Below are 72,089 nucleotides of genomic sequence, written 5' to 3'. Positions count from 1 at the left end.
TCAGCTCTGTCTTCATTAGCGAAGCATCGTTGTCACCATTGTTGAAGGAGGGGGACGACATGATGCCTGGCCTTGACAACTCTGGCAGAAAACAGCTTAAAACAAAAACAGAGGATATTTGCGTGGTACGGTAGTCAAAACCTTCGGGAGATTATATAATGAATTTTTACCGACCAAAAGAAGTATCCTGCAAGAAAACGGAGTCCGGAGGGCACACGAGGTGCCCACGAGGCAGGGGGACACGCCCAGGGGGGCAGGGCGCGCCCTCCACCCTCGTGGACGCCTCGTGTCGTTCCCGGACTGCTCCTTATTTTCCTATTTTCTTAAATATTCCAAAATGGAGAAAAATTACCATTAGAACAATTGTGGAGTCGGTTTACTTACCATACCACATACCTATTCCTTTTCGGAGTCTGAAGCGTTCTGGAAAGTGTCCCTTATGTATTCCTCCGGGGTTACGGTTTCAATAACATTGGTTTAAACATTTATAGGATTACCTGAGATGTAATGTTTGATTCTTTGACCGTTCACCACCTTTGGATTTGTGCCTTCAAAGTTGTTGATTTTTATGGCACTGGAATGATAGGCCTCCTCGATAACGTAAGGACCTTCCCATTTAGAGAGAAGTTTTCCTGCAAAAAATCTTAAACGAGAGTTGAATAGCAACACATAATCACCTACATTAAACTCACGCTTTTGTATCCTTTTGTCATGCCATCTTTTAACTTTTTCTTTAAACAGTTTGGCATTCTCATAGGCCTGGGTTCTCCATTCATCAAGTGAGCTAATGTCAAATAACCTGTTCTCACCGGCAAGTTTGAAATCATAATTGAGCTCTTTAATGGCCCAATATGCCTTATGTTCTAGTTCGAGAGGTAAGTGACATGCTTTTCCATAAACCATTTTATACGGAGACATACCCATAGGATTTTTATATGCAGTTCTATAGGCCCATAATGCATCATCAAGTTTCTTGGACCAATTCTTTCTAGATCTATTAACAGTCTTTTGCAAAATTAATTTGAGCTCTCTATTACTCAATTCTACTTGACCACTAGACTGTGGGCGATATGGGGATGCAATTCTATGATTAACATCATACTTAGCAAGCATTTTACGAAAAGCACCATGAATAAAATGTGAACCACCATCAGTCATTAAATATCTAGGGAATCCAAACCTCGGAAAAATAACTTCTTTAAGCATCTTAATAGAGGTGTTATGATCAGCACTACTAGTTGGAATAGCTTCTACCCACTTAGTAATGTAATCAACAGCAACTAAAATATGTGTATACTCATTAGAGGAAGGAAAGGGTCCCATATAATCAAAGCCCCAAACATCAAATGGTTCAATAATGAGTGAATAATTCATAGGCATTTCTTGACGTCTACTAATATTACCAATTCTTTGACATTCATCATAAGACAAGACAAACTTACGGGCATCTTTGAAGAGAGTAGGCCAATAAGAACCGGATTGCAATACCTTATGTGCAGTTCTATCTTCAGTGTGGTGTCCTCCATAAGCTTCGGAGTGACACTTGCGTAAGATCTGTTCCTATTCATGCTCAGGTATACAACGTCTAATAACATCATCTACTCCTTCTTTATAAAGGTGTGGGTCATCCCAGAAGTAATGTCTTAAATCATAGAATTTTTTTCTTTTGCTGGTATGTGAAACTAGGTGGTATAAATTTAGCAACAATATAATTAGCATAATCAGCATACCAAGGAGCAGTGCGAGAAGTATTTATGACAGCTAATTGTTCATCAGGAAAGCTATCATCAATAGGTAGTGGGTCATCAAGAACATTCTCTAACCTAGACAAGTTGTCTGCAACGGGGTTCTCAGCTCCCTTTCTATCAATAATATGCAAATCAAATTCTTGTAGCAAGAGAACCCATCTAATAAGTCTAGGTTTAGCATCTTTCTTTTCCATAAGATATTTAATAGCAGCATGATCAGTGTGAATAGTTACTTTAGAATCAACAATATAAGGTTTGAACTTATCACAAGCAAATACAATTGTTAAAAATTCTTTTTCAGTAGTAGCATAATTTCTCTGGGCATTGTCTAGAGTTTTACTAGAATATTGGATAACATTTAATTTCTTATCAACTCTTTGTCCTAGAACAACACCTACAGCATAATCGCTAGCATCACACATAATTTCAAAGGGTAAATTCCAATCAGGTGGCTGAACAATAGGTGCAGAAATCAAAGCTTTCTTAAGTATTTCAAATGCTTCTACACAGTCTTCATCAAAGACAAAAGGAACATCTTTTTGTAAGAGATTAGTCAGAGGCTTGGAGATTTTAAAGAAGTCCTTAGTGAACCTCCTATAAAAACCGACATGACCAAGGAAACTTCTTATACCTTTAATGTCCTTGGGACATGGCATCTTTTGAATAGCATCAACTTTAGCTTTATCAACTTCAATACCTCTTTCAGAAATTTTATGCCCCAAGACAATACCTTCATTAACCATAAAGTGGCACTTCTCCCAATTCAAGACAAGGTTAGTTTCTTCACATCTCTGCAAAACTTGATCAAGGTTGCTCAAGAAATCATCAAAAGAAGTTCCATATACGGAGAAATCATCCATGAAAACCTCAACAATCTTTTCACAAAAATCAGAGAATATAGCCATCATGCATCTTTGAAAGGTAGCAGGTGCATTACATAAACTGAAAGGCATACGTCTATAAGCAAAGGTACCGAAAGGGTAAGTAAAAGTGGTCTTTTCTTGATCCTCTTTTGATACAGGTATTTGAGAGAAACCGGAATAACCATCTAGAAAGCAAAAATGTGTACATTTGGACAGTCTTTCTAGCATTTTATCAATAAAAGGTAAAGGGTAATGATCCTTTTTAGTAGCTTTATTTAATTTGCGGAAATCAATTACCATTCTATAACCTGTAATAATTCTTTGTGGGATCAATTCATCTTTATCATTAGGAACAACGGTAATACCTCCCTTCTTAGGGACATAGTGGACAAGACTTACCCACTGACTATCAGCAACGGGATAAATTATACCTGCCTCCAGAAGCTTTAGTATTTCTTTCCTTACCACTTCTTTCATCTTAGTATTTAACCGTCGTTGGTGATCAACAACTGGTTTAGCGTCTTTCTCCAATTTTATTTTGTGTTGGCATAGAGTGGGACTAATGCCCTTAAGATCATCAAGAGTATATCCAATAGCAGCACGGTGCTTCTTCAGAGTTTTCAATAATTTCTTTTCTTCATGCTCTGAAAGGTTAGCACTAATAATAACAGGATATATCTTTTTCTCATTAAGATAAGCATATTTAAGAGTATCAGGTAATGGTTTAAGCTCAAACACGGGATCACCCTTGGGTGGAGGAGGATCCCCTAGGATTTCAACAGGCAAGTTGTGTTTCAAAATAGGTTCCTGTTTAAAGAATACTTCATCTATTTCCCTTCTTTCATTCATAAACATATCATTTTCATGGTCGAGCAAATATTGCTCTAAAGGATCATTAGGAGGCACGGCAATAGAAGCAAGACCAATAATTTCATCTTTACTAGGCAATTCCTCATCACGGGGTTGTCTATGAAATTTAGCAAAGTTAAACTCATGAGACATATCCCCCAAACTAATAGTAACAACATCTTTTTCACAGTCTATCCTAGCATTAACAGTATTCAAGAAGGGTCTACCAAATATAATGGGACAAAAGTTATCTTGTGGGGAACCAAGAACAAGAAAATCAGCAGGATATTTAACTTTCCCACACAAGACTTCAACATCTCTAACAATCCTGACTGGTGAAATAGTGTCTCTAATGGCAAGCTTAATTGTAACATCAATTTCTTCTATCTCAGCACGTGCAATATCATGCATAACTTCTTGGTATAAGGAATGAGGTATTGCACTTGCACTAGCACCCATATCACACAAGCCATGATAACAATGATCTCCTACCTTAACAGAAATAACAGCATGCCTACAACAGGTCTATGTTTATTTTTAGTATCAGGTCTAGCAATTCTAGCAGCTTCATTATAGAAGTAAATAACATGCCCATCAATATTATCAGCCAAGAGATCTTTAACCATAGCAATACTAGGTTCAACTTTAATTTGCTCAGGGGGTTTGCGTGTCCTAATATTACTTTTGTTGACCACAGTTGAAGCTTTAGCATGATCCTTTATTCTAACAGGGAAAGGTGGTTTCTCAATATAAGCAGTAGGAACGACATGATCATTATAAGTGATAGTCTTTTCTTCAACTTTAATAGGTGAAACTACCTTTACTTCAATGGGAGGATTATATTTAAACCACTTATCCTTAGGGAGGTCAACATGAGTAGCAAAGGATTCACAGAAAGAAGCTACTATCTCAGAGTCAAGTCCATATTTAGTGCTAAATTCACGGAAAACCTCGGTATCCATAAAAGATTTAACACAATCAAACTTAGGTTTTATACCTGACTCCTTACCTTCGTCGAGGTCCCAATCTTCAAAGTTGCGTTTAATTCTTTCCAATAAATCCCATTTGAATTCAATAGTCTTCATCATAAAAGAGCCAGTACAAGAAGTATCGAGCATGGAGCGATTATTGAGAGAAAGCCGAGCATAAAATTTTTGAATAATCATTTCTCTTGAGAGATCATGATTGGGGCATGAATATAACATTGACTTAAGCCTCCCCCAAGCTTGAGCGATGATTTCTCCTTCGCGAGTCCAAAAATTATATATATAATTACGATCACGATGAACAAGATGCATAGGATAAAACTTCTGATGAAATTCCAATTTCAATCGGTTGTAGTTCCATGATCCCATATCATCACATAGCCTAAACCATGTCAATGCCTCTCCCTTCAAAGATAAAGGGAAGACCTTCTTCTTAAAAACATCCTCGGGCATACCTGCAAGCTTAAATAATCCACAAACTTCATCCACATAGATTAGGTTCAAATCGGGATGTAATGTTCCATCTCCTGTAAAAGGATTAGCTAGCAGTTTCTCTATCATACCCGAAGGAATTTCAAAGAAAACATTTTCAGTAGGTTCAGTAGGTAGAGGAGCAACTCTTTGCTCTACTGGTCGGGGTGAAGATACCACGAACAAGCCCCTCAAAGGATTATGTTCCATAGTAACAAGTGACAGTAAATTTCAGCACACTATATAAATTTTTCCTTACCAAATTCCACCTACCAAAGGCGCTTCACTCCCCGGCAACGGCGCCAGAAAAGATTCTTGATGACCCACAAGTATAGGGGATCTATCGTAGTCCTTTCGATAAGTAAGAGTGTCCAATGGTGAAGTGTCGTAGCAACTCATAAACTAGGGTTTAAGCTTCTGTCACTCTAGCAACCCATCATCTACTTATTACTTCCCAATTTCTTCCTCTAGGCCCAAACAATGGTGAAGTGTCATGTAGTCGACGTTCACATAACACCACTAGAGGAGAGACAACATACATCTCATGAAAATATCGAACGAATACAAAATTCACATGACTACTTGAAAGATCGTGGATGTCGCCTAGAGGGGGGTGAATAGACGCTTTAAAATAATTACGATTGAGGCTTGAACAAATGCGGAATAAACCTAGCGGTTAATTTGTCAAGCACAAAACCTACAACAACTAGGCTCACCTATGTGCACCAACAACTTATGCTAAGCTAGAAAAACTACTTAGGTGATAGCAAGATATATGACAAGAAACTATATTGCTATCACAAAGTAAAGTGCATAAGTAAAGGGCTCGGGTAAGAGATAACCGAGGCACGCGGAGACGACGATGTATCCCGAAGTTCACACCCTTGCGGATGTTAATCTCCGTTTGGAGCGGTGTGGAGGCACAATGCTCCCCAAGAAGCCACTAGGGCCACCGTAATCTCCTCACGCCCTCGCACAATGCAAGATGCCGTGATTCCACTAAGGGACCCTTGAGGGCGGTCACCGAACCCGTACAAATGGCAACCCTTGGGGGCGGTCACCGAACCCGTACACTTTGGCAACCCTTGGGGGCGGTCACCGGAACCCGTCAAATTGCTCGGGGCGATCTCCACAACCTAATTGGAGACCCCGACGCTTGCCCGAAGCTTTACAAGCGGTACTACTGCTGCCACCGCGGTACTACCGCAGGGAGAAAAACAGAACTGCCAAAACTTCTTCATATGAGCTCTGAATTGAGCAAACTCAAGCTTGTTGGATACAAGACGACGAGTAGCATCAAAACAGCGACTGGTTATAGTAAGAAGAGGCAGGGGAGGTATGCCAACAAATAGAGGAGTGAAACCTCCAACCGAGAAGAACCGGCATAACCTCCAACATCGAAAACATCATAGAAGATGCGAGTGAACTCCGTTTTCGATGAACTCGAGCTTGTCATCAAGATGACCACAAGCTCCAAAACTCACAAAGAGAAGAACCAAACAAGCACCAATAAAGATGATGCGAGGATGCAATGGTTTGAGCTCTCTATGAACGATACGATCAAGCTACTCATCGAGAGCCCCCCTTGATAGTACGGCAATCGATCCTATAACCCGGACTCCCAACTACCATCATGAGACCGATAAAATAGAAAACCTATCAAGAGCAAACCTTTGCCTTGCACATGGTCCACTTGAGCTAGATGATGACGATCTTGACTCCCTCAAGATGGACCACCTTTCTTGATTGCGTTGGCTCGATGAAGACTAGTTGATTGCTCCCCCATACTCCACTATGGGTGAGCCACCCTTTCGCACATCTTCACAAGTCTATTGTCACCACAATGGCTTCAAGCATTTGATCTCTTCGTGATGCTTTACTTGAACTTGCCCGCTTCACTTGAACTTGCACACCGCAACCTAACCCCACAAAGAACTCTCACAAAGACCATGGGTTAGTACACAAAGCGTAATTGACAATGCTTACCATACCATGGGATTGCTTGATCCCTCGGTACATCTTGTGCGCTTTGTGTGTTGATCAACTTGATTCACTCTTGACTTAGTCTTGATCAACCTTGACTCTTTCCAACTCTCTTCATTTGGATGATGTCTTGAAGGTAAACATGAATGATCACGCAATCTTCTTCTTCAAGACATGCTTGCAATAAGCTCAACTCTCACATGACCAATCTTTGGATAATTCCTCAATAACACCTTGGTCACCACATAAACTCCTTGAAACCAACACATGGACTTCAAGAAATGCCTATGGACAAATCCTTCAAATATAACTCAAGCCAACCATTAGTCCATAGAGATTGTCATCAATTACCAAAACCAAACATGGGGGCACCGCATGTTCTTTCACGTCTCCCATGTCCTCAGGAACAAATGTAACTACTCACAAATCATATTCATGTTCATAATCAGAGGGGTATTAATATGCATAAAGGATATGAACATATGATCTTCCACCAAATAAACCAACTAGCATCAACTACAAGGAGTAATCAACACTACTAGCAACACACAGGTACCAATCTGAGGCTTTGGGACAAAGATTGGATACAAGAGATGAACTAGGGTTTGAGATGAGGTGGTGTTGGTGAAGATGTTGATGGAGATTGACCCCCTCCCGATGAGAGGATCGTTGGTGATGACGACGACGATGGTTTCCCCCTCCCGGAGGGAAGTTTGCCCGGCAGAACAGCTCCGTCGGAGCCCTAGATTGGTTCCGCCAAGGTTCCGCCTCGGGGCGGCGGTGTTTCATCTCGAAAGCTTGCTTATGATTTTTTTCCAGGGTAAAAGACTTCATATAGCAGAAGATGGGCACCAGAGGCCTGCCAGGGGGCCCACGAGGCAGGGGGCGCGCCCCCCACCCTCGTGGATGGTGGGTGGCCCCCCTCTAGTACTTTCTTCGCTCAGTATTTTTTATTAATTCCAAAAATAACTTATGTGGAGTTTCAGGACTTTTGGAGTTGTGCAGAATAGGTCTCTAATATTTGCTCCTTTTCCAGCCCAGAATTCCAGCTGCCGGCATTCTCCCTCTTCATGTAAACCTTGTAAAATAAGAGAGAATAGGCATAAGTATTGTGACATAACGTGTAATAACAGCCCATAATGCAATAAATATCGATATAAAAGCATGATGCAAAATGGACGTATCAGAGGACTTCTACATCAACACCATAGCCTCTCCGATGATGTGTGAGTAGTTTACCACAGACCTTCGGGTCCATAGTTATTAGCTAGATGGCTTCTTCTATCTCTTTGGATCTCAATACAAAGTTCTCCTCGATTCTCTTGGAGATCTATTCGATGTAATTCTTTTTGCGGTGTGTTTGTCGAGATCCGATGAATTGCGGGTTTATGATCAAGATTATTTATGAATAATATTTGGTTCTTCTCTGAATTCTTATATGTATGATTTGTTATCTTTGCAAGTCTCTTCGAATTATCAGTTTGGTTTGGCCTACTAGATTGATCTTTATTGCCATGGGAGAAGTGCTTAGCTTTGGGTTCAATCTTGCGGTGTCTTTTCGAGTGACAGCAGGGGCAGCAAGGCACGCATTGTATTGTTGCCATCGAGGATAAAAATATGGGGTTTATATCATATTGCTTGAGTTTATCCCTCTACATCATGTCATCTTGCCTAATGCGTTACTCTGTTCTTATGAACTTAATACTCTAGATGCATGCTGCATAGCGGTCGATGTTGGAGTAATAGTAGTAGATGCAGAATCATTTTGGTCTACTTGTCACGGAGATCTACGCACAAGTCAAGACATACCAAGTACCCATCACAAACTCTTATCCCTCGCATTATATTATTTGCCATTTGCCTCTCGTTTTCCTCTCCCCCACTTCACCTTTGCCGTTTTATTCGCCCTCCTCCCGTTCGATCTTGTGTTACCATGTACCTTCTTTTTGCTTGCATCTTCGCTTGCTAAAAGTTTATGGATCCTCATCCACTTGCTAATCTCTTTAAGAGATCCAATTATGATGAACCTATTGCTAGTGAGTTGAGTGCACTAGATTATCTTTATGAGGTTTTGCTTGAAATTCGTGAATCTGAAAATTGTGATGAAGTACTTTATGAAGCGGTTCACGATAGATCTTTGAATAAAAAGCATGATTGCAATGATTTTACTATAAATTATCTTGATGTCAATTGTGCTAATAATATGCAAAACCCTAAGCTTGGGGATGCTAGTTTTGCTATGTCATCTACTTATTGCAATGATCATGATTGGGGTGATTCTTCTTATGATCTTGAAAATTTATTTAAGCCCCATGATGAATATGAGATTGATAATAGTGTTTGCAATAATATTGAAAGTGGGTTTGGAAGAGTGTCAACTTTAGATTCCACATATTTGGAGGATTTTTAATCTTATGAATTTTTTTATAAAAGTGGGTTTGGAGAGGTCATGACTTTAGTTAATGTTAATCCCACTATTTTGGAAGAGTGTCAACTTTGCATGCATGTGGATCATGTTGAGAATATTTCATATGATAGCTATATTGTTGAATTTGATTATGATCCCACATGTAATTATTATGAGAGAGGGAAATATGGTTGTAGAGATTTTCATGTTGCTAAATTACCTCTCGTTATGTTGAGATTGCTATTGTTTCTTTCCTCTTCCTTGCATATGCTAGTTTTTGCTTGCTATGATAATTTGTTTGCCTATAAGATGCCTATGCATAGGAAGTATGTTAGACTTAGATGTGTTTTCACATGCTATATGATGCTCTCTTTGTGCTTCAATTCTTGTCTTTCATGTGAGCATCATCAAAATTATCAATGCCTAGCTAGGGGCGTTAAACGATAGCGCTTGTTGGGAGGCAACCCAATTTTATTTTTATTTCTTGCTTTTTGTTTCTGTTTAGTAATAAATAATTCATATATCTTCTGTTTAGATGTGTTTTTATGTTTTAATTAGTGTTTGTGCCAAGTAGAACCAATAGGATCTTCTTGGGTGATAGTTGTTTGATCTTGCTGAAAAAGACAGAAACTTTGCACTAACTAAAATAATTGTTAAAAAACACCAGAACGTGATAAATTGCCAATTATTTTTGCAGTAGATCAATATACAAATTATCCAAGTTGTACTAATTTTTCAGAATTTTTGGAGTTCCAGAAGTATTCGAACAAATCAGATTGCTACAGACTGTTCTGTTTTTGACAGATTCTATTTTTCGTGTGTTGTTTGCTTATTCTGATGAATCTATGGCTAGTATCGGGGGGTATGAACCATAGAGAAGTTGGAATACAGTAGGTTTAACACCAATATAAATAAATAAATAATGAGTTCATTACAGTATGTTAAGGGTGTGGTTTGTTTTCTTATACTAACGGAGCTCATGAGATTTTCTGTTGAGTTTTGTGTTGTGAAGTTTTCAAGTTTTTGGGTAAAGATTTGATGGATTCTGGAATAAGGAGTGGAAAGATCCTAATCTTGGGGATTCCCAAGGCACCCCAAGGTAAAATTCAAGGACAACCAAAAGCCTAAGCTTGGGGATGCCTCGGAAGGCATCCCCTCTTTCGCCTTCATCTATCGGTAACTTTACTTGAGGCTATATTTTTATTCACCACATGATATGTGTTTTGCTTGGAGCATCTTGTATGATTTGAGTCTTTGCCTTTTATTTTACCACAATCATATTTGTTGTACACACCTTTTGGAGAGACACACATGAATCGGAATTTATTAGAATACTCTATGTGCTTCACTTATATCTTTTGAGCTAGATAATTATGCTCTAGTGCTTCACTTATATCTTTCAGAGCACGGTGGTGGTTTTATTTTATAGAAATTATTGGTCTCTCATGCTTCACTTGTATTATTTTGAGAGTCCTTTAGAACAGCATGGTAGTTTGCTTTGGCTATAAAATTAGTCCTAATATGTTAGGCATCCAAGATGGGTATAATAGAAACTTTCAAAAAAAGTGCATTGAATACTATGAGAAGTTTGATACTTGATGATTGTTTTGAGATATGAAGATGGTAATACTAGAGTCATGCTAGTTGAGTAGTTGTGAATTTGAGAAATACTTGTGTTGAAGTTTGCAAGTCCTGTAGCATGCACGTATGGTAACCGTTGTGTGACAAATTTGAAACATGAGGTGTTCTTTGATTGTCATCCTTATGAGTGGCGGTCGGGGACGAGCGATGGTCTTTTCCTACCAATCTATCCCCTAGGAGCATGCGCGCAATGCTTGGTTTTTGATGACTTGCAGATTTTTTTAATAAGTATGTGAGTTCTTTATGACTAATGTTGAGTCCATGGATTATACGCACTCTCACCTTTCCATCATTGCTAGCCTCTTCGGTACCGTGCATTGCCCTTTCTCACCTTGAGAGTTGGTGCAAACTTCGCCGGTGCATCCAAACCCCGTGATACGATACGCTCTGTCACACATAAACCTCCTTATATCTTCCTCAAAACAGCCACCATACCTACCTATTATGGAATTTCCATAGCCATTCTAAGATATATTGCCATGCAACTTTCCACTGTTTCATTTATTATGACACGCTTCATCATTGCCATATTGCTTTGTATCGTCATGTAGTTGACATCGTATTTGTGGCAAAGCCACCATGCATAATTTTTCATACATGTCACTCTTGATTCATTGCCCATCCCGGTACACCGCCGGAGGTATTCATATAGAGTCATATGTTGTTCTAGTATCGAGTTGTAATCATTGAGTTGTAAATAAATAGAAGTGTGATGATCATCATTAATAGAGCATTGTCCCAAATAAAAAAAGAGAAAGGCCTAAAAAAGGAAGGCCCAAAAAAAGAAATAAAAGGGACAATGCTACTATCTTTTTTCCACACTTGTGCTTCAAAGTAGCACCATGATCTTTATGATAGTCTCTTGTTTTGTCACTTTCATATACTAGTGGGAATTTTTCATTATAGAACTTGGCTTGTATATTCCAACAATGGGCTTCCTCAAATGTCCTAGGTCTTCATGAGCGAGCAAGTTGGATGCACACCCACTTAGTTTCTCTTGTTGAGCTTTCATACATTTATAGCTCTAGTGCATCCGTTGCATGGCAATCCCTACTCCTTGCATTGACATCAATTGATGGGCATCTCCCTAGCCTGTTGATTAGCCGCGTCAATGTGAGACTTTCTCTTTTTTGTCTTCTCCACACAACCCCCATCGTTATACTCTATTCCACCCATAGTGCTATGTCCATGGCTCACGCTCATGTATTGCGTGAAAGTTGAAAAAAGTTTGAGATTACTAAAGTATGAAACAATTGCTTGGCTTGTCATTGGGGTTGTGCACGATGAGAGCATTTTTGTGTGAAGAAAATGAAGCATATCCAACTATATGATTTTGTAGGGATAAGCTTTCTTTGGCCATGTTATTTTGAGAAGACATATATAATTTCTTAGTTAGTATACTTGAAGTATTATTATTTTTATGTTGATATTAAACTTTTGTCTTGAATCTTTCGGATCTGAATATTCATGCCACAATAAAGGAAATTACTTTGAGAATTATGTTAGGCAGCATTCCACATCAAAATTCTGTTTTTATCATTTACCTACTCGAGGACGAGAAGGAATTAAGCTTGGGGATGCTTGATACGTCTCCAAAGTATCTATAATTTTTTATTGTTCCATGTTATTATATTATCTGTTTTGGATGTTTATTGGGCTTTATTATACACTTTTATATTATTTTTGGGACTAACCTACTAACCAAAGGTCGAGTGCAAATTGCTGTTTTTTGCCTATTTTAGTGTTTCGCAGAAAAGGAATATCAAACGGAATCCAAACGGAATGAAACCTTCGGGAGAGTTATTTTTGGAACAAACGCAATCCAGGGGACTTCGAGTGGACGTCAAGCAAGCAACGAGGCGGCCACGAGGCAGGGAGGCGCGCCCCCCACCCTCGTGGCTCAACCGACCTACTTCTTTCGCCTATATATACTCATGTACCCTGAAAACATCCGAGAGCACCACGAAACCCTATTTCCACCGCCGCAACCTTCTGTACCCATGAGATCCCATCTTGGGGCCTTTTCCAGCGCTCCGCCGGAGGGGGAATCGATCACGGAGGGCTTCTACATCAACACCATAGCCTCTCCGATGATGTGTGAGTAGTTTACCACAGACCCTCGGGTCCATAGTTATTAGCTTGATGGCTTCTTCTCTCTCTTTGGATCTTAACACAACGCGGTTGATGTAGTCGTACATCTTCACGATCCGACAGATCAAGTACCGAACGCACGGCACCTCCGAGTTCAGCACACGTTCAGCTCGATGACGTCCCTCGAACTCCGATCCAGCCGAGTGTTGAGGGAGAGTTTCGTCAGCACGACGGCGTGGTGACTATGATGATGTCTACCGACGCAAGGCTTCGCCTAAGCTCCGCAACGATATTATCGAGGTGTAATATGGTGGAGGGGGGCACCGCACACGGCTAAAATATCGTATATCAATTGTGTGTCTATAGGTGCCCCCTGCCCCGTATATAAAGGAGCAAGGGGGGAGGCCGGCTACCCTTGGGGCGCGCCAAGGAGAGGGGGGGAGTCCTCCTCCTAGTAGGAGTAGGACTCCCCTTTCCTAGTCCAACTAGGAAGAGAGGGGGGGGAAGGAAAGAGAGGGAAAGGGAGAGGGAAAGAGGGGTCGCGCCCCCTTCCCCTAGTCCAATTAGGACTCCTCATGGGAGGGGGCGCGCCACCTCCTGGCTGCTGCCCTCTCTCTCCCCTCAGGCCCACTAAGGCCCAATACTTCCCCGGGGGGTTCCGGTAACCCCTCCGGCACTCCGGTTTTATCCGAAACTTCTCCGGAACACTTCCGGTGTCCGAATATAGTCGTCCAATACATCAATCTTTATGTCTCGACCATTTCGAGACTCCCCGTCATGTCCGTGATCACATCCGGGACTCCGAACAACCTTCAGTACATCAAAACATATAAACTCATAATAAAACTGTCATCGTAGCGTTAAGCGTGCGGACCTTACGGGTTCGAGAACTATGTAGACATGACCGAGACACCTCTCCGGTCAATAACCAATAGCGGAACCTGGATGCTCATATTGGTTCCCACATATTATACGAAGATCTTTATCGGTCAGACCGCATAACAACATACGTTGTTCCCCTTGTCATCGGTATGTTACTTGCCCGAGATTCGATCGTCGGTATCTCGATACCTAGTTCAATCTCGTTACCGGCAAGTCTCTTTACTCATTCTGTAATACATCATCCCGCAACTAACTCATTATTTACAATGCTTGCAAGGCTTATAGTGATGTGCATTACCGAGTGGGCCCAGAGATACCTCTCCGACAATCGGAGTGACAAATCCTAATCTCGAAATACGCCAACCCAACAAGTACCTTTGGAGACACCTGTAGAGCACCTTTATAATCACCCAGTTACGTTGTGACGTTTGGTAGCACACAAAGTGTTCCTCCGGTAAACGGGAGTTGCATAATCTCATAGTCATAGGAACATGTATAAGTCATGAAGAAAGCAATAGCAGCATACTAAACGATCGAGTGCTAAGCTAACGGAATGGGTCAAGTCAATCACATCATTCTCCAATGAGGTGATCCCATTAATCAAATGACAACTCATGTCTATGGCTAGGAAACATAACCATCTTTGATTAACGAGCTAGTCAAGTAGAGGCATACTAGTGACACTCTGTTTGTCTATGTATTCACACATGTATTATGTTTCCGGTTAATACAATTCTAGCATGAATAATAAACATTTATCATGATATAAGGAAATAAATAATACTTTATTATTGCCTCTAGGGCATATTTCCTTCACGACGCAGTGGTAGCGCGCGGGTCGATGTAGCCGCAGGAAGAACCATGGGGCGGCGACGCTGCGGCCCAAAAGGACGACGCAGCTGTAGCCCGTTGCTCGATCGGTGTTGATGCATGAGTAACTGATGACGAACTTCACATAATCTGGCGGTTGATCAAACCAAACAATGTGCGCTAGACACAGGAGCAAGGAGGCTGATCTGGAAGCATACACGCGTGAGCAACCTTCAATCACACGGGACACAACATGCACGAAATCAACTAGCAGGAAGATGCATGTAACGAGGCTACGTTGTGAATAGAAGGAGCAACTCGGGCGCGTGAGTAGCCGGCCACACTTCGCGTCCCGCGCGAGAGATCGCAGGACATGGCGAAGATGGCAGGCCAGCGAGCGACCACTGAACCAGCGGCCTAACGCGCAACATGCGGGAGCCGGGTGCCGATCTAGATCCCGTCGGGGTTGATGAAGATGCTGAAGTAGACATACATTGTAGATGACAAACAGAAACAACAACGCAAGATGATCTATAAATCGGAGAACCAAAAAAGATGCGCTGATCAAGACGACTGGCGTGAGAGAAAAACCCCGGATCAAGGATCGGGAAAAAGACTCTCTAGGGCAACCGATCAACATGATCGGCGGACGAACCCTAGGTACGGGCGGCGCGGTCCCCGCCGGCGGTCATGGAGGGCGACCGCCCCGGAGGCGGCGCGCAGGGCGGAAGCGACGGGCGACGGCTAGAGTTGGATCGGTTAGACTTATACCATCTTAGAAGGGAGAGAGAGTGATTTGGTGGAATAGTTTGATGTATTACTTGAGCATCGTGTGCATATATATAGAAGTACATGATCATCTTGGAGTACAAGGTAAGATAGAATATTATCCTACGCTATTCTAGCTTTTTTAATAATCACGATACTTAACAATATTAACAATGTCCATGTACTGACACTAAAATTTATCATCACACAGGAGGTATTCTATCACCTTTGCACCTGATCGGTCAACAGGTAGCGCCTCATCTATAACATTCTGCAAGCCCAACTCAGACCACACACATGCAAAGGAGATGGCAGCGTAGCAAGGTAAAAAAATGAGTGGATCGTCATCTGTAGAGATAAATGTGAAGGGGAGGGCGATGGGTGGGCCCCACTTGAAATGTGTGTGTGTGACGCCCATGCGCGGCCATTGCAATTTTCAGCCAGCCAGCCGGTTTCTAATGTTTATCTTTTTCTTTTTTTATACACCTTTAACTTTTTAAATGCTTGATTAAAAAAACTAAATATTTGATTGATTTAAAAAAGCATGATCCAGGTGTTTTCATACACATTATGTATTTTTTGTATATCTTCCCCTGATAATAAAGCACGGATTAAGTCTGTCGGGTTCACCGTTGCGTCCTTTTTACACAAAGGTCCTTATGTTTTCTGATAATTCAACCCGCAATCCCTTTTTTAAAGTGGATCTGGAAAAATGTTTCATTCTTACAAAAAGGACGCTGCATTTTTAGTATTCAACCTGCAATCCTTGGCAACACCTCGGGTGGGGAAGGCGAGCAGCGGCACTGCCGGCAACGCTGCGCGCGGCAAGAAAAGGTGGTTCTCGAGGCAAGCAAGGCGCTTGACCGGTAGAGGTCGACCATGGTGGTCGCGTGACGCATCAGGAGGGGGGTGGCGAGGTGCAGGCGAGTTGGAGTCTCACGGAAGGAGACGGACGGGGCCCCGGTGTGGTGCCTGACGGGGCCGAGCCATGCAGTGGCGCCACAGGCAGAGGTAGCAGGAGCTGCGAGGCCGGGCAAAGAACTAGAGGGGGAGCATGGAAGAAAGGAGGCGGCTCACGGATGAGGGTGCAGGACGGAGGGGCGGCGGCCTGGCGAGCGCGTGAGGCTGGCGGCAAGCTGGATCGAGGCGCGCTGAGCGCTGCCCCTCTGTTCGTGTGGTGCGTGTGACAGTGCTGGGAGGAGATGGGGATCGGGAGGCTGGGGTGATAGGGCTAGGGTTAGAGTAGTGCAGACCTGGCCAAATGGGCCGGCCCTGTAAGTGCATCTAGTGCCCCTTAGTGATTTTGGTGTATTGAAGACTTATAGGTTAAGGGACTAATGTGTTTATGAGTGTACACAGGTCTATAAGTCTATGAGGAGTTTGATATTTACAGAGAAAAGTCGACCCCTAAAAATGAAGTTCTTCGACTGAAGACTTTGGATTTCTGAAGACTTTCTGAAGACTTTGAAAGTGAAGAAATTGGTGTCACCTTGAAGACTTGGTATTCATTTGAGGAACATGAAGCGTGAAGACTTTTGTTTTCGTAGTTTCATTTTCTCTTTCTTGAGTCATAGGAAACACCGTACTGTTAAAGGGGGTCGAGGAAATACTAAGGAAAAATTTCCATGTGATGCTCAACTCAAAATCCTACACCTACCAATCCCTTCGAGTGAAGCCATTGGAAATCTCATACAGTTCAGTCATATTCTTCAGTGACAGAGACGAAGTTCTTCTGGTCTCTGAGGAATTTGTTCTGACTAAGGAGTTAGGAATTCGCTAGTGCGGATTGCCTACACACTGAGGAACATGATAGCCCTGAGGAATTTGATACTCAAATTTCCAACCGTTGTTGTGCTATGCGCCAGCTGTCCCAAAATATCTACCCACCTAACGGTCATATCATTGAAGGGCATTTATGTCTTATCATGTCGGGCTGCTCCCTAGGCTATAAATAGCTGCCCCCTACAACCACTAGCCGGTTGGCTGCTCCAAGAGAAACTGACATTTGTCATTTGAGAGCATCCCATCCTCCGAGGACTGCTCCCAGGGTGATGACTGACCGTGAGCTTCTCCTCAGTTTTCACCAGAAGGTTGATCGCAATCACAAATGGGTCAAACGTCAGTTTGGTTCAATTCTTCACAACATGACTGCTACCCACAATGCAGTGAAGAAAAATCATTACTACCTCCATGAAGCCTTCAACCGTACCTGGGCTGTTCTGTCTCACATTTATAGCGCAGAAGATCTGAAGAAAATGGGTCTCAAGGAAGATTTTGACTGCTCTGCTCCTCCACCGAAGAAATACAAGAAGGTCAAGGTTCCGTCCTTGGTGGCCAGCTCCTATTCTTCATCGCGTAACACCGACGAGCATGAAGACTTGGACGACACTGCGGCAGGCCCTACATCAACAAACGACCCCAACAACGCTGGCGCTCCTTCATCAACTTGATATTCTTTAGGGGCGTTAGTCCTCATTTCCGAACCGTTTGGTCATTCGATGACAAAGGGGGAGGAATTTGAGTTAGTCTTCAAGCGGGTCTATCTTATATGGGCGGTTTTTTTCTAAGTTACAACTCTCGTTCTTCTGATGACTTTGTTGGATCGAGTTGTAAACTTAAAACTCTATGGTGGCCTGATACTTTTGCTGTTTCTTCTGCATGCTTATTCCTTGTTAATGTTATTGCACGCATGCTGAATTACATCAGTCACCATATTTCATCATGCATTTCAAATTCTTCATATATTATGTCAAATGCGTGTATGAATTACAAGATATAGGGAGAGGTCTCCATGATTCAACTCTTCAAGTGTGCATTGCTTCAAAAGTAAATTCCTCACTATGCACATCTTCAGGGGGAGTTCTTCTATATCTTGCAATCAAATTCCTCAATATCAGTATTTACACTTCATATGTTTATCCCCGTTGAAAACTTAACCTATATTGTCATCAATCACCAAAAAGGGGGAGATTGTAAGTGCATCTAGTGCCCCTTAGTGATTTTGGTGTATTGAAGACTTATAGGTTAAGGGACTAATGTGTTTATGAGTGTACACAGGTCTATAAGTCTATGAGGAGTTTGATATTTACAGAGAAAAGTCGACCCCTAAAAATGAAGTTCTTCGACCGAAGACTTTCTGAAGACTTTGAAAGTGAAGAAATTGGTGTGCTCCCTAGGCTATAAATAGCCCCCCCTACAACCACTAGCCGGTTGGCTACTCCGAGAGAAACTGACATTTGTCATTTGAGAGCATCCCATCCTCCGAGGACTTTGAGCGAAAATCATCAAGTGAGGAAAACCCAAACCCAAACACCTACAAACCCAAAGTGATTGAGCATCACTGAAGAGATTGATCCTGTGTGGATCCGACGCTTGTTACCTTTGAAGACTGTGCTTCTTCCAGACAGTTAGGCGTCATGGTCTAGAGCATCCAAGAGGAATTGTGGATCGCCGAGTGACCGAGTTTGTGAAGGTTTGAAAGTCACCTGAAGACTTACCACGAGTGATTGGACGAGGTCTATGTGACCTTAGTTCAAGGAGAATACGGTGAGGACTGTGTGTCCGGGACTGTGTGTCCTCAGGTTTAAATACCTAGCCGCTCCAACCAGATGTACAACTGAGACAACAGTTGGAACTGGTCTACCAAATCATTGTCTTCACCAAGCCAACTGGTTCTATTTCCTCAACTCTTTCATTTCCTCATTACTGTGTTGTGTGCTTGTCATATCTGTGTTTGAAGACTTTAACTGAAGACTTTCTCAATTTCCTCAGTTCAATTTCTTCAGTCTGTTTGTCTTCATCCTGTGTTATCCTGTGTTTACGCTTTCTGTACTCTGTGCCTGTCTTCATTTCATCATGATGACCATGCTTGTATCCTGTTATGTTTACTTCTGAGTACTTATTCCGCTGCAAGTAGTTCTTCGCTAAGGAATTTCCTCACCCGCAAATTCCTCAGTGAAGAATTCATAAAAATCGCCTATTCGCCCCCCCTCTAGTCGATATAACGCACTTTAAATTGGTATCAGAGCAAGGTACTCCCTTGTTCTGTGTGATTTTGGTTTAACCGCCTGGAGTTTTAGTTATGTCGACCACAGGTATGATCAAGGTCGCTATTTGGTGTCCTACCTTCGATGGGACGGACTACCTCTACTGGAAGAATAAGATGCGAATGCATCTTGAGGCAATTGATAATGATCTCTGGTATGTTGTGGAAAATGGTGTTCCCTCTGTCTCACCCTCACTGAACGCTACTGATGTGAAGAGATTCAAGCAACTCGATTCTCAAGCGAAGAATATCATATGTGGCCATCTGAGCAAAGGACAGTATGGAAGAGTGAGTGCTTTGGAAACTGCTAAGCTTATCTGGGATAGGTTGTCCAAAGTGAATGAAGGAGTCTCAACTCAGCGTGACTCTTGAGTTGATGTTCTTCGCAATCTCTTCAACCGCTTCAAAAGACTCGACAATGAAAATGTTCAACAAACCTTCAATCGCCTCACTGACATCTCAAATGAGCTTCAAGCGCTTGGTGCCACTGACATCACCGACCATGAGGTGGTGAAGAAATTGTTGAGATCGCTTGATTCCTCATTTGATACTCTGGCATTGATGATACAAGAACGTGCTGATTACAAGTCACTTGATCCCGCTGATATCCTCGAAAGGCTAAATACTCATGAGTTCCAGCTTGCTGAAAAGAGAGACCTCTATGGTTCGAGCTATGGCAGATCACGTGCACTGAAGGCCAAGGCAGTTTCTGAGTCTGAAGATGAAGACTCTGGCAGCAGCCTTGGTGATCCTGAAGAACTGAGCCAGGAACTAGCACTGCTCGTGAAGAAATTTCAAAAGTTCTCAAGACGTGGTCGCTTTGGAAGATCCTCAAGGAGCAATGATTCCTCATCCAGTGACTACAAGAAGAGGCTTTGTCACAAATGCAAGAAACCTGGACAGTACATTCAAGATTGTCCTCAGTGGGAAAAGGAATCAAAGAAGAAGAAATACAAGGATTACAGTTCTGATGATGCGAAGAAAAAGAAGAAATCCTCAAAATCTTCATCATCAAAATCCTCAAAGTCTTCATCTCACAAGAAGAGCAGCTCCAAGAAGGCTCGGGCATTCATTGGCAAGGAAATGGACTCTGAAACTGAATCTGAGGAATGTGAGGAAGAGGAGGCATCTGAGGAGTCTGAGTCTGGAGTAGCGAGTCTAGCTCTCGCTACTGCATTCGTCAGCAAGTCTATCTTCAACTCTGAAGAAAATGGCTTCACCAACAAGGCTGATGAAGGCAATGATGACTACGCTCCCACCTATTGCTTCATGGCGAAGGGTGCCAAGGTACTCAAATATACCTCCTCTGAATCTAGTGAGAATGAATCTGATGAAAACCTCAAGCCCAGCTACCCTAAACTTGCTAAGATTGCTGTGAAACAACAAAGGGCTTTTGAAAAGGCTCAAAACATGCTAGAAAAAGTGATGATATGTTGGGTGAAGAAATGGATCGCACTAAAACCTTGACTGAAAATCTTCAGAGACTTCAGTCTAGATTTGACAACCTTCAAGGTCATCATAACACTCTCTTATCTGATCATGAGAAGCTTTCTTATGAATTTCTTCAAAGAAAGCAAGATCTTGAGAAGCTAAGAGTGAGTTATGAAGATCTTCAGAAGGAGCGCGATTCATTACTTGCTCAACAAATCAGCGCTGCTCAGGAAGTATTCATTCCTCCATGCTTAAAGTGCATTGAACGTGAATCTGCTAATTCTTCACCTGAATGTTCAAATGCTTCTAATGCTATAAATTCTTCAACTATCTCTGCTATCACTAATTCCTCATCTGAGGACATTGCTAGTATCACTGACGATGCAGGGCTGAAGGAATTGTACATGACAGGCATGTACAAAAGCCTCAAAGGGCATTAGACTCTTTGTGATGTGCTTAAAAAGCAGATCCTCAACAGGAACCCTAGGAAAGAGGGTATTGCCTTTGAGAGGAAACTCAATGCTGATGGTACATATTGGAAGCCTGAGCAGTACCCCAAAACCTCATGGGTTGCTGCAAAGGGACCTCCAGTTGATCCATCTAATTTATCTGGATTTACATGTGAATCTTCTCATTCTTCTGATGAGTCATTTGACTCCAACTATAAACTGTTTAAAAATCAGAATGGTGAAGTATTTGCTAGATATGTTGGCATTAACTGCAGGAACTGTTCTCCTATGAAGAAAATCTGGGTTCCCAAAAGGTGCCTTGAAAGTCTTTAGGTGAATGTCCTCATGACACCACCTGTGAAGAATAGGAACCCCAGATCAAATTCATCATATGGACCAAATTCTTCATATGGATCCAAGTCCTCATACGGATCGAATTCCTCACGTGGATCATATTCCTCAAAAGGATCAAAGTCCTCATATGAATATCATCGTGCTAACAACTCTGTTTCGCAGGGAAGAGCTAAGGGCTATGAATATGAGCATTCTTCTTCTAATCATTATGTTCATAAGTCCTCGAAGAATTTCTCTGCTTATTCATATGCTTACCCTAACTCCTCTTATGTGAAACGAAATGGATTGGCTTCTATGCCATCTTTCTCGTATGGAGCTCGCAGAGTGATGAACTCTTTGCCACCCCTTCAGATGTGGGTGGTGAAGAAAAAGAACTAATCTCTTATTCAGGGTCAGGTCTCCAGACGTGCTCAAACGTCTGAAGAATTTGCTGGAGACCTGAAAAGTGCCTGAAAGGACGCAGGCTAATCATGAAGAAATGAACTTTCATTTCTCACGTCCTCATACTGTTTTAACTGTTGCATTGCTTGATGAAAATGGTCTGATGAATTGTGATGTCATATTCTTCACTGATGAAGTATATGAAGTTCGTAAGCTGCACTAATTCATCTGCAGGATGATCAACCCAAAGCCACTGAGTGGGTCCTCGATAGTGGATGTACAAATCACATGACTGGTGCAAGAATCTATTGATGGATGCTCCCTTATCACCATCGCATCCAAAGCATATCATCTTCGCTGACAAAGGCAAAAGTCAGGTATTGGGTCTAGGTAAGGTTGCGATCACAAAGGATCGACACATGGACAAAGTCATGCTTGTCGAGTCCTTAGGATATAACCTCATGTCTGTCCCAATGCTTTGTGATCTTGATATGGTTGTTGTCTTTGGCAAGTATCGTTGTGTTGTGGTTATGGAAGCTGACAATTCCAAAGTCTTCGAAGGCTTTAGGAGAGGAGACTTGTATATTGTTGATTTCTCTACAGGACCGCAACCAGCCGTGTGCCTACTTGCAATAGCTTCAGAAGGCTGGCTATGGCATCGACGACTTGGTCATGCAGGCATGAGGAATTTGCACACGCTTGCGAAGAAGAAGCACGTCATTGGCATTGAGAATGTCAAATTCCTCAAGGATCACTTATGCGGAGCCTGTGAAGCTGGAAAGATGACCAAGGCTAAGCATCCAGCGAAGACTATCATGACCACTACTCGACCATTCGAATTGCTTCATATGGATCTCTTCGGTCCTAACCATTACTCAGCAGTCACAAATGATGCATCTCTCTATGGCCTTGTTATTGTTAATGATTACTCTCGTTACACTTGGGTTCATATTGTCACTTACAAACATGAAGTGCAGGAAGTCTTCAAACGATTTTCCTCGAGGGCTTCAACCAACTTCGGTGTGAAAATCAAGCACATCAGAAGTGACAATGGAACTGAGTTCAAGAATTCTGGTCTTGATGACTATCTTGATGAACTTGGTATTACTCATGAGTTATCTGCTCCTTACACTCCTCAGCAGAATGGCGTCGTGGAGCGCAAGAACAGAACTCTTGTTGAGATGGCTTGCACTATGCTTGATGAGTACAAGACGCCTCGTCACTTCTGGATTGAGGCAATTTATACTGCGTGCCACATCATCAACAGGGTATATCTTCACAAATTCTTCAAGAAGACTGCCTATGAACTCCTCACTGACAAGAAACCCAATGTGAGTTATTTCAAAGTCTTCGGTGCTAAATGTTGGATTAGAGATCCTCATCACAATGCTAAATTTGCACCAAAAGCACATGAAGGTTTTATGCTTGGTTACGGAAAGGACTCGCACACCTACAAAGTCTTCAACAACGTTCTTCACAAGGTTGTTGAAACTATAGATGTGCGGTTTGATGAAACTAATGGCTCGCAAAGAGAGCACCTACCCTCTGTGATAGATGAACCAACACCTGAGGAAACTATCAAGTTCAAGGCTACTGAGGATGTCATTCCTACCGAAGAATCTGCTGAAGAATTCATTCCAGAACGTGAAGAACGTCGAGCTAATGCACCTGAAGAAAATGCTGATCAAATTCCTCGACGACAACCAGCTCATCCTCGCGTTGCAAAAGATGTGCAAGTTGAAAAGATCATTGATGACATTGAAGCACCAGGTCCTCTCACACGCTCAAAAGCTTCACATTTATCTAACTTTTGTGGGCACTATGCTTTTGTCTCTATCACAGAGCCCACTAAGGTAGATGAAGCATTTCTGGAGCCTGGGTGGATTCAGGCCATGCAAGAAGAATTACATCAATTCGAGCTCAACAACGTCTGGGAACTGGTTAAACGTCCAGATCCTCGCAAGCACAATATCATTGGCACATAGTGGATCTACCACAACAAACAAGATGAAAATGGCCTTGTGGTGAGGAATAAGGCACGGCTTGTAGCTCAAGGCTACACACAAGTTGAAGGAATTGATTTCGATGAAACTTTTGCACCTGTTGCTAGACTTGAAGCTATTCGCATATTACTTGCTTATGCTAACCATCATGATATCGCTTTATATCAAATGGATGTGAAAAGTGCATTCCTCAATGGTAAGCTTGAGGAAGAAGTATATGTTGCTCAACCCCCAGGTTTTGAAGATCCAAAGCATCCTGACAAAGTCTTCAGACTCAATAAGGCCCTCTATGGCCTCAAGCAGGCCCCTCGGGCATGGTATGATACTTTGAAGGAATTCCTCATGAAGAAAGCCTTCAAACCCGGTTCACTCGACCCTACTCTTTTCACTAAATCTTATGATGGTGAATTGTTTGTGTGCCAAATATATGCTGATGATATTATCTTTGGCTGTACTGACCAATGTTATAGTGATGAATTTGCCTATATGATGAGTGAAGAATATCAAATGTCTATGATGGGAGAATTGAAATTCTTCTTAGGTCTTCAAATTCGTCAACAGCGCAATGGCATATTCATATCTCAGGAGAAATAACTCAAGGATGTACTAAGGAAATTCGGCATGCAAGATTGCAAAGGCGTCAAAATTCTGATGCCCACAAATGGCCATCTGTGCACTGATGAAAATGGTATTGACTTCGATCAAAAGGTATACCGCTCCATGATTGGTTCTTTATTGTATTTATGTGCATCTAGGCCAGATATAATGCTTTGTGTTTGCATGTGTGCCCGATTTCAAGCTGCACCGAAGGAATCACACCATAAGGGTTGTGAAGCATATTCTTCGATGAATAGCTCACACACCAACACTTGGATTATGGTACCCCAAGGGCTCGGCTTTTGATCTCATTGGATATTCTGACTCTGACTATGCTGGTGATCGTGTGGACCGCAAGTCAACATCTGGTACATGTCATTTCCTCGGACGATCTTTGGTCTGTTGGTCCTCGAAGAAACAGAACTGCGTATCACTGTCTACTGCTGAAGCTGAGTACATTGCTGCTGGTTCTTGCTGTGCTCAATTGCTGTGGATGAAGCAAACTCTCAAGGACTACGGCGTCAACATGAAGAATGTGCCTCTCTACTGTGACAATGAGAGTGCCATCAAGATTGCTCACAACCCAGTTCAGCACTCGAAGACAAAGCACATTCAGATTCGTCATCATTTTCTTCGTGATCATGTGTTGAAGGGCGGCATTTCTATTGAGCATGTGAAGACTGAAGAACAGCTAGCCGATATCTTCACAAAGCCCTTGGATGAGAAGAGATTTAGCAAGTTGCGGTGTGAGCTAAATATCTTAGAATCTTCGAATGTTCTTTGAAAAGGACACTCATCCTAACACTTATGCAAAATTGATGACTTAGATGTGCAACACATGAAGAAACGTTTTTCTTCAATCAATGAAGAATAACACTCTAAGTGTGAAGAAATTAACGAAGAATTTGATTCTCAGAACCCTACGACAATTGTACGCGGTGTCTGAAATCATCATTCTTATACGGTGGGTCACGCCACCACCAAAGTTGAAAATCTTCAATTTGAGTTTTTCCTCAAATTCCTTAGTTGTTCAAATTCTTCAACTTTGCATTGTCTTCACTGTTTCCGTCGTTTTTCTTCATTGGCTATATATATATATGAGTTTATGTCCTCTACAGCATTCACTTATAGCTAATTCTTCAAGTTGTTTTTTCTGCTAAGTGAATGTGATCGGACCCTACCCCCTCTATGCTAAACTCAACCCAATCTATTCACAAATTCTTCATGTGCGTTCTATTTGAAACTCGTTCAAAATCTTCACTGTGTCCTTGTCAGCTGAAGAATTTACAAACGGAACGTTAAAACTTATCTTATCCAAATTTTCGGCTTTGCCGCTCAAACCGTTCTGCATCCCACGAAATACTTATCTATTCACCCACGATCTAACACGATCTCCACTTCTCAGTACGTGGGTGACACATGTCAAGCGAATGAGAAGGGTCAGGGGCACGTTCGTCCAAAATCTTCGGGCGAACAATTTTTCACCGTGGCTATAAATACCCCCCTCTCCCCTTCCTCACTTCCTTTACTCCGCTCGACCTCTCTCCAGCTCGAGCTTCTCAAACCCTAGCGTCGCCGCTACTTCATCGTTGCCGGTGAGGAAGAGCTTCACTGCCTCGACCTCGTCGCCGCCGTACTCGCGCCGGCCGCGGATTTCTTCACTCCGCCGCCGGCGTAGCTGTCTTCCTCCGCCAAGTTAGGGCGTGGAAGATCTGCACTGACGAACTTCACATCTCCACATCCCAGTTCGTCGTGTTCTTCGTTCAGGGTAATTAAAAGTTACTTTTACTGCCCTCCTTGATTCAAATGATTTCTACAAAATCTTCAAAGGTGTTTATTCTTAAAATTATTCACACACTAAACACCTCACATGTCATCTGTTCTTGATTCGTTTCTCTAAGCAATAATTTTTCTTCAAGATTCCTCAATTGTGTGGATCTTCGATCTATACAACTCTGGAACCTAAGACAAAGAACGCTTAGTGAAATTCTTCAAGACTCATCTGGTCAAATTCCTCAAACTTGTTCTTTTTGAAAAACCTTCTGAGAACGCATATGACCTCTCCAAATTCCTCGCAACTATACTCTGTTCACAGGTACTCATGTCCGCTGCTGAATCTCTAGGTTCTCATCAACTTAACTCATTTGCAGCGTTCCTCGAAGAAAAGTTGCATACTTCTTCAGAGAATTCAATTGTTCAAATTCCTCATCTGAAGAAAATGGCTGATGGAAAGAAGCCACAGAAAGGAGGAAAGAGGCCTGAGGTCAACACTGCATTTGAAATCCCTGAGGACATCTATGCTGGGTACTGCACACCCCCTGAGGAAGATAAAAATCAGCGCAAGGTGCGCATTCAGAAGATAGAGAGGAGATGGGCAAGAGAGTGGAGGGTGTTGGGGAACGTAGTAATTTCAAAAATTTCCTACGCACACGCAAGATCATGGTGATGCATAGCAACGAGAGGGGAGAGTGTGTCCACGTACCCTCGTAGACCGAAAGCGTAAGCGTTAGCACAACGCGGTTGATGTAGTCGTACGTCTTCACGATCTGACCGATCAAGTACCGAACGCACGGCACCTCCAAGTTCTGCACATGTTCAACTCGATGACGTCCCTCGAACTCCGATCCAGCCGAGTGTTGAGGGAGAGTTTCGTCAGCACGACGGCGTGGTGACGATGATGATGTTCTACCGACGCAGGGCTTCGCCTAAGCACCGCTACAGTATTATCGAGGTGGACTATGGTGGAGGGGGGCACCGCACACGGCTAAAAGATCAAACGATCAATTGTTGTGTCTATGGGGTGCCCCCTGCCCCCGTATATAAAGGAGCAAGGGGGGAGGCGGCCGGCCAAGGAGGAGGGCGCGCCAAGGGGGGTCCTACTCCCACCGGGAATAGGACTCCTCCTTTCCTTGTTGGAGTAGGAGAGAAGGAAAGAGGGGGAGAGGGAGAAGGAAAAGGGGGCTGCACCCCTTGTCCAATTCTGACCAGAGGGGGGTGCGCGCCTCCTTCCTTTTGGCCTCTCTCCTCTATTCCCGTATGGCCCAATAAGGCCCAATACTTCTCCCCGGCGAATTCCCGTAACTCTCCGCTACTCCGATAAATATCCGAATCACTCGGAACCTTTCCGAAGTCCGAATATAGTCGTCCAATATATCGATCTTTACGTCTCGGCCATTTCGAGACTCCTCGTCATGTCCCCGATATCATTTGGGACTCCGAACTACCTTCGGTACATCAAAACACATAAACTCATAATATAACCGTCATCGAACTTTAAGCATGCGGACCCTATGGGTTCGAGAACTATGTAGACATGACCGAGACACGTCTCCGGTCAATAACCAATAGCGGAACCTGGATGCTCATATTGGCTCCCACGTATTCTACGAAGATCTTTATCGGTCAGACCGCATAACAACATACGTTGTTCCCTTTGTCATCGGTATGTTACTTGCCCGAGATTCGATCGTCGGTATCTCAATACCTAGTTCAATCTCGTTACCGGCAAGTCTCTTTACTCGTTCCGTAATACATCATCCCGCAACTAACTCATTAGTTGCAATGCTTGCAAGGCTTAAGTGATGTGCATTACCGAGTGGGCCCAGAGATACCTCTCCGACAATCGGAGTGACAAATCCTAATCTCAAAATACGCCAACCCAACAAGTACCTTTGAAGACATCTGTAGAGCACCTTTATAATCACCCAGCTACGTTGTGACGTTTGGTAGCACACAAAGTGTTCCTCCGGTAAACGGGAGTTGCATAATCTCATAGTCATAGAAACATGTATAAGTCATGAAGAAAGCAATAGCAGAATACTGAACGATCATGTGCTAAGCTAATGGAATGGGTCAAGTCAATCACATCATTCTCCTAATGATATGATCCCGTTAATCAAATGACAACTCATGTCTATGGCTAGGAAACATAACCATCTTTGATCAACGAGCTAGTCAAGTAGAGACATACTAGTGACACTCTGTTTGTCTATGTATTCACACATGTATCAGGTTTCCGGTTAATATTCTACCATGAATAATAAACATTTATCATGATATAAGGAAATAAATAATAAATTTATTATTGCCTCTAGGGCATATTTCCTTCAGTCTCCCACTTGCACTAGAGTCAATAATCTAGTTCACATCGCCATGTGATTTAACATCAATAGTTCACATCGCCATGTGATTAACACCCATAGTTCACATCGTCATGTGACCAACACCCAACGGGTTTACTAGAGTCAATAATCTAGTTCACATCGCTATGTGATTAACACCCAAAGAGACTAAGGTGTGATCATGTTTTGCTTGTGAGATAATTTTAGTCAACGGGTCTGTCACATTCAGATCCGTAAGTATTTTGCAAATTTTTATGTCTACAATGCTCTGCATGGAGCTACTCTAGCTAATTGCTCCCACTTTCAATATGTATCTAGACCGATACTTAGAGTCATCTAGATTAGTGTCAAAACTTGCATCGACGTAACCCTTTACGACGAACCTTTTGTCACTTCCATAATCGAGAAACATATCCTTATTCCACTAAGGATAATTTTGACCGATGTCCAGTGATCTACTCCTAGATCACTATTGTACTCCCTTGCCAAAATCAGTGTAGGGTATACAATAGATCTGGTACACAGCATGGCATACTTTATAGAACCTATGGTCGAGGCATAGGGAATGACTTTCATTCTCTTTCTATCTTCTGCCGTGGTCGGGCTTTGAGTCTTACTCAATTTCACACCTTGTAACACAGGCAAGAACTCTTTCTTTGTCTGTTCCATTTTGAACTACTTCAAAATCTTGTTAAGGTATGTACTCATTGAAAAAACTTATCAAGCATCTTGATCTATCTCTATAGATCTTGATGCTCAATATGTAAGCAGCTTCACCGAGGTCTTTCTTTGAAAAACTCCTTTCAAACACTCCTTTATGCTTTGCAGAATAATTCTACATTATTTCTGATCAACAATATGTCATTCACATATACTTATCAGAAATGTTGTAGTGCTCCCACTCACTTTCTTGTAAATACAGGCTTCACCGCAAGTCTGTATAAAACTATATCCTTTGATCAACTTATCAAAGCGTATATTCCAACTCCGAGATGCTTGCACCAGTCCATAGATGGATCGCTGGAGCTTGCATATTTTGTTAGCACATTTAGGATTGACAAAACCTTCTGGTTGCATCATATACAACTCTTCTTTAATAAATCCATTAAGGAATGCAGTTTTGTTTATCCATTTGCCAGATTTCATAAAATGCGGCAATTGCTAACATGATTCGGACAGACTTAAGCATAGATACGAGTGAGGAACTCTCATCGTAGTCAACACCTTGAACTTGTCGAAAACCTTTTTGCGACAATTCTAGCTTTGTAGATAGTAACACTACTATCAGCGTCCGTCTTCCTCTTGAAGATCCATTTATTTTCTATGGCTTGCCAATCACCGGGCAAGTCAACCAAAGTCCACACTTTGTTCTCATACATGGATCCCATCTCAGATTTCATGGCCTCAAGCCATTTTGCGGAATCTGGGCTCATCATCGCTTCATCATAGTTCGTAGGTTCCTCATGGTCAAGTAACATGACATCCAGAACTAGATTACCGTACCACTCTAGTGCGAATTTCATTCTGGTTGACCTACGAGGTTCGGTAGTAACTTGATCTGAAGTTACATGATCATCATCATTAGCTTCCTCACTAATTGGTGTAGGAGTCACAGGAACAGATTTCTGTGATGAACTACTTTCCAATAAGGGAGCAGGTACAGTTACCTCATCAAGTTCTACTTTCCTCCCACTCACTTCTTTCGAGAGAAACTCCTTCTCTAGAATGGATCCATTCTTAGCAATGAATATCTTGCGTTCGGATCTGTGATAGAAGGTGTACCCAACTGTCTCCTTTGGGTATCCTATGAAGACACATTTCTCCGATTTGGGTTTGAGCTTATCAGGATGAAACTTTTTCACATAAGCATCGCAACCCCAAACTTTAAGAAACGACGGCTTAGGTTTCTCGCCAAACCACAGTTCATACGGTGTCATCTCCACGGATTTAGATGGTGCCCTATTTAACGTGAACGTAGCTGTCTCTAATGCATAACCCCAAAACGATAGTGGTAGATCGGTAAGAGACATCATAGATCGTACCATATCTAATAAAGTACGGTTACGATGTTCTGACACACCATTACACTGTGGTGTTCCAGGTGGCGTGAGTAGTGAAACTATTTCACATTGTTTTAACTGAAGGCCAAACTCGTTAACTCAAATTTTTTACCTCTGCGATCATATCGTAGAAACTTTTATTTTCTTGTTACGATGATTCTCCACTTCACTCTGAAATTGTTTGAACTTTTCAAATGTTTCAGACTTGTGTTTCATCAAGTAGATATACCTATATCTGCTCAAATCACCTGTGAAGGTCAGAAAATAACGATACTTGCTGCGAGCCTTAACACTCATCGGACTGCATACATCAGTATGTATTATTTCCATTAAGTCAGTTGCTCCCTCCATTGTTCCGGAGAACGGCGTTTTAGTCATCTTGCCCATGAGGCATGGTTCGTAAGCATCAAGTAATTCATAATCAAGTGATTCCAAAAATCCATCAGCATGGAGTTTCTTCATGCGCTTTACACCAATATGACCTAAACGGCAGTGCCACAAACAATTGCACTATCATTATTAACTTTGCATATTTTGGCTTCAATATTATGAATATGTGTATCACTACGATCGAGATCCAACGGACCATTTTCATTGGGTGTGTAACCATAGAAGGTTTTATTCATGTAAACAAAACAACAATTATTCTCTAACTTACATGAATAACCGTATTGCAATAAACATGATCAAATCATATTCATGCTCAACGCAAACACCAAATAACATTTATTTAGGTTCAACACTAATCCTGAAAGTATAGGGAGTGTGCGATGATGATCATATCAATCTTGGAACTGCTTTCAACACACATCGTCACTTCACCCTTAACTAGTTTTTGTTCATTCTGCAACTCCCGTTTCGAGTTACTACTCTTAGCAACTGAACCAGTATCAAATACCGAGGGGTTGCTATAAACACTAGTAAAGTACACATCAATAACATGTATATCAAATATACTTTTGTTCACTTTGCCATCCTTCTTATCCGCCAAATACTTGGGGCAGTCCCGCTTCCAGTGACCAGTCCCTTTGTAGTAGAAGCACTTAGTCTCAGGCTTAGGTCCAGACTTGGGTTTTTTTCACTTGAGCAGCAACTTGCCTGCCATTCTTCTTGAAGTTCCCCATCTTCCCTTTGCCCTTTTTCTTGAAACTAGTGATCTTGTCAACCATCAACACTTTGATGTTTTTCTTTGATTTCTACCTTCGCCGATTTTAGCATCGCGAAGAGCTTGAGAATTGTTTTCATCATCCCTTGCATACTATAGTTCATCACGAAGTTCTAGTAACTTGGTGATAGTGACTAGAGAACTTTGTCAATTACTATCTTATCTGGAAGATTAACTCCCACTTGATTCAAGCAATTGTAGTACTCAGACAATCTGAGCACATGCTCACTGGTTGAGCTATTCTCCTCCATCTTGTAGGCAAAGTAGAGGTCTCATACCTCTCGACACATTTTTGAAGTCCGAATATAGTCATCCAATATATCGATCTTTACGTCTCAGCCATTTCGAGACTCCTCGTCATGTCCCCGATCTCATCCGGGACTCCGAACTACCTTCGGTACATCAAAACACATAAACTCATAATATAACCGTCATCGAACTTTAAGCGTGCGGACCCTACGGGTTCGAGAACTATGTAGACATGACCGAGACACGTCTCCGGTCAATAACCAATAGCGGAACCTGGATGCTCATATTGGCTCCCACATATTCTACGAAAGATCGGTCAGACCGCATAACAACATACGTTGTTCCCTTTGTCATCGGTATGTTACTTGCCTGAGATTCGATCGTCGGTATCTCAATACCTAGTTCAACCTCGTTACCGACAAGTCTCTTTACTCATTCCGTAATACATCATCCCGCAACTAACTCATTAGTTGCAATGCTTGCAAGGCTTAAGTGATGTGCATTACCGAGTGGGCCCAGAGATACCTCTCCGACAATCGGAGTGACAAATCCTAATCTCGAAATACGCCAACCCAACAAGTACCTTTGGAGACACCTGTAGAGCACCTTTATAATCACCCAGTTACGTTGTGATGTTTGGTAGCACACAAAGTGTTCCTCCGGTAAACGGGAGTTGCATAATCTCATAGTCATAGGAACATGTATAAGTCATGAAGAAAGCAGTAGCAGAATACTAAACGATCGTGTGCTAAGCTAACGGAATGGGTCAAGTCAATCACATCATTCTCCTAATGATATGATCCCGTTAATCAAATGACAACTCATGTCTATGGCTAGGAAACATAACCATCTTTGATCAACGAGCTAGTCAAGTAGAGACATACTAGTGACACTCTGTTTGTCTATGTATTCACACATGTATCATGTTTCCGGTTAATACAATTCTACCATGAATAATAAACATTTATCATCATATAAGGAAATAAATAATAACTTTATTATTGCCTCTAGGGCATATTTCCTTCAGAGGGAGTACAGGTATGTGACTCCCAAGTACATGAAGGAATTTGCACTAAATCCTCCATGCCCAAGACCTCCGTTGGCACCTGGCCAAGAAGCTGATCTCACCAGCCTCAAGCGTGGTGAGGATTATCCTGATGAATGGGCCAAGCGCCAGGCCAAGCTGGCTAGACAAGCCATAGAAGCAGTGAGGAAATTCAATGAAGACTCTGCTGCCGCTGCCGCTGAGGCCTCTGTCAAGCCGAAGAAATCCATGGCAAAGAAGCCTGCGTGTAAGCCAAGTGCTTCACCTTCAATGCCCTCACGGCTAGAATCCTCAAAGCCCTCACGGCCAATTTCTCACGCTGCTCTTGCTCCTCCAAAATCCTCAGCTCCTCCAAAGTCCTCAGCTGCTCCGACCAAATCCTCAGCACCTGTGCATCTTGCCACGTGCCAAAGGACTACAGGCATCTCTATTGCCTCAGGAGCTTCAGCTAGTTCCTCAGCTGCACCAAATTCTTCAACAGGACCCTCTCTGCTGAAGACAAAGACCACTGCTGGACGAGGTGCTCGCCCAAGTCCTCACAAGAAGCAGGTCGCCTTCCAAGTGCCGTCTGAAGAAGACGAAGCTGATGATGAAGAACTTGCTGAAATCATCAGAGCCAAGGGCACAAATGTGCCTCTGCTTTTGGATCCAAAGATGATCCTCGACTACATTGATCTCTGGCACAAGGACCCCAACACTCCTATGCCTGATTTCAAGTTGACTCCTGGTCAAAGTCATATGCTGACCGCCTTCATCCAAGAAGAGAAATGGAAATTTGAGAAGGCCAGGCAGATCAAGAAAGCGCAGTATAGGAAAGAGAAATTCCTGAAGAACAACATTGTCTCTATGACAACAGATGATCTTGTGAAAATACAGTCTGAAATCAAAGTCCTCAGCGATGATTTCAACGCTTACTATGTTGATTGGCAAGGAGCCAAGGTCAGGTTTGTTAAACTGACTGAGAAGTTCACCTCCAATGTTGCAGCCCCATCGCAACAAGAAATTCCTCAGACTGAAGCATCTGCTCAGCCAACTGAAGAACATGCCAGCACCGCTGATGACATTCAGGCTGCTGAAGAAAATGTGAGTTCCAAGGCTGATGACTGCATTCCAGCCGCTGATGAAATAGCCAGGGCATCCACTAGTGTTGCGCCTGAAGAAAATGAAGAGGTCAGGGAAACTGCATCTGTTGTGCCTGAAGAAAATCAACCACATTCCTCTGCTCCTCCTGCGCCTACTCCAACTCCAATCCTTCCATTTGCATCAGATGTGAAGAAGACCAAGGCTGTAGAGCGTGCAACAATGAAGAAAAGGAAAGCATCAGCTTCTTCAGATTCTTCAGCTCCGAAGAAGATGAAGAAATTGACCAGCTCAGTTGCAAACCCCATTGATGCTGTTCCGATCTCAACCATGCCATCAAAGGACCTTGTTCCTTTTGATGAAGAATATGTGATCCCTAGCGGATCTGATGAAGAAAATCCTTCTGCTGCTTCGTCAGAGCAGATGGATGAAGAAATTGAAGTGGATGAAATCCCTTCAACTCCAGCTGTTTCCTCGCCTATGCCTCAGTTTACTGCTGAAGAGGCCGACGTTGAAGAAATGGAAGATGAAGATGTGGACATTGGCTGTACCACACCTGTGCTGAATGATGACTTTTGGGAAAGTCAGCACCCCAACTCTCCACTCTTCACACCATTGCAACAAATTCCTCAGTCCCCAACAACTACAGTTCAAATGGGATCTGATGAAGCTCGTGCAACCCCATATGTCCATGAAGAAATTCCAGCCACTAGTGCTGAAGAAAATGTACATGAAGAATTGAAGACCCAGGCTGCCACTGAAGAGGAACCAGAAATTCCTCATCCTGAAGAACCTGAGATTGCGATTCCTGAGGTTGTAATGCAACTGACTGACACTCCTCTGCCCAAACCAAAGGATCCATTCTCAAGGAAGCAAAAATTCAAGGCTAATGATTTCTTCGGCGAGCACGTATTCTTCACTGATTACAACCCCTATGACTCTGCTCACATTAGGAAGAGGCGTTTCTGGACTGCCAGCCATGCAAATTTTTATTCCTCAGTGCTGTTCAACAAAGACAAAGTCTTCGATCATGAGCTCATTCCTCACGTGGATATGGAATCTCTGCCATGCTTCGTGCCAGTCCTCAGTGTTCTTCACGATGCTGGGCTGCTAAATTTCTACACTGATATATGTGATTGGAATGAAGAGCTCATTCTTCAATTTTATGCAACTCTGCACATCACCGGAGACTCTGAAGATGTGAATTCATGGGTACTGGACTGGATGTCTGAAAATACTCACTACAAGGCACCAGCTACTGAATTGCTTTGTGCTTTGCCTCTCAGTCCTCCCCTTGAAGCTGCTCGTTGCGTCTACAGTGAACCTGAGCTTACAGATCACTATATGCAAGTGCTGATGAAGCCATTGAAGCCCAGTCAGGCCCCAAGAACTAAATTCCTTGTGAAGGAATTGTTATATGTGCCTCAGACTGTCTATCGCATTCTGACGAAGACATTGAGTCCTATCAAGGGCCACAACTCGAATGAAGAAGAAGTCGTTGGCATCATGAAGAATCTGCTTTCCAATATCATTCATGGCATTCCCGTCAACTTCCATGATTTCTTCATGAGGACTCTAGCCAATGTCGCAATGTCACCGTTTGAGTTGAAGCCTTATGCTCCGTGGATTATGAGATTCATCAGAACAAGGTCTTCACTCAACTACAAAGCTGATACACTGAACCATTGCAGCTACTTGCCCCCGATTGAAGTCCTCAAACGGACATTTTCCTCAGCTGATGAAAAGGGCAAGGCTACTGCTGTTATTGATGAAGGCATTCGTCCATTGGATGGTCAATTTCGCAAGGCTGCATCCTACTCCATCAATGATGACTCTGCCACCCATGACTCTGCCGCCAACGCAACCAAGCCAAATCCTCAAGGCACAACTCCCAGGGTGATGACTGACCGTGAGCTTCTCCTCAGTTTTCACCAGAAGGTTGATCGCAATCACAAATGGGTCAAGCGTCAGTTTGGTTCAATTCTTCACAACATGACTGCTACCCACAATGCAGTGAAGAAAAATCATTACTACCTCCATGAAACCTTCAACCGTACCTGGGCTGTTCTGTCTCACATTTATAGCGCAGAAGATCTGAAGAAAATGGGTCTCAAGGAAGATTTTGACTGCTCTGCTCCTCCACCGAAGAAATACAAGAAGGTCAAGGTTCCGTCCTTGGTGACCAGCTCCTATTCTTCATCGCGTGACACCGACGAGCATGAAGACTTGGACGACACTGCGGCAGGCCCTACATCAACAAACGACCCCAACAACGCTGGCGCTCCTTCATCAACTTGATATTCTTCAGGGGCGTTAGTCCTCATTTTCGAACCTTTTGGTCATTCGATGACAAAGGGGGAGGAATTTGAGTTAGTCTTCAAGCGGGTCTATCTTATATGGGCGTTTTTTTTCTAAGTTACAACTCTCGTTCTTCTGATGACTTTGTTGGATCGAGTTGTAAACTTAAAACTCTATGGTGGCCTGATACTTTTGCTGTTTCTTCTGCATGCTTATTCCTTGTTAATGTTATTGCACGCATGCTGAATTACATCAGTCACCATATTTCATCATGCATTTCAAATTCTTCATATATTATGTCAAATGCGTGTATGAATTACAAGATATAGGGGGAGGCCTCCATGATTCAACTCTTCAAGTGTGCATTGCTTCAAAAGCAAATTCCTCACTATGCACATCTTCAGGCGGAGTTCTTCTATATCTTGCAATCAAATTCCTCAATATCAGTATTTACACTTCATATGTTTATCCCCGTTGAAAACTTAACCTATATTGTCATCAATCACCAAAAAGGGGGAGATTGTAAGTGCATCTAGTGCCCCTTAGTGATTTTGGTGTATTGAAGACTTATAGGTTAAGGGACTAATGTGTTTATGAGTGTACACAGGTCTATAAGTCTATGAGGAGTTTGATATTTACAGAGAAAAGTTGACCCCTAAAAATGAAGTTCTTCGACCGAAGACTTTCTGAAGACTTTGAAAGTGAAGAAATTGGTGTGCTCCCTAGGCTATAAATAGCCCCCCCTACAACCACTAGCCGGTTGGCTGCTCCGAGAGAAACTGACATTTGTCATTTGAGAGCATCCCATCCTCCGAGGACTTTGAGCGAAAATCATCAAGTGAGGAAAACCCAAACCCAAACACCTACAAACCCAAAGTGATTGAGCATCACTGAAGAGATTGATCCTGCGTGGATCCGACGCTTGTTACCTTTGAAGACTGTGCTTCTTCCAGACAGTTAGGCGTCATGGTCTAGAGCATCCAAGAGGAATTGTGGATCGCCGAGTGACCGAGTTTGTGAAGGTTTGAAAGTCACCTGAAGACTTACCACGAGTGATTGGACGAGGTCTGTGTGACCTTAGTTCAAGGAGAATACGGTGAGGACTGTGTGTCCGGGACTGTGTGTCCTCAGGTTTAAATACCTAGCCTCTCCAACCAGATGTACAACTGAGACAACAGTTGGAACTGGTCTACCAAATCATTGTCTTCACCAAGCCAACTGGTTCTATTTCCTCAACTCTTTCATTTCCTCATTACTGTGTTGTGTGCTTGTCATATCTGTGTTTGAAGACTTTAACTGAAGACTTTCTCAATTTCCTCAGTTCAATTTCTTCAGTCTGTTTGTCTTCATCCTGTGTTATCCTGTGTTTACGCTTTCTGTACTCTGTGCCTGTCTTCATTTCATCATGATGACCATGCTTGTATCCTATTATGTTTACTTCTGAGTACTTATTCCGCTGCAAGTAGTTCTTCGCTAAGGAATTTCCTCACCCGCAAATTCCTCAGTGAAGAATTCATAAAAATCGCCTATTCACCCCCTCTAGTCGATGTAACGCACTTTCAGGCCCGGCCCGGCCCGACACGACGAGACTTATACGGGCCAGGCACGGCACGGCCCGCCCAAGCACGTCCATTACACGGGCCTGCCGGGCCAGCACGCATGTTGGCCTCTCCGGCCTAGGCACGGCACAATAGCCTCACGGGCCGGCACGACGGCCCACCTGGTATGCCTGCCTCTCGGGCGGCACGAGCGACCGAGCGAGGCGCTCCTTCTCGCCCTCGTACGCGCTAGATTTTTTTAACGTGTACGTTGTTGTACTGCTATAAATGGACCCCAGGAGAACTCGCATGCAACGGCTGGACCCACCCGAACTATCCAGTGAGGTAGCCAGCGGCCAGCGCCTGCGTAGCTGTGCCTTGTGCACGCGAGACACCCCCAAATTTCAAATCTGGACGCTCCCCTCCGCTCCCGCCGGGCGTGCACTGGCTTAGGCGTGCCGTGCCGGGCTGGCACGCGTGCGGAGCCTCGCGGCCCAGGAACGGCCTCAGGCGGGCCTCGTGCCGGGCATGGCCTGTCTAGCCACGTGCCGGGCCGGCCCATGACGGGCCAGGCATGCGGGCTATCAGGCCGGCACGCTAAGGCCGGCCCATTTGGCCAGGTTTGGAGTAGTGGGGGCGACTGGGCCTCAAGAGATAGGTGCGCCGGCCTGTGAGGTTAGTCCGGCCCAAGTGTGCTCAAATCCTAGCCCACGGTCACGCACGAATACTGAGTTGGATGCACAAATTCTTCTAAAGAAAGTTAGATGCACAAATAAATATTCCCACATCGGCCCTTTGTATTAAAATCCACCAATTTATATAGGCCGGAGTTTCAAAAGAATCATCAAGCAGCCCAAGACAAGAAAAAAAACAAAGAGTGAGGCGCTGGTCGAGATGATATGTGGCTGGGTGAAAAAAAAAGAACAAAGAGAGGGGCTTGTTGGGACATACATGTGCATGGGCTGGCTGGCTTGGGTCGGGGTGATGGTTCCGTGGTGTTGTGGATTGACACGTGAAAAAAAAGAACAAGAGAAGAAGAAAGAGGGCTTGTGTGGGGACATGAATGAAGATAGGAAGAGAAGCAGGAGGACTGTGATCAGAGGTGTCCGATTACCTTAGATAGTTGCAAATGGGTCTCTGAACATGTGGTTCTGGTTCATGGCTAAGATGGAATGGGAGGTGCTGCCATGTTCAACTATGATTAATATTAATTATTAATTTAAGATATGTAGCAGGACCAAAAAGGAAAACTATGCAGCAAGGAACTTTTTTTCATCTTGGATGGTGCCTTCGAGCTCACAGGACATGTAGTATGTTGACATCACAGACATTGTTTTGATGCTCAACTAGACCAATCTATGGAGATCCACGGTTCACTCTTCTGACATATAATAGCTTTGCACACCATCCACCTATAGTTGAGCTGGAACCTGGCATCGTTGGAACGATTTTTGATGATATGATGATCACTTCATTTGGTTGATTTACTCTAATCTGTTTCAGTTGTCATGACCTCATAACCTCATACCGATTACATTTGCAGTGAGTGCCCTTAAAACAATTGCTATTAGATCTAGGGACATGTACATTCCTCATGGTGTTTCAGTTGCATCTGGATTACTTATCTATTATTTTTGCGGTATAAATTTTAGTTATGTGCATATGTTTGTTCAATTCCCAACGTGGTTGTAGTGTGCACGGTTCTGCACTCAATAAACAAAGAGACTGATATGTATTACTATACATAGAAATTCTCAAGCTAAGATGTTTTAATTTGCATCTCTCCAACGAACTAGCTTATGCATCACATAATATGACCATAATTTTGAACGAATTGACTTACGAGGGTCACAATATTCCCCAAGACAAAGGTTCCATTATTTCTATTTTCCATATTTCTTTGAACATTAAATTGTTTTATTTTCCACATTGCGCAGTCTTAACATATTTTGTCCAACAAAATATTAAACATGTATGTAGATTATTTTGATATACTTGTCTGCAGTAGGCAAATGATCCGCCTATGCATATACTATCGCTTTGGGAAATACAAATCAACTAGAAGATTTGTTTGGATGATAGCAAGAAGATTATTCCTAATGTACACCTTTTTTTAGTTTTAAATTGCAGTGAATAAAAATCTGTTCGTCTATGCTCCACCATCATTATGAGTCGGCAAAATTACAAGTCCATGCAGGGAGGACTTGCAAAAAGGTGTGCTAGAGTGTGATGACCAACCTCAAGGCATTGAGACTGATCATGTTCGTCACGAATAGGTGGACAATATGACCACTACGGATGATGATGACAAAAATAGATGACAACATGAATGAGCCATTTTGAGATGTGTGGTGATTTATTTCTCCCGCTGTAACGCACGGGCAATTTTCCTAGTATTAACCATCCTCTAAATAGACTGGACCTAATAGGGGCTAGGCCCCAAGGCCTAGATGGATGCACCTAATAGGGGCTAGGCCCGAAGGCCTGGATGATCGATGCAGCTTCCGATTCGGATTGGTCCCAGCCATAAAATAACCGCTAAAAAAAAGAGAGACTCGGATCGATCTGAGGGGGTGCATAAATATGCAGGCACCTAGGTTCAATGGACCAAAAAAACCAAAAAAGACTCGGATCGAGCCCCGGGGTTGCATAATGTTTTTTAGGGGGTGGGTGCATCCCATTGTTAGAGTCTGAACCAAAATGAAGCAATCTCAGGCCATGTGCCCTCGCGGCCGTCCGATCGTCTTCCCGAGCGCGTCCTGGCCGTCGGATCTCCGAGTGGACCAATTCGTTTGAACCAAAATGAAGCAATCTCAGGCCATGTGCCCTCGCAGCCGTCCGATCGTCTTCCCGAGCGCGTCCTGGCCGTCGGATCTCCGAGTGGACCAATTCTAACCATCCGATCGAGCTCGCAGCGACCCTGGCCGTCCGCGTCGCCATGCCATCGCCTGGCCGTGCCACCGCGTGTAAAATCAGTGCCCCCCAAGGGCATTTTAGTCATTTCACTTTTGGGTATAAAATCTTATCAGCTCCCGTAGATCCCTAGCCGCCTCCTCTCGTCTCCCCTTCCCAGCCGCTCGCCCCGCTGGCTCGCCCGCCCCGCCGCCTCGCCCGGCCGTCCCGCTCGCCGCCGCCTCCTCTCCTCCCCCGCGCCCCGCTCCTCCCACCTCGCCGCCGCCTCCTCTCCCCTCCCGCGCCCCCCTCGCCCTGCCCATCCAAGCTCAGGGTCGAGGGGCGGGCCGGGTCCGGGCGCGGTGGCTCGATGGTGAGCGCGATGGATCTCGAGCTAGCTCGGGCGTGTGGACGCGTTGGTGAGCGCGCCAGCGGCCGTGGCGAGCTCGAGCCCGGGATAAACATAGCGTCATGGTCGCCATGGACGCCGGCGCTGCACCTGCGCCGCCGGTTGGTCCTCCCCGACACCGTCCGGGCCCTCCTGCACTGCATCACCCTCCTACCGCGCCTACTAGACCTACAGGTCCCTCTCCCCCCTTCTCCTCCCTAAAGCTAGAGATTTCAGGTCGCTTGGGCGTGGAATAGAAAACCAGATGGATTTGTTTTGGTGTTCATGGAGAGGCAGATCTGGCTTTACTTTTGTCTTCTTATGTGTGTTGTTCTTCAATTTTGCAGGAAGTGCTCATGTATCAAATTCCAGTTGTTACTCAACCTGTAGTGGATTCCATTTGCTGAAGATATCGTCCATTGTCACCAGTGCATCCTTCTATCTGGCCTTCACTGATCAGTGGTTCAACCCTTCTCCTCCTCCTTATTTTCACTATTCTTCTATTCTAGGTTGGATGTATACATGTATGGCCATGTGTTTTTTGTACTCTTTTCTTTTTTGTCTTGATTCTGGTAAGGGACAAAAGAATTTGTGCTTGTTTTTAGTGGGGTGTGGACATATGCCTTTTATTCTTGGCTGGACATTGGTAGGAACCCTGGTGGGTTTGTTCCTTTTTGCATGCAGGAAGGCTATGTTTTTGTACAGGAGTTGTTGTTTCTTATTTCTTTACTGCTCTAGCTAGGTTCCAAGGAAGGGGCTCTTCGGAGGTATCTTATTTTGTTAGTTTGCTGTCCAGGGGAGCTTTAGATCTAGAAGCATTTTTTTCTGAAGTATGCATTTGTTGTCAAGGAGAGGTATAGTCTTGAGGTCATACGGCAATTAGGAGTAACTCTAGAGATGCTTTGGTGCTTTGGTGTGCCCCTTTTGATTGATGTTGTTGGATGAGTAGTCATATGATAGTTAGGAGTACCGCTGGAGATGCTTTGGTGCTTTGGTGTGCCCCTTTAGACTGGTGTTGTTGGATAAGTAGATGGATCTGGTGAGAGATAAAGGTGATTTTTTGGATCTGATGCCTGGATGCGGTCATGTGCAGGTGCTGCTGTGTGAATTTGTGCCGCTGTGTCGAATTGGGCGGAGGCTTCCCTGTCAAGAAGGTATCCTACAAACTCCACCCAATTTGACGAGCATTGAGCTGCAGCACCATCTGGTACTTGTACGGTCTGAAAAGCTTGTGCTATGTCACTGATTTCTTGGTGCGATCCATGGTGGTGCAGGTGCAGAGAAGCGCGGAGGACAGCTCGGTGGTAGAGGCGACGTACGAGGGTGAGCACAACCACCCGCGCCCCATGGGGGCGGCGAGCCGAGCTTGCGCAACGCGGGGCAGAGGCTTGGTGTTGTGCTCCATCTCCATCAACTCCTCCGGCCCAACCACTATGCTGGACCTCACCAAGAACGGGGGAGGCGTGCAGGTCGTCGAGGCAGGGGAGGCGCAACTGGACCTGAAGAAGGTGTGCCGGGAGGTCGCGTCGCCAGAGTTCTGGGCGGCTTTGGTGCTCCGTCCAAGGAGTCAAACCTCATCCGCACCGCCTGCTTCTGCTTTGGGTGCGAGCGCCCAGAGATCGTCAGGTGAGCTGGCAGAGCTTGGAAGAATCCTGCTTGTGTGTCTATGTGGGTTCTCGTGTTGGGATTGCATGTCTCGATGCCGTTGCCAGTGCCTGGCGCCATTGTTTAGCTGCATGCCAGATGTTTGCTGAAATGTGCCAGCAGTTTGCGTTGGGCACTTCAGTGCAGGCAAGGTGGTTGCCCATGTCCTGGAGGCTAAGATGTTGGCTTTTGTAGCAGCAGATTCCCTATGTAATACTCTATATGCTCCTAAACTATGCCAAATTGCTGATATGTTGTCTTCAATCTTGGTAGAAATCTCCAGAGTCCAGAGCACCGCTACATAACCGTGTCTTTTTTGGGATAATCGGTGCAACCTACCATGGTTATTGTATGAAGTTGAGCAAAGTATTACTAAATAAGTAAAAGAAACTGACAAAAAAATCAAATATAAAGGGTGATCAACATGTTCTATAACTGTTGAAAGACGTGTCAGTCGATATATGAAATTCAGGACATGGTTTCAGCTTGTAGCAGCAGTGTTATTGTTGGCCTCACCAGTCGCCACACTGAACTAGCGGGGTTGTAAATGGATGCAGTGCATTACAATATGATATCCCTGTCTCATACATAACAAGTCGGAACTCTTCTATTGCAGGTATCTGTCAAGATGGGATATTCAGGTCGCTCTGCGTAGTGGGTGCCTCATCATTTACAGGAAAGTTATTAATTCTAGGAAGCGATTGCGTGCTCATGTAGGACTTGATGAAGGAGAGGTGAGTACATGAAAATATGTCCATAGAAATTTCTCTTTATTTACCTTCCTTTTCTATTTTGAGATATATTCTTCAGTTTCTTTTTAACATATATTCTTCAGTTTATTTGTACATTGATGCCCCAGATCTGGTGATCTTGTTTCTTTTTGAGATATATTCTTCAGTTTACTTGTACTATTTATATACCTAGATTCACTGGATTATCATGTGAAACTGATGTTTCAGTAATTTGAGATTTGTTATTTATATTTGACTGCTTCATTGTTCTCTGAAACTGCAGGTATGTCCCAAGTGAACTGGATTATTATGATGATTTCGTCGATTCACACCTTTTTATCCTGAAATAAATGGCTTTCACCTTTGGGCAGTTCAAGTGATGGAAGATATTGTTTCAATGATATTGAAGCTTTTTAGATACTATGGCAGTTAAGGTTCATTTGAAGTCGCGGATGGATGCATGATTTATGCAGAAATGTATAAGTGCCATGTAGTGGTTAATTAGAGGTATACATTAGTGCATACAAGTCTTTTATTCTCTGCTTCATGATCTGGACAAAGAGATACATTATTAGCTTAATTGGAGTATTGTTGGTTAGTGCAGTATCTATAGACTGTTAATATTGTTATTTTTGTTATTCTATGCATGTGAACACTGCCGAAAAGGGTGTCTTCGGAGATTTTTTTTCTTTCAATATTTCCAATTAAAAGGCTAAAATTAACAATTCATTTGTAATTTCAATATTCTGTGAGCCCTGCTGTATATACTGTCAGGCTACACATGTATCTCTTACTATGTCAAGCATTATCAGTTTATGCACAGATTTATCTAGCTTTGCTGTCATTTTTGTAGTGGATGTGTAGGTTTATCACAGTACCCATTTTACCATTTATGGTGTTTGACTGTATCCCGTTCGCCACCGGGCTTATCTAGAAGCGCACACTTCTTGCTAGCTCCCCACTAGGTTTCTAGGGTAAAATCCATGGATGAAAATAGACGGTCACGGTAGAAGGCAGGGCACATCTGACACAGCCCAAACTCCCCACAGTAGTCCTGCTGCTTGCATTGTGCTTGGGTTCAAATTTTTCTCCTGGAAGTTTTCGTGCAGCTATAGAATTATTTAGAGTATAGTTCCCGGACCTTATTCATGTGTTCTTTTTGTAGGTGTATGGAAGTACAAGTACGCTGTGGCTAATTTGTTCCCTCTTTTATTGTTGTTACCGTGTCCTATCTCAGGTGTTCTTCGACTAAAATCAGGCTGCTCCTGCCATGTCTACCAGTGAAATGCCTCCTTCCATGATAAAGCAGCCTACTCTTAGGTACTTGCGCATGGTTGAACCATCGGTTATTCAGGCTTTTTTAGTAGTGATTTGATGCACCAATAAATAGATGTTCCTACTATCTTACAAAGTTTTAGCACATGACAGGGGATCCAAACTTGATTTATTGTTTGTGTGCTGCCTAATTTGTTTTGCAGGTACAGATCTTGGTGTTGATTCTGCCTCACCTTTCCAGCCGGCAGTGGTTCGGTTTGCTGCAGGTTTCCTCGGTGTTCAGGTAGCACCCCTCCCCCATTTATTTTACTTAGGTTTGATGCATTTTAGGTATTGTTTGTTGTCAAATGGATTCAGAACCGTTGTACTGGCATAACAAAAATAGATGGTGATGTATCAACACATTCCAAGTGTAGAATTACTTTATTATGCAAAACAAAGATAATCCTTGATGGAAATATATTGTCAAATGTGTGCTGCAATTGTAATTAGAGATCAAGGTCGGATCAGTATTTTGGTTTTTGTATTAACAATTTCTTAGTGCCTTTCTTAGTGTGTGTACAGTCCTTCATAGATGTTTACTTTGGTGCCTGCTATTGGTTATAGTCATAGGGATGATATTTACCTTACTAAAAGGGCAATGGCTCATTACATTGTCAATTCCAGTTGCTTGGTTCAGTGCCGTACAATATGATGCAGAAAACACAATAGTGGTTTTTATTCAGAGAAAGCACTTGATAGGTAACTCTCCTACTCCTTCCTTGCCCTCCCCTCCATCCAGTCCCGCCGGAGCCCCGACGGCGGCGGCTCCCTCCATCTTCCCCTGCTCATCTTCCGTCGCGTAGGCGACCTGAGTCTCTTCTAATCCCTCCCCCCTCTTTCTTTGGGTAACATGAGAATAGTACAGAAATCATACGAGTAGATTGCAGCCGAACCAAGTACTGCTTGTGCATTAAACATGATTTATTTCACTGGGTTGTTAGCACTGTCTCCTAGATGCAATGCTCCTCTGCTTTCTTCCTATCTCACCAATGGATTCATTTGGACTAAGAAAATGTGCTCTTTTTTGAACCCGTGATGCCACTACTTTCTGCTGTGAAGTACTCCGTAGTGATTCTTACATGATTTCCATACATCAAACTGTGTCATATGTGACCTTTTGCTTTACTGTGATGTTTAATTAATGTAAGATGCAATTTTTTTTCAAAATATCAACGATTAGGTGATGCTTATTTAGGCCTGAAACCTTTAACTTGCCAAATTTTTATACATAGGCGACCTCTCCGACCTTTTCTACTTCTAGGGATGATGATGGTTTTGAAATTATGATCAGATACTTATTAAGTTCTATTTTTTATTGTGCTCATGTTTCTATCCTAATACAAGGAACTGGTTCTTTTTATTTTGTCGATCAGGTACTTCATGGCAGCGCCGTGGACAGCATCACCATAACCACATTGATGGTCCAAGCCCAACTCACGACATCATTTTTAGTTGGGTTGTGAGCACCTCAACAACTCAACAACAAATATACTTGATGTGTAGCCGCATATACTACATCATCACTGACATCATTTCTATGACATGCTCAAAGTGATGTAATTAACCAAACCATTACTGTTATTAGTGCTTAGTTCCTCCTATATCTTTGAGAAATTCTAATGATGGAATCAATGGACTATATTTCCTTCAATCTGTGGAATATATATTGTGTAACCAGTAGTGGACTGGGTGGGTGCTGCCATCGTGCTTTGCTATTCATGTAACAGCCTGAATCGAATATGAATCGCGTTCTACCAAGTTGGATATAATGTCACTGCATTAGTAAATATGAAGGCACCTAGGTGATGGACTCGTGGGCTCGCCAGTCGTTGCAACTTGCAACAGACTAACCTAGAAATATGACAAAAAAAAAACTCACATGAGCTAAGTTTTTTTTAGAGGTTCGCGGGAGGTAAAGTTAGAAAGCATTTCCTATACATAGAAATGTAAAAGAAAGTAGTTACGCACAAGAGATAAGTTGTTGAATTGGTTAGTCCATTTATTTAAACAGCGAACAAAATGTGAAATGGGCCGGCCCAGAGCTGAGGCTGTGTGCGCGCCGGTTTGCAGGAACTGCATCCGGCGCCTTTAACGCTAAAATAGGATTTGCAGTCGCTCTCCCCTCCCATGCTACCTACAATAATATCTTACTAGCATATATGCTTGTGCGTTACAACATGAGAAAATACAGTATGCATTTAAAGTTAGTGAAAATTATATGTGCATGCGATAAAGGAACATTTAGCTTCTCAGTTTTGCTGTTTGTGAAGTAATTAATCTGTTATTTTTCCCTTCATTGATAGAGGACATTTAGGAGTTTTGTTACATCATCATATGCCAGAGACCACCCATTAATTATTCAATCTACTTTTCCTTTCAATCGAGGGGATTTTAAGGTATGAAGTTTTTGAATATTTGATCAAACATGAACCATTTTTTAAATTCTAAACCGTTTTTTTGAAAATTATGTACACTTTTGGAAAAAACACGAACAAAATTTGAAACGGGAACATCTTTTAAAATTCGAAAATATTTTTTGGAAACACCAATTTTTTAAATAAAAACATGAACACTATTTGAATTTGTGAATATTTTCTTAAATGGAAACATATGCTGAAAATTACTAAGATTTTTAGAAAATGTAAATATTTAATAGGCAAAATTATTTTGAATTATCAAAATTTCACTAAAATAAGAATATTTTTAGAATTTGGCGCATTTTCTAAATTCCATTTTATTTTTAGAAATCTCAAACAATTTTGAAAAAAATAACTTTTTTTTGAAAAATGGGAAACTTTTTCAAGTACCGGATATTTTTGAAAATAGCAAAAAAAATTGGAATTCTGAACGTTTTAAAATTTGATTTTTAACTGAATGCTTTTGACAATTGTAAATTTAAGAAACAAATTCTAAAATAAAAATAAACATGGAAGGGAGAAAAGATATACGAAATGGAGATTAAAAATATAATTAAAACAGAGAGACAAAGCAAAATGGGCTAACCCATTATTGGTTGTCCTGTGTGAAGCTCCGACTATTGTTCGCCCAGTGCGGAAAATAAAATTTTCCCAGCTATGCGGGTAGAAAAAAGTGGGCTGGCTTTACTGGGCCACATACAAAATTCTGGAAAAAAATTATTTTCCGTGTTGAACGGATGAGAAAATTAACGAAATGCACCTTGCTTTATTAGTAGGTATAGATATAGATATTATCTTATTTTTATTTGATAAAAAATAGAAATTCTCTAGCAAATTAGGGTGGCATGTAAAATACACATAGAGGATAAAGGAAAAAAGATCCTAATCCTAGGGTTAATCAATTTTAGCTAGTTGATGATGAGAAAATACGAATTAATGGTATTTTTTTTTTGAGAAAAGCTCGCCAAGCCTTTATTGATCACCTAAAATGTTTATAGGGATTACAATTGGGTCATGCTGGATGCCCAACCACAAATGCCTCCCAGCAGGAAGAGAGATACCAAATCTAGCAAGTCTATGAGCCTCATAGTTCGACTCTCGAGGTTCAAAGGAAAAATTACAAGTCATGAATAAGACGGAATTTTGTAAGATCTCTTTGATGATAATGATAATGGTCTTAGGGCAATTTAGTTCGGGGAAATGGGCGTAGGCCTGAATACGCTGGGCTAATAACGGCCCAGGGCCTGGATGATCAATGCACGATCATATTCGGATCGGTAAAAACCGCACCAAAAAAACCAAAAAAGACTCGGATCGATCCTTGGGGTTGCATAATTGTTTTTAGGGGGTCGGTGCATAAATATGGAGGCACCTAGTTGATGGACTCGTGGGCTCAGAAGTCGTTGCAACAGATTGGAAACCTAACCTAAAAATACGCGCATCCGATGCCGCCGTTTCGACGGGACCGCGCCCGTCCCTCGGCGACGCCACCACCGTACACCAACGGGTGGCTGTGGCGGCACCAGCAACGACACCGGACCAGGCGCGCCGGCGCCGAGGGAAAAAAGGCTCTGCCTGGCGTGTCCTCGTCCGCCACCGACATCGTCCGCTGCGGGGCGACGTGCAGTCACTCGGTAAACGCCGTGGCCACGCACGCCGACGCCATCTCCCGCTCTCTGCCGCCGCCCGCGCAATTCCTCCCCCACCTCGCTCTCGGCTTCTTCCACCAGGAAGCCCGCGCCCCCCGCGCCTCCCCCGCGCTGCCGCCGCGCTTCGTCCCGACGGAAGCCGCCTCGCGCCTCCTGGGCCCCCGCCCCCAGCTCGAACACGTCGCCGCCGGGCTGTTCGACCACGCCCGCCCTGTCGCATCCCGCAACGGCCGTGTTGTCCTGGAGCTCCGGCGCGAGGCGCGCGCCGACGGCCTTACGCTCAGCGTGTGCAACCCCATGACGGGGGAAATCTCCATGCTCCCTCCGCTCTCCGGCGACCACTGCCCCGGGCACTACGTGTGTGCGATACTCACCGGCGACGACCTAGACGTGCCCGCGCCGTCGGGCTTCTTCCGCGTGCTCCTCGTCTACAACCGCCGTAGCTTCACGGCGCTGCGCTCCTGCTCCTCTGCCGACGCCGACGCCGGCGTCGCATGCCGCTGGGGGCCGGAAGAAAGGAAACCCGGCGCCAAGATCAGCGCCAACATGCTGCGCGGTCTTGGCCACGCCGTCGTGGTCGGCGGCGCGGCCTACTGGCCCATGCACCACGAGGCGTTCGGCGTGCGGCTCGACGGCCCGCCGTCGGAGCCCATGGATATGTGTCCGGTGCCCTACAGGCAGTCGCACTATTACGCCGGCGAGCGCCTGCTGGGCACCTCCCCGGACGGGAAGCGCCTGAGCCTCCTCGACGTGGGCTTCCTGGGATGCACGGACTTCTGCATCAACATCGAGACCCAGACGGCTGCCGGCGGGGAGTGGGAGGGGCACGAACAGGCCCGACTCAAACTCATCAGCCTACCCGAGCTCGGGATTACCATGACAACGGCGTTTAAGCTGCGGTGGTTCGGCGAGAAGAGCGGCACCGTGATATTCACCGTCGGAGAAGGAGGAGGGTGCACCAGTCAGGGCGTCTTCATATTGAACATCACGACAAGATGCCTCGAGAAGGTTGCCGACGGCGTCGAGTGCCACGCGTGGAAATACTTGTGCGGCTACGAGATGGACCGCGAGGCGCTCTTTGCGTCGTCCGATAGATCGGTCCTGACTTCTCGCTAAAAATAGCTCGAGTACCTCAGCACATGCCCATGACAACGCTTCGGTCCTGACTTCTCGCCAATAGCTACCTCAGCACATGCCCATCAGAACGCTTGTTTTTTTTTTAAAAAAAAATCGGGAAATAAACTTCTGCCGTGTGTCTCTTGCACGGGATCTTGATTTTGTTTCATGGATGTGTGAAAATTGAATGAAACATACTCCCTCCGTTTCTAAATATTTGTCTTTCTAGAGATTTCAACAAATGACTATATACGGAGCAAAATGAGTGAATCTACACTCTAAAATATGTCTATATACATCCGTATGTGATAGTCCATTTGAAATCTCTAAAAAGACAAACATTTAGGAACGGAGGGAGTATCAAACATGCATGATAGGATAGTTTCCAAGTTTCATATTCCATAATTTAGACTTCCTAATAATATGTATATTTTTTCTTTTTTGAGATATACAAAATATGTATAACAAAATTAGTAGAACGTTCATGCGTTTCTATGGGCTATAATGCATATATATAAATAAATCAAATAAATGATTAAGGTTGTCTTCAAGGTCCAAGCTCATCCCATTCATATGTTCAGACGTGTTTGGACATTAAACAGACGCCCAGTAGGCTCCCTGAAATTCAACCATCTCGACGGTCTGGGCTGCCCAATTCTAGACCATATATGGGGGAGAAATGTGGTTGTTAGGACAATGTGACATGTTATGTCCAACAAGTGGGCCCAAGACAAAAACTCCACCCCACGACAAATCCTTCCCTTTTCCTATCGGACCCTTGCATTCCCGCTCGGTTTCTCGCTGTATCGGGACATTTCTTGCTGGACCTCTCTCTCCTATAAAACTGGATGACCCCCGCTTCACCTTCATCGTGCGTCGCAAACAGGGACAAATTTTTCATATTTAGAATATAACTAGCAAAAATGCCCGTGCGTTGCAACGGGATAAAATTTTATGGTCTTCCCTAGCATAGCTTAAAATACAAATCATTATTTAATTTATGATCCACATAAATTATTCCAAGAAGACGAAGAATTGTGCTTTCAACCATACCGTTTTTGCAAAACTGTTAGCAAATATATGTAGTTTGGTTTGCAGCCATCCGAGTTTCATTCTCACCTCCATTGTTTTAGATGCAGTACACCCATGATGGTGTATTAGTTGTCCATGGGGAGGAGGCCAGAGGAGTAGTGGAGGAGTAATGTTAACGACCAACATTCAGTTTATGGTGATGGTGATAGAGCTTCGTAGACCGGACTAACTTGAGACTCACTGATCTAAACTCATACGGACAAGGCTAAAAAAGTAACACTAAAGTTTACATGGGAGTGACATTTCGATGACCGTGTCGAGGTGATGCCACAGTATGCAACATCCGGTTCATATCTGTGGTTGGTATGGAGCATGGTGCATGCCTCCAATGATAACAATCGAACCAAGAACAAAGTCTAGGAAGTTGACAACATCTACATTATTCTAGTAATTGGAAAATCTCTTACTGACCGTGACATAGTCTTGTGACGGTTGGTATAGATTGAACGTTAAAATTCATCATTTAGGAAGCACGATTCAAGTTCTGCTTCATCTGAATGGATTATGATTCTTGATGCGGTTTTGATGGTGTGTTGGTTCGGCCAAAGGAACTCCGATGCGTCGAGGGTGATAAAGGCATCCAGTGGTAACTTAGAGCATTAAAAAATATTTCTTTGAGCTGCATTACTTTGTTCGAATCCCCTACGGTTAGCACGTCCCTCTCACAATCCCTTCTCCTTGAGGATCACCGTCGTGAAATCCATCCTCCTCAACCCCTCTCAAGTAGTGCGCACGTGCATCCATCCTTGATAATTGTTATTATTAATCCTCTCGAATCCCCTACGGCGGGCAGCACGTCCCTCTCGTTTGTTCTCTTTTTTTAGCGGGCAGCACATCAGCGTGCACGTGCATCCATCCTTAATCCTTGCAAGTCCGCAATCTGAAAATCCTGCCCCATAATTTCCTTTTTTATGGACGGAATCCTTCCTTTAATACACCTCACCTTGAGATAGCTCACAATTCCTGATTATTTGCCTTGCGTCCTTGATAAATCCATCTCCATAATTTCCTTTTTAAGGATGGAATCCTTCCTTTAATATCCCTTCCTTGAGACAGCCCACAATTCTTGGTTGTAGTTTTTTAGTCCTGATATTGATATTTCAGAAAACATGTGATCCTATATAAACTGGTCGCAATCTGCTTAAAGGAGCGAGGTGGGATTATATAACATGAAATATGGATAGTTGAGTCGGTCGGTGCAGCCACCTTTTGATCCTTGAAGTCATGAGTTTGATTACCAAGCATTATCTTTTTTATGTGACTTTTAGAAGGCCCATCCGTGGCCCATAAGAAAATGCCATCCAGCAATTGTGGTAAAAAAAGCAACATGGCCCAATACGGAGGGGTGCGTACGAGCAGAACGTTGAACGAAGCGTTTTTGGTGTGATTTGTGTTTTATGTACACCGATACGGGCAGGGATATATAAATACACCAAATTATAGTACCACCTTGGATAGAAAATAATACGAAATTATGGTAGTAAGAAGCAATAGCCCTTTTATTAGTAAGTAATAGATAGGCAGCCGCCTCGCCTACACTGTCTCCCGCCATCGTCACCCGCCACCATCTTGCCCACGCCGGCGCCTGCCCGTCTCCTGCTGCCGTTACAGGTCCGTGACCGGTCCGTCACCGCCTCATCCGCCCCGTCGCCACAACCCTGCCACTGTTGCCCGCACCATGGCCTCGCCGGTGGCCACCACACGCCTGCCGGTGTCATTGGCCGACGGGTCCTACCAATTCATCTAATTTTCTAGTTTAATTAAAAGTAAAAAATGCATTTAGGGAAAGAAGTTTAGGGGAACTGATGAAAGTTACCTTTTCTTTTACGAGAAGGCTGAAAAGCCACTTTTACGGGAAGATTTTCAAGGGAACTATTGGAGTTGCTCTTATGACTCCACTATAAATCTGACGTCTGATAATCCAAAAGTATCGGGGATCACGATAGTCTTTGAGGGTAGTTTTTTACCCAAATTTATTGATTCAACACAAGGGAAGCGAAAGAATATTTATGCGCCTTAGCAGTTTAGTTGTCAATTCAACACACCTGGAGAGCTAAATATCTGCAGCAGTAGTATGATAGTTTGATACTAGCGGTAACAGTAACAATAGTAACTGTGATAGTAACATTAGCAATTTTGTAGTGATTGCAACAGTAGCAGCAAAGTATAGTAACTTAGCAAATATCAATATCAAAAAAGCGTAGGCATTGGATCAATGATCGATATTTGTGTTGGATGGCATTCATCATATAACAGTCACAACCTAGAACGATACACAATAGCTCCAACGCATCAATTCAATGTAGGCATGCATTTCGTATATAGTCATGTGTGCTTATAATAATCGTATATAGTCATGTGTGCTTATAATAAGAACTTGCATGACATCTTTTGTCCTACCCACCCGTGGCAGCAGGGTCCATAAGGAAATCTAAGGGATATTAAGGCCTCCTTTTAATAAAGAACCGGAACAAAACATTAACACACGGTGAATACAAGAAATCCTCAAATTACAGTAGGAGAGTATCCCAACTATTGTCACTTTGACGTTTACAGATCAGAATAATAACAAGTGCATACAACTAGCAGATAGGATCATAACTCAAATAAATTCATGAAAACGTAGAGGGTTTAAATCTGAAGTCATGGCACTCGGGCCTTAGTGACAAGCATTAAGCATAGTAAAGTCATAGCAACATCAATCACAGAACATAGTGGATATTAGGGATCAAGCCCTAACAAATTGACTCGATTATATGATAAATCTCATCCAACTCCATCACCGTCCAACAAGCCTATGAAGAAATTACTCACTCCCGACAGGGAGCATCATGGAATTGATGATGAAGAAGGATTGGTGATGATGATGGCGACGAATCCCCCTCTTCGGAGCCCTGAACGGACTCCATAGCAGCCCTGCCAAGGAAGAATAGGAGGTGGCAGCGGCTCCGTATCGTAAAACGTAATGAAACTTTTTCTCTTATTTTTCTCTTAGGTAAACAGAATTTATAGGCTTGGAATTAGGTCAGACGGTAGCCTGTGGGACCCATATGGCGTCAGGGCGCGCCTTGGGGGTAGGCGTGCCCTATTTCCTTGTGAGTAACTAGTGGCCCCCCTCCGATGGATCTTTGTTCCAATATATTTTTTATATATTCAATGAAAAATCTCTGCAAAGTTTCGTCCGATTCTGAGAACTTTTATTTCTGCACAAGAAACAACATCATGTTAGTTCTGCTGAAAACAACGTCGGTCCAGGTTAGTTTAATTCAAATCATGCAAATTACCTTGCAAAACAAGAGCAAAAGTGTTTGGAAAAGTAGATATGATGGATACATATCAACGTCAGGTTTTTTTAGCATGGGAAAACGAATGTTTCTTCATGGAAAATTATGTTCTTGGAGGATGACAAGTTTTAGTTGGTGAGCATGGCAAATCTGTCATAGTTTATTTATTTTGTGATAAAGTTACCGTGCTTGCAAACTAAATTTATCGTCATTGCGCCAATATAAATTGGCATGAAAAACTTTAAATTGCCCAAAAGATAAGTGCCACACATGTGGCACAGAGTAACACCGCCCTGATGTTTTTTACAACTAAAATATTTATTAGAAAAAAACCCACAGAAAAACTGAAACTGGCCATCCAAACAGAAAGTTGCCATGTTTCACAACTGAAGTTATCATCCTCGCGTAACTAAGCTTGCTATAAAAAATGTCAGGACGGAATTGCTTCATGCCACACGTGTGACACTTATCAGGGTCCTTAAATTAATCATGTCTAAAATTATGTCGTTTGATTTTTAGTGTTCTCGAAAGCTTAGAGTTTATGATCATTTTTTTTGTGATTCAGAGCGAATGTGGTGCCGGTCGCCCGGTGAGACGCATATAAATCTCGGCGCATGGTGACTGGATGAGTCAGCTAGAACCAACCGTTCTCTTAGACCCCGCGCGGATGACTCTGTTCCTCGCGGCACAAGACCTGCTCTGGTTTTTTTTCCTTTGGACAAATCTGTATTTTTCCCTCTCTCTCCCAAATGGATTCATCCCCAAATTCGGCGCAACATCCCCGTCGTGAGCTTTGTCTCCCACGTTGTCGTCGCCTCCTCGTCCACGAGCACCCTCTCCCGCGCCTCTAGCTCCTCCTCCAGCGTGCGTGCTCTCTCCCGCGCGCGGGGGGGGGGGGGGGGGAGGAGGACTCGGGCCTTCTAAGACGTAGCTGGCTTCGAGGCTAGATGGCGCACCTCTTCTCGCTGTGCTCCTCCTGGTCGAAGAAGACGACATGCAGGTGAGGCGACAAAGATGACACAACTGGAGGACCAGAGGACTACGACAGTAGCCGACATGTGAGGTAAGATGATCCTGGAGGCGTGGTGGCGTGGTGGGCAGAGGCGACAGAGCGAGCGACGGCTGAAGGGCTCGACCATGCAGACAGCGGACGTAGCGGCATCAAATCAGAGCATGGTGGGACGACATCAAAGCCTCAGGTGGCGGCAGCACCATGGCTGGAGGCAGCGAGCTCTGAGGTAGGCTAGGCTGCCGCAGTGAAGAAAAAGAGCAGAGCATGCGCAAGGAGCGGGGTCCTTGGCTCGTTGGCGTGAGGCTCGAGTGGAGGCAACACCATGGCTGGAGGCGGCGAACTCCGAGGCAGATGCGGTCACCATGGTGAAGAAAAAGAGGAGAGGAGGCGCGAAGAGCGGGGTCCCTAGGCCCTAGCTCGCTGATGCAAGGTTCGGCAACCGATCGGTGGTGGTTGTAACATGTAGAGAGATCTCATGGAGACACTCCGACGATCTAATGCCTCCGGCGCAAGTGTTTGTTGGTGGTAAATCTTGGCATGACCAGTGGCCGAGAGAATACACCACCAGCCTACATCGCATCGCCAGGGCCGCTTGCTATGTAAATTATAATTATTCAGCGCTGCCATGAGTGGATCCTCATCTGACGAGATAAATGTGTTGGGAATCGTTCCATGGAAAACAAAAAAATTATACGCACATGCAATGATCTATCCATGGAGATGTATAGCAATGAGGGGGAGAGTGTGTCTAAGTACCCTCGTAATGGAAGCGTTTCACAACGCGGTTGATGTAGTCGAACTTCTTCGCGCTTCAACCGATCAAGTACTGAACGCACGACACCTCTGCGTTCTGCACACGTTCAGCTCGGTGACGTTCCTCGCCTTCTTGATCCAGCAAGACGTCAAGGTAGCAGATGAGTTCTGTCAGCACGACGGCGTGGTGACGGTGATGGTGAAGTGATCTCCGCAGGGCTTCGCCTAAGCACTACGAAAATATGACCGGCGTGTAAACGGTGGAGGGGGCGCCGCACACGGCTAGGCAATTGTCTGGTGTGCGCTAGGCGCCTGTAACACCCCGGTAGTCAAGCTACAGTAATCAAACACTGATGATGCCATGTCATCGTAATTAATTTGCTTAACCTCACTTTGATCCAAACCGAATTCAAATTCAAATTTTAAAATAAAGTAAAAATAATATTTATTCCAACAACAAAACACAAATGTTCAAATTATTCTATAATTCCCTCTAATCAGTTGTCATGTTGAAACTAACTCCATCTGACTCACAAATAAATTCCAAGTAAATTAATAAATGGTCCAGCAGCAAATAAAATGACCTTCTTAGAATAAACAATTACTTATTTAACTCTAGTTGCCTCCAAACTTTGTGGGTATACTCAAAATAATGGCTAGTATTTATGTGACAAATTTCATCTACAACAAAATTCATTTGGTTCGAACTTAAAATAGAAATAGAGGAGAAATGCAAAACAGTAGTAGAATAAGAATATTGGATATGGCGCTGTGCACTTTGGCCCATTTAGCAATAGGAGCTAGGCCAGCCCAACTCCCCATCTCCTTCTACCTTTGTTCACCGAATAGAGGCGTGGCAGCCATCCACGGCCATGGCCGCGCTTTGGCGTGCGTGGCGGCCATCCGTGCCCCCCTTTACCTATAAAGGAGCCCACCAAAAACCCTAGACCCCTCTCGTCCAGTTCCCCCTCGGTCCCCCTTCACCCCCTCCTCTTTGGATCAATTTTGTGCTCGGAAGCTCGCATGGTGACCGCGCGCCTGGCCACTATTGCCGCGGCCAACGTGCGCCTCACCGCCTGGGAAGACCTCAAGGAGAACCGTCGTGGTCGGCCGCATCACCCCCGAGCATCGAATCAAGCCAGGGCGGCCCGCATGCTCGCCATCGAGCTCATTTCCGTTGAGTACATCGTCATCGTTCGTTGCCGTTTGCCGCCGCTCTGATCCATCCTTGGCCTCCCCGACCACGTCCCCGGATCCGTGGTGAGCTTCTCCTCCGGATCCCAATTTCCTTTGCCTCGTTTCGGTCACCGTTTGCCGTCCCCGAGCTCATCCGAGTTTGCACGTATGCGTACATACGTGCGCGCGCGTGTGTGTGTTACTGCCACCGCTGCCTTGCTCCTCCCGCTTGATGCTCTTTGCGTTGCTACTACTTGGAGCTGCTGCCGCTATCGCTGCTCTGTCACTTGCTGCTGCTGCAAGCTACTTCCACCTCTGAAGCTGCCACCGCTACCTGCTGTTGGGCCGCCGCCGCTGCTGCTAGTGTTGCTTGCATTAGAGTAGTGTAGCATGTTACTGCTTTCGGTTAATCCTATTCTGTTACATAGCTTGTGTTTGCTACTGAAAGATCAAGGATGTTGCCTAGAGGGGGGGGGGTGAATAGGCACTTTAAAATAATTACGGTTTAGGCTTGAACAAATGCAGAATAAACCTAGCAGTTAATTTTTCAAGCACAAAACCTACAAAAACTAGGCTCACCTATGTGCACCAACAACTTATGCTAAGCAAGATAAACTACTAGGAGATAGCAAGATATATGACAAGAAACAATATGGCTATCACAAAGTAAAGTGCATAAGTAAAAGGCTCAGGTAAAAGATAACCGAGGCACGCGGAGACAACGATGTATCCCGAAGTTCACACCCTTGCGGATGCTAATCTCCGTTTGGAGCGGTGTGGAGGCACAATGCTCCCCAATAAGCCACTAGGGCCACCGTAATCTCCTCACGCCCTCGCACAATGCAAGATGCCGTGATTCCACTAAGGGACCCATGAGGGCGGTCACCGAACCCGTACAAATGGCAACCCTTGGGGGCGGTCACCGAACTCGCACACTTTGGCAACCCTTGGGGCGGTCACCGGACCCGTACACTTTGGCAACCCTTGGGGGCGGTCACCAGTACCCGTCAAATTGCTCGGGGCGATCTCCACAACCTAATTGGAGACCCCGATGCTTGCCCGGAGCTTTGCACCACAATGATTGAGCTCCGAACACCACCAACCGTCTAGGGCGCCCAAGCACCCAAGAGGAACAAGCTCAAGGGTACCAAGCACCCAGGAGTAATAAGCTTCTCAACTTGTTACTTCCACGTATCACCTTGGAGAACTCAAACCGATGCACCAAATGCAATGGCAAGGGCACACGGAGTGCCCAAGTCCTTCTCTCCCAAATCCCACCAAAGCAACTAATGCTAGGGAGGAAAATGAGAGGAAGAACAAGAAGGAGAACACCAAGAACTCCAAGATCTAGATCCAAGGGGTTCCCCTCACATAGAGGAGAAAGTGATTGGTGGAATTGTGGATCTAGATCTCCTCTCTCCTTTCCCCGAAAAACTAGTAAGAATCCATGGAGGGATTGAGATATAGCAAGCTCGAAGAAGGTCAACAATGGGGGAAGAATACGAGCTCAAAGGATAAGGTTCATTGGGGAAGAAGACCCCTTTTTATAGGTGGGGAAAAATCCAACCGTTAAGCTCACAGCCCGCACAGAGCGGTACTACCGCTCGTCCTCACGGTACTACCGCTAGGGGTAGCGGTACTACTGCTTGCGAGCGGTACTAAAAAATACATCCTTGCCTACCACCGCTGGACTTGTGACGAGTTTTTGGTCCGGAGCGGAAGTAGCCACGATAGTATTGCTCCAAGCGGCAGTACCGCTCCCACGAGCGGTAGTAAAAAATTACATCCCCTCCAAGCGGTAGTACCGCTGCAGCTTTTATAAGGACACCAAAACTGACACAACTTCTGCAAACGGACTCCGAATTCAACGAAACCAAGTTTGTTGGAAAGCTAGAGACAATGGATAACACAATATTGATAGAAACAGCAATAAGAAGCAAATTAGAAAAGGCCCATAAGAAAATGGTGAGAACCCTTCCTCGAAGAAGACCGGTAAAACCTCCAACACCGAAAACGCAATAGAAGAAGCACGTGAACTCCGTTTTCGATGAACTCGAGCTTGTCAAGAAGATGACCATAAGCTACAAATCTCACTAGGAGAAAACCAAACAAGAACCAAGAAATATGATGCAAGCATGCAATGGTTTGAGCTCTCTATGAACGATACGATCAAGCTACTCAGTTGAGAGCCCCCCTTGATAGTACGGCAATCGATCCTATAACCCGGTCTCCAAACTACCACCATGAGACCGGTAAAATAGAGAACCTATCAAGGCCAAACCTTTGCCTTGCACAAAGTCCACTTGAGCTAGATGTAGACGATCTTGACTTTCTCAAGTAGGACCACCTTTCTTGATTGTGTTGGCTCGCTGAAGACTAGTAGATTGCTCCCCCATACTCCACTATGGGCGAGCCACTCTTCAGCACATCTTCACAAGTCCATTGTCACCACAATGGACAGCAATCTTCAAGCACTTGATCTCTTCGTGATGCATCACTTGAACGTGCACACCGCAACCTAACCCCACAAAGAACTCTCACGAAGACTATGGGTTAGTACAAAAAGCGTAATGGACAATGCTTACCATACCATGGGATCACTTGATCCCTCTCGGTACATCTTCTACGCTTTGTGATTTGATCAACTTGATTCACTCTTGACTTAGTATTGATCAACCTTGAACCTTTCCAACTCTCTTCATTTGGATGATGCCTTGAAGGTAAGCATGAATGATCACACAATCTTCTTCTTCAAGACATGCTTGCAATAGGCTCAACTCTCACATGACCAATCTTTGGATAATTCCTTAATAGCACCTTGGTCAACACATAAACTCCTTGAAACCAACACATGGACTTCAAGAAGTGCCTATGGAAAAATCCTTCAAATATAACTCAATGCAACCATTAGTCCATAGAGAATGTCATCAATTACCAAAACCACACATGGGGGCACCGCATGTCCTTTCAATCTCCCCATTTTGGTAATTGATGACAATCACTTTCAAGCGAGTTTGTATAAGGAATTATGCATCACCATGCAATGCAACAACCAATGATGCATGAGTATGAGATGCAAATGCTTAGGAACAAAACCAAAGCAAGAACAAAACTCTGAAAACTTCTCCACAAAACTCTCTGAAACTTCTCCCCCATTGGCATCGATTGCCAAAATGGGAGAAAAGTTTAGAAGGCCAATAAATTGTGTTCCTCCATAAATTGTGTATTTCTCAAGAAGAGAGCGGAATGCAATACACATATCCAACGGTAAATACTTGGAGTAAGACAAACTATATTGAGGCCCAAAGATTGCAAAAGAATGATATGCCACAAAGACATAACAAAGAGAGAAACAAGCAATCAAAAGATACCATTTGAAGCAAGCTATCAATAGATACCAATTGAACCAACTATACCAATGATCCTACGTGCCACATGAATAAAAGAGATTATGATATGAGCAAAGGAGTGTTCTAGAGAAACTAGAGAAGCTCCCCATGATTTGTGCACAATTTAGTTTTGTAATTGGATTCAACGAGCACAAAATAGGATCGTCACTCCCCAAGATCAATAGAACCTCACGACAAGTGCAAGAGAGTAACGGAAAGTTCTAAAGACACTAGTGAAGCTCCCCATGATTTGTGCACTCCTTAGAATATTTGCATTAGGATACCAAGTGCACAAAATAGGATCATCACTCCTCGAAAATCAACAGAAACTCACAACAAGTGCAAGTGAGCATGTAGGAAACAAAGCCTAGCACTTGCAACAAACAAATGGTTGAGCAACATATAAAAGAGGCAACTTAAGAGTAGGCTCAACCAAAATGATGTGTGTGAGTCATGGCAAAGCACTTGAGAAGACTAATGTAAGGGTGAGCATTAAGCATCAACATAGTCTTGAATAGTGGAGATACAAGGTGCATGACATGTTCTTCCCACACACACCAAGCAAATGGATACACAAGCTTACTAAAAAGCGAAATTACACCAAGCTTGTGACAACCCATGGTGAAGATAGAAAGTGAAAGCCTCATCAAGACGAGGGATACCAATTAAGATGGCAAAAAGCCTCGTCAAGACAAGCATGAGGAAAAAGATCTTCACCACACAAGAGTGCATCAAGATGCAACGAGAAATGACCCGCACTCAAGGCACACACTTTCACGGAGCCACCAAAGAAATAACATGAGAAAGAAACGGTGGACGTGAAAGAAAGGGATATCAACTAGATATGCAACTTCTCTCAAGTGTATAAGATTCTAGGTAGATGACGATCATGATGATATCAATCCACAAAGAAGGATGTACACACGAAATAGTTACAAAAAGGAAAGAACAAGATATCCACAAGGAAGTCATAAATATACCAATAAGATATTTGCTTGAAAGCATAGCACTTGGCTAGATATGGTCTTATTGTATATAAATGAAGTCCAAGCACACATCCATCAAAGACATCACAACTAGCAACAAGAGATCATCGTTGGGATGCTTTGAGAAAGGAAACAAGTATCACAAGATATGAAATGAATATCATGCCAAGATGCAACCTACACAAGGTTGAATGTAAGAGAGGAAAGCATGAATAGATACTTGTTACGGAGATAGTATTGGAAGGAGTAGAGATACCAATTGAAGGTAGATAGTAGTTCATTGATCATCCTAGCTTGACTCCAATAAGCACATGGTGACACCACCTTCCTTGTGAGTGAGACGAGCATCCAATGCATCTCCAATTGTTCCTAGAACAACAACACAAACAAAATGGTACCCAAACTCATTGGGACCAAAGAGTTAGAACCAACAATACATAGGACAAACTCCACATAAATATGTGCATACATATATGAGAATGAATTTCATGCACATCTCATCCAATTTGAGACTTGGTGGAGTTTCCCCTATATATTGGGTCAAAGAAAGAAAGAAAGCATGCCAAAGAGACTACATGAAGTTAATATGCATGCTCAATACTTTCAAGAACCGATACCAATTGATAAAGAAATACCAAGTGAAGAAAAGATACCAAACGAATAAATCAACACTTGGAGGAAATCAACTAAAAGATACATCAAGGAATGAGGTATCCATTGATACACGCAAAAAAAAGATGTCAAACTCCCAAAAGAGAGAATGGTTCCAACCAAACCAAGTGCTCTACAAAGTTTCATGATGGCACAAAGTACCAAAAAGAAACGGTTTGCATTCCGCCAACACACACTTGATAAGGATCACAAGGTGATCATTCTAAGAAAAATAGGATAGCTCCCCCAAGCATTGTGCATTATAGATAATTTGCATTTGAATACAAAAAGCACAAGATGGGATCACCACTTTCACTATATCTATACAAACACTAGAAAAGCTCAAGGAAATAACAAGATCCACAAGTGGTATGGAATACAATGGGAGTTGACACAATCCTAGGCAAGACATAAGGCAAATAAAAGCAAAGGCCAATGTAAAGATGATCAATAATTTCTACCACACATAAGTGAGTACCAATTGTCAAAAGACAAGAAGTATTTGGAAATAATTCCTGTTGGTAGATAGCAAGGATATCCAACATCATCCTCACACCAAACACAAGCAAATTGCAACTTGTAGAGCTAACATGTTGTTGGGGAACGTAGTAATTTCAAAAAAATTCCTACGCACACGCAAGATCATGGTGATGCATAGCAACGAGGGGGAGAGTGTTGTCTACGTACCCTCGTAGACCATAAGAGGAAGAGTTATGACGACGCGGTTGATGTAGTCATACGTCTTCACGATCCGACCGATCCAAGTACCGAACACACGGCACCTCCGAGTTCAGCACACGTTCAGCTCGGTGACGTCCCACGAACTCACGATCTAGCAGAGCTTCAAGGGAGAGTTCCCTCAGCACGACGGCGTGATGACGGTGATGATGATTCTACCGACGCAGGGCTTCGCCTAAGCACCGCTACGATATGATCGAGGTGGATTATGGTGGAGGGGGGCACCGCACACGGCTAAAAGATCAACTGATCAACTTGTGTGTCTATGGGGTGCCCCCCTCTCCCGTATATAAAGGAGTGGAGGAGGGGGAGGGGGCCACCCTCCTAGGCGCGCCCCAAGGGGAGTCCTACTCCCACCGGGAGTAGGACTCCAACCCTTCCAAGAGTAGGAGTAGGAGGGAAGGAAGGAGGAGAGAGGGGGAAGGAAAAGGGGGGCGCCGCCCCCCTTCCTTGTCCAATTCAGACTAGAGGGGGAGGGGCGCGCAGCCTGCCCTGGCTGCCCCTCCTCTTCTCCACTAAGGCTCAATAGGCCCATTACACTCCCCGGGGGGTTCCGGTAACCCCCCGGTACTCCGGTATTTGTCCAAACTTACCCGGAACCCTTCCGAAGTCCAAACATAGTCATCCAATATATTGATCTTTATGTCTCAACCATTTCGAGACTCCTCGTCATGTCCGTGATCATATCCGGGACTCCGAACTACCTTCGGTTCATCAAAACACATAAACTCATATTACCGATCGTCACCGAACGTTAAGCGTGCGGACCCTACGGGTTCGAGAACTATGTAGACATGACTGAGACACGTCTCCGGTCGATAACCAATAGCGGAACCTGGATGCTCATATTGGTTCCTACATATTCTACGAAGATCTTTATCGGTCAAACCGCATAACAACATACGTTGTTCCCTTTGTCATCGGTATGTTACTTGCCCGAGATTCGATCGTCGGTATCTCAATACCTAGTTCAATCTCATTACCGGCAAGTCTCTTTACTTGTTCTGTAATACATCATCCCACAACTAACTCATTAGTTGCATTGCTTGCAAGGCTTATAGTGATGTGCATTACCGAGAGGGCCCAGAGATACCTCTCCCACAATCGGAGTGACAAATCCTAATCTCGATCTATGCCAACTCAACAAGTACCATCGGAGACACCTGTAGAGCACCTTTATAATCACCCAGTTACGTTGTGACGTTTGGTAGCACACAAAGTGTTCCTCCGATATTCGGGAGTTGCATAATCTCATAGTCATAGGAACATGTATAAGTCATGAAGAAAGCAATAGCAATATACTAAACGATCAAATGCTAAGCTAACGGAATGGGTCAAGTCAATCACATCATTCTCTAATGATGTGATCCCATTAATCAAATGACAACTCATGTCTATGGCTAGGAAACTTAACCATCTTTGATTCAACGAGCTAGTCAAGTAGAGGCATACTAGTGACGCTCTGTTTGTCTATGTATTCACACATGTACTAAGTTTCCAGTTAATACAATTCTAGCATGAATAATAAACATTTATCATGATATAAGGAAATATAAATAACAACTTTATTATTGCCTCTAGGGCATATTTCCTTCAGTCTCCCACTTGCACTAGAGTCAATAATCTAGTTCACATTGCCATGTGATTTAACACGAATAGTTCACATCACCATGTGATTAACACCCATAGTTCACATCGCCATGTGACCAACACTCAAAGGGTTTACTAGAGTCAGTAATCTAGTTCACATCGCCATGTGATTAACACTCAAAGAGTACTAAGGTGTGATCATGTTTTGCTTGTGAGAGAAGTTTAGTCAACGGGTCTGTCAAATTCAGATCCGTATATATTTTGCAAATTTCTATGTCTACAATGCTCTGCACAGAGCTACTTTAGCTAATTGCTCCCACTTTCAATACGTATCCAGATTGAGACTTAGAGTCATCTGGATCAGTGTCAAAACTTGCATCGAAGTAAACCTTTACGATGAACCTTTTGTCACCTCCATAATCGAGAAACATATCCTTATTCTACTAAGGATAATTTTGACCGCTGTCTAGTGATCTACTCCTAGATCACTATTGTACTCCCTTGCCAAACTCAGTGTAGGGTATAATATAGATTTGGTACACAACACAACATACTTTATAGAACCTATGGCTGAGGCATAGGGAATGACTTTCATTCTCTTTCTATCTTCTGCCGTGGTCAGGCTTTGAGTCTTACTCAATTTCACACCTTGCAGGCAAGAACTCCTTCTTTGACTGTTCCATTTTGAACTACTTCAAAATCTTGTCAAGGTATGTACTCATTGAAAAAAAAAATCTTATCAAGCATGTTGATCTATCTCTATAGATCTTGATGCCCAATATGTAAGCAGCTTCACCGAGGTCTTTCTTTGAATAACTTCTTTCAAATACTCCTTTATGCTTTCCAGAAAATTCTACATTATTTCTGATCAACAATATGTCATTCACATATACTTATCAGAAAGGCTGTAGTGCTCCCACTCACTTTCTTGTAAATACATGCTTCACCGCAAGTCTGTATAAAACTATATGCTTTGATCAACTCATCAAAGCGTATATTCCAACTCCGAGATGCTTGCACCAGTCCATAGGTGGATCGCTAGAGTTTGCACATTTTGTTAGCACCTTTAGGATTGACAAACTTCTGGTTGCATCATATACAACTCTTCTTTGAAATATCCATTAAGGAATGCAGTTTTGACATCCATTTGCCAAATTTCATAAAATGTGGCAATTGCTAACATGATTCGGACAGACTCTAAGCATCGATACGACTGAGAAAATCTCATCGTAGACAACACCTTGAACTTGTCGAAAACCTTTTGCGACAATTTGAGCTTTGTAGATAGTAACACTACTATCAGCATTCGTCTTCCTCTTGAAGATCCATTTATTCTTAATGGCTCACCGATCATCGGGAAAGTCAATCAAAGTCCATACTTTGTTCTCATACATGGATACCATCTCAGATTTCATGGCCTCAAACCATTTCTTAGAATCTAGGCTCATCAGCGCTTCCTCATAGTTCGTAGGTTCGTCATGGTCTAGTAACATGACTCCCACAATAGGATTACCATACCACTCTAGTGCGGAACGTACTCTGGTTGACCTACGAGGTTTGGTAGTAACTTGATCCGAAGCTTCATGATCATCATCATTAACTTCCTCACTAATTGGTGTAAGCATCACTTGAACTAATTTCAGTGAAGAAATACTTTTCAATTTGGGAGAAGGTACAATTACCTCATCAAGTTCTACTTTCCTCCCACTCACTTCTTTCGAGAGAAACTCCTTCTCTAGAAAGGATCCATTCTTAGCAACAAAGATCTTCCCTTCGGATCTGTGATAGAAGGTGTACCCAACATTTTCTTTTGGGTATCCTATGAAGACGCACTTCTCTGATTTGGGTTCGAGCTTATCAGTTTGAAACTTTTTCACATAAGCATCGCAACCCCAAACTTTAAGAAACGACAACTTTGGTTTCTTGCCGAACCATAGTTCATACGATGTCATCTCAACGGATTTAGATGGTGCCCTATTTAACATGAATGTAGCTGTCTCTAATGCATAGCCCCAAAAACGATAGTGGTAAATCGGTAAGAGACATCATAGATTGCACTGTATCCAATAAAGTACGGTTATGACGTTTAGACACACCATTATGCTGTGGTATTCCGGGTGGCGTGAGTTGCGGAACTATTCCGCATTGTTTCAAATGAAGACCAAACTCGTAACTCAAATATTCTCCTCCATGATCAGATCGTAGAAACTTTATTTCCTTGTTACGATGATTTTCCACTTCACTCTAAAATTCTTTAAACTTTTCAAATGTTTCAGACTTATGTTTCATCAAGTAGATATACCCATATCTGCTCAAATCATCTGTGAAGGTCAGAGAATAACGATACCCGCCGCGAGCCTCAACACTCATCGGACTGCATACATCAGTATGTATTATTTCCAACAAGTCTGTTGCTTGCTCCATTGTTCCGGAGAACGGAGTCTTAGTCATCTTGCCCATGAGGCATGGTTCGCAAGCATCAACTGATTCATAATCAAGTGATTCCAAAAGCCCATCAGCATGGAGTATCTTCATGCGCTTTACACCAATATGACCTAAACGGCAGTGCCACAAATAAGTTGCACTATCATTATTAACTTTGCATCTTTTGGCTTCAATATTATGAATATGTGTATCACTACGATCGAGATCCAACAAACTATTTTCATTGGGTGTATGACCATCGAAGGTTTTATTCATGTAAACAGAACAACAATTATTCTCTGACTTTAAATGAATAACCGTATTGCAACAAATATGATCAAATCATATTCATGCTCAACGCAAACACCAAATAACATTTATTTAGGTTCAACACTAATCCCGAAAGTATAGGAAGTGTGCGATGATGATCATATCAATCTTGGAACCACTTCCAACACACATCGTCACTTCACCCTTAACTAGTCTCTGTTCATTCTGCAACTCCCGGTTCGAGTTACTAATCTTAGCAACTGAACACTAGTAAAGTACACATCAATAAGAAGTATATCAAATATACCTTCGTTCACTTTGCCATCCTCCTTATCCGCCAAATACTTGGGGCAGTTCCGCTTCTAGTGACCAGTCCCTTTGCAGTAGAAGCACTTAGTCTCAGGCTTAGGTCCAGACTTGGGCTTCTTCACTTGAGCAGCAACTTGCTTATCGTTCTTTTGAAGTTCCCCTTCTTCCCTTTGCCCTTTTCTTGAAACTAGTGGTCTTGTCAACCATCAACACTTAATGCTTTTCTTGATTTCTACCTTCGTCGATTTCAGCATCATGAAGAGCTTGGGAATCGTTTCCGTTATCCCTTGCATATTATAGTTCATCATGAAGTTCTAGTAACTTGGTGATAGTGACTAGAGAACTCTGTCAATCACTATCTTATCTGGAAGATTAACTCCCACTTGATTCAAGTGATTGTAGTACTCAGACATTCTAAGCACATGCTCACTAGCTGAGCTATTCTCCTCCATCTTGTAGGCAAAGTACTTGTCAAAGGTCTCATACCTTTCGACATGGGCATGAGTCTGAAATACTAATTTCAACTCTTGGAACATCTCATATGCGCCGTGGCATTCAAAAACGTCTTTGAAGCCCCGATTCTAAGCCGTAAAGCATGGTGCACTAAACTATCAAGTAGTCATCATATCGAGCTTGCCAAACATTCATAACGTCTGCATCTACTCCTGCAATCGGTCTGTCACCTAGCGGTGCATCAAGGAGATAATTCTTCTGTGCAGCAATGAGGATAATCCTCAGATCACGGATCCAATCCGCATCATTGCTACTAACATCTTTCAACTTAGTTTTCTCTAGGAACATATCAAAAATAAAACAGGGGAGCTAAACGCGAGCTATTGATCTACAACATAGATATGCTAATACTACCAGGACTAAGTTCATGATAAATTAAAGTTCAATTAATCATATTACTTAAGAACTCCCACTTAGATAGACATCCCTCTAATCATCTAAGTGATCACGTGATCCATATCAACTAAACCATGTCCGATCATCACGTGAGATGGAGTAGTTTTCAATGGTGAACATCACTATGTTGATCATATCTTCTATATGATTCACGCTCGACCTTTCGGTCTCCAGTGTTCCGAGGCCATATCTGCATATGCTAGGCTCGTCAAGTTTAACCCAAGTATTCTGCGTGTGCAAAACTGGCTTGCACCCGTTGTATGTGAACGTAGATCTTATCACACCCGATCATCACGTGGTGTCTCAGCACGAAGAACTGTCGCAACGGTGCATACTCAGGGAGAACACTTATACCTTGAAATTTAGTGAGAGATCATCTTATAATGCTACCGTCGATCTAAGAAAAATAAGATGCATAAAAGATAAACATCACATGCAATCAATATAAGTGATATGATATGGCCATCATCATCTTGTGCCTTTGATATCCATCTCCAAAGCACCGTCATGATCACCACCGTCACCGGCGCGACACCTTGATCTCCATCGTAGCATCGTTGTCGTCTCGCCAACTATTGCTTCTACGACTATCGCTACCGCTTAGTGATAAAGTAAAGCAATTACATGGCGATTGCATTTCATACAATAAAGCGACAGCCATATGGCTCCTGCTAGTTGCCGATAACTCTGTTACAAAACATGATCATCTCATACAATAAAATTTAGCATCATGTCTTGACCATATCACATCACAACATGCCCTGCAAAAACAAGTTAGACATCCTCCACTTTGTTGTTGCAAGTTTAACGTGGCTGCTATGGGCTGAGCAAGAACCGTTCTTACCTATGCATCAAAACCACAACGATATTTCGTCAAGTATGTGCTATTTTAACCTTCACAAGGACCGGGCGTATCCACACTCGATTCAACTAAAGTTGGAGAAACTGACACCCGCCAGCCACCTGTGTGCGAAGCACGTCGGTAGAACCAGTCTCGCGTAAGCGTACGCGTAATGTCGGTCTGGGCCGCTTCATCCAACAATACCGCCGAATCAAAGTATGACATGCTCGTAAGCAATATGACTATTATCGCCCACAACTCACTTGTGTTCTACTCGTGCATATAGCATCTACGCATAAACCTGGCTCGCATGCCACTGTTGGGGAATGTAGTAATTTCAAAAAAATTCCTACACACACACAAGATCATGGTGATGCATAGCAACGAGGGGGAGAGTGTTCTCTATGTACCCTCGTAGACCGTAAGCGGAAGCGTTATGACAATGCGGTTGATGTAGTCGTACGTCTTCACGATCTGACCGATCCAAGTGAAGGAAATATGCCCTAGAGGCAATAATAAAGTTGTTATTTATATTTCCTTATATCATGAAAATGTTTATTATTCATGCTAGAATTGTATTAACCGGAAACTTAGTACATGTGTGGATACATAGACAAACAAAGTGTCACTAGTATGCCTCTACTTGACTAGCTCGTTGAATCAAAGATGGTTAAGTTTCCTAGCCATAGACATGAGTTGTCATTTGATTAATGGGATCACATCATTAGAGAATGATGTGATTGACTTGACCCATTCCGTTAGCTTAGCACTTGATCGCTTAGTATATTGCTATTGCTTTCTTCATGACTTACATGTTCTTATGAATATGAGATTATGCAACTCCTGAATACCGGAGGAACACTTGTGTGCTACCAAACGTCAAATGTAACTGGGTGATTATAAAGGTGCTCTACAGGTGTCTCCGATGGTACTTGTTGAGTTGGCATAGATCGAGATTAGGATTTGTCACTCCGATTGTCAAAGAGGTATCTCTGGGCCCTCTCGGTAATGCTCATCACTATAAGCCTTGCATTGTGACTAATGAGTTAGTTGCGGCATGATGCATTACGGAATGAGTAAAGAGACTTGCCGGTAATGAGATTGAACTAGGTATTGAGATACCGACGATCGAATCTCGGGTAAGTAACATACCGATGACAAAGGGAACAACGTATGTTGTTATCCGGTTTGACCGATAAAGATCTTCGTAGTATATGTAGGAACCAATATGAGCATCCAGGTTCCGCTATTGGTTATTGACCGGAGATGAGTCTCGGTCTTGTCTACATAGTTCTCGAACCCGTAGGGTCCGCACGCTTAACGTTCGGTGACGATCGGTATTATGAGTTTATGTGTTTCGATGTACCGAAGGTAGTTCGGAGTCCCGGATGTGAGCACGGACATGACGAGGAGTCTCAAAATGGTCGAGACATAAATATTGATATATTGGACGGCTATATTCGGACATCGGAAGTGTTCCGAGTGATTTCGGAGAAAATCGGAGTGCCGGAGGGGTTACCGGAACCCCCCGGGGAAGTATTGGGCCTTAGTGGGCTTTAGGGGAGAGAGAGGGCAGCAGCCCAGAAGGTGGCGCGCCCCCTCCCATGGGGAGTCCGAACTGGACTAGGGGAAGGGGGCGCGGCCCCTCTTTCCCTCTCCATCTCCCTCTCTTTCCTTTCCCCTTTCCCCTTCCTAGTAGGACTAGGAAAGGATGAATGCTACTCCTACTAGGAGGATTCCTCCTCTCCTTGGGGCGCACCAAGGCCGACCGGTCTCCCCCATTGCTCCTTTATATACGGGGGCGGGGGGGCACCCATAGACACACAAGTTGATTGTTCCAAGCCGTGTGCGGTGCCCCCTCCACCATAATCCACCTCGGTCATATCGTAGCGGTGCTTAGGTGAAGCCTTGCGTCGGTAGCATCATCATCACCGTCATCACGCCGTTGCACTGACGGAACTCTCCCTCGAAGCTCTACTGGATCGTGAGTTCGTGGGACGTCACCGAGCTGAACGTGTGCTGAACTCGGAGGTGCAGTATGTTCGGTACTTGGATCGGTCGGATCGTGAAGACGTACGACTACATCAACCGCGTTGTCATAACGCTTCCGCTTACGGTCTACGAGGGTATGTAGACAACACTCTCCCCCTCGTTGCTATGCATCACCATGATCTTGTGTGTGCATAGGAATTTTTT

The 72,089-nt window shown here is 43.5% G+C and overlaps 2 protein-coding genes across 8 annotated transcripts; both read left to right on the top strand.

The window, feature by feature from the left end:
* The first annotated feature begins 41,359 nt into the window (after positions 1 to 41,359).
* LOC109782135 (uncharacterized) lies at positions 41,360 to 46,967 on the top strand. 7 transcript variants are annotated; one of them, XM_073501084.1, is made up of 10 exons: positions 41,360 to 41,790; positions 41,943 to 42,057; positions 42,689 to 42,749; positions 42,870 to 43,221; positions 43,856 to 43,973; positions 44,342 to 44,477; positions 45,208 to 45,290; positions 45,449 to 45,528; positions 45,912 to 45,986; positions 46,661 to 46,967. In XM_073501084.1, the coding sequence occupies exons 1-5, from the start codon at positions 41,679 to 41,681 to the stop codon at positions 43,954 to 43,956; spliced, it is 741 nt and encodes a 246-aa protein (XP_073357185.1). In that variant the 5' UTR covers positions 41,360 to 41,678; the 3' UTR covers positions 43,957 to 43,973; positions 44,342 to 44,477; positions 45,208 to 45,290; positions 45,449 to 45,528; positions 45,912 to 45,986; positions 46,661 to 46,967. The 7 variants fall into 7 exon arrangements, with proteins under 7 accessions (XP_073357185.1, XP_073357184.1, XP_073357186.1 ...); XM_073501083.1 differs by having other exon boundaries at positions 45,136 to 45,290; XM_073501085.1 differs by having other exon boundaries at positions 44,254 to 44,477.
* Positions 46,968 to 48,100: 1,133 nt separating this feature from the next.
* LOC109782134 (uncharacterized) lies at positions 48,101 to 51,487 on the top strand. The gene has a single exon (XM_020340728.4). The coding sequence runs from the start codon at positions 49,150 to 49,152 to the stop codon at positions 50,467 to 50,469; it is 1,320 nt and encodes a 439-aa protein (XP_020196317.1). The 5' UTR covers positions 48,101 to 49,149; the 3' UTR covers positions 50,470 to 51,487.
* Positions 51,488 to 72,089: the final 20,602 nt, after the last annotated feature.

The sequence above is a fragment of the Aegilops tauschii genome, chromosome 6 (genome assembly GCF_002575655.3).
Source record: "Aegilops tauschii subsp. strangulata cultivar AL8/78 chromosome 6, Aet v6.0, whole genome shotgun sequence".
Lineage (NCBI taxonomy): Eukaryota > Viridiplantae > Streptophyta > Magnoliopsida > Poales > Poaceae > Aegilops > Aegilops tauschii.
This window is presented reverse-complemented; position numbering and strand designations above follow the sequence as displayed.

What these genes read in the sequence shown, in the direction of transcription:
- LOC109782135 (XM_073501081.1), top strand. Translation starts at nt 41,679, where the DNA reads ATGGTCGCCATGGACGCCGGCGCTGCACCTGCGCCGCCGGTTGGTCCT. An exon ending in CTGGCCTTCACTGATCAGTG is followed by an intron (nt 42,058 to 42,688) that starts GTTCAACCCTTC and finishes GGTCATGTGCAG; the next exon opens with GTGCTGCTGTGTGAATTTGT. An exon ending in GAGGCTTCCCTGTCAAGAAG is followed by an intron (nt 42,750 to 42,869) that starts GTATCCTACAAA and finishes ATGGTGGTGCAG; the next exon opens with GTGCAGAGAAGCGCGGAGGA.
- LOC109782134 (XM_020340728.4), top strand. Translation starts at nt 49,150, where the DNA reads ATGCCGCCGTTTCGACGGGACCGCGCCCGTCCCTCGGCGACGCCACCA.